General features: G+C 38.5%; 3 protein-coding genes across 4 annotated transcripts; 2 read left to right on the top strand and 1 right to left on the bottom strand.

Annotated features, from left to right (window-relative positions):
- The first annotated feature begins 55245 nt into the window (after positions 1–55245).
- Positions 55246–56297, top strand: LOC110731069 (glutathione S-transferase T3-like). The gene is made up of 2 exons (XM_021910918.1): positions 55246–55744; positions 55828–56297. Exons 1-2 carry the CDS (start codon positions 55246–55248, stop codon positions 56295–56297), a joined length of 969 nt encoding a protein of 322 aa, XP_021766610.1.
- An 887-nt stretch (positions 56298–57184) lies between these two features.
- LOC110731068 lies at positions 57185–58240 on the top strand. The gene has a single exon (XM_021910917.1). It carries the CDS (start codon positions 57185–57187, stop codon positions 58238–58240), a length of 1056 nt encoding a protein of 351 aa, XP_021766609.1.
- Positions 58241–59234: 994 nt separating this feature from the next.
- Positions 59235–67791, bottom strand: LOC110731078 (WD repeat-containing protein DWA2-like). Of its 2 annotated transcripts, XM_021910923.1 has the most exons (7): positions 67075–67791; positions 66474–66775; positions 65318–65429; positions 64393–64492; positions 61389–61516; positions 59981–60143; positions 59235–59888 (listed from the first exon to the last, which is right to left on the bottom strand). In XM_021910923.1, the coding sequence occupies exons 2-6, from the start codon at positions 66577–66579 to the stop codon at positions 60128–60130; spliced, it is 462 nt and encodes a 153-aa protein (XP_021766615.1). In that variant the 5' UTR covers positions 66580–66775; positions 67075–67791; the 3' UTR covers positions 59235–59888; positions 59981–60127. The 2 variants fall into 2 exon arrangements, 1 of the variants encoding a protein (XP_021766615.1); XR_002513255.1 differs by lacking the exon at positions 66474–66775.
- Positions 67792–72089: the final 4298 nt, after the last annotated feature.

The following is a 72089-nucleotide window of genomic DNA, read 5'->3' as shown; positions in this document are numbered from 1 at the left end:
AATCAGAAGTAATAATCCCATGCTATTTTCACACAAATTGCAGGCAACAACTCATTCTATATTACTCCTCGAAACCGTACTATACTTCACTAAACACCAATTATACCAATTAAAACCATGACCCAATTAAACTAAGATTCAAGCAACTAATTTAATCATTATAAGCTGTTTGGGGTCCAAATAACTTATATTTGGGCCCAGTCCATAGATGAAAACAAATCAAAGCCCAAATGGCAAGGTTCAACCCTCAAGCCCATGTACCAAGTCAAGTCAACGAAGCCCAGTCAAATGCCAGCCCATTTGACTCCTCAAGCCCACTCCATTCAATTGGAGCAAGGTATAAAAGCTCACACTTATGCAAACTTACATTCATTCAAAAATATTGCCTCAAGCAACAAACTCTCTTGCATAGCTTTTCTCTCATCATTTGACAATCGTACTGACTTCGGCATCGGAGGGCCTTCCTCGGCATAACCCCCGAGGCCAGTTTACGTTTGTTCTACTGTGTAGGAAATCCCCAATTCGGTCATCACTCGAATTAGGCTTCATCTCCACTCACCCGAAGGACCTGCTGAAGGTCCCATTGTTTTTACCGAAACAATTTGGCGCCGTTTGTAAGGATACTTACAAAAAGTCAGCCAAAAATCTCATACACCGATCTTAGCCGAACTCTCACAAATGACTAAGAGCAGGAAAAACTTCAAAAAAGAAAAAAAGATGGGCCTGATCACGGTGAGGACTGATAGGGCACCCTTACCGTCACCGGAACCATCTGCCTCAGTCTCGGGGATCCCTCATTCTCCGGGAAGAGAGGAACTGTCCGGGGGGTCTCCTCCTCGACAGAAGCGTCGGAGTGCCGACTCACCAAGAGAAAGCGAAGCCTAGCCTGAGAGCTCTCAGCCGAGCATACATTTTCGCTCACAGCCAAAATCGACCCCACCCACCGTGCCTTCGACTGAAGAGGTGGCGAGGGTCGTGGCTGTGTGCATCGAGTTCATGAACGCATTAGGAGGACACCTCCCATTCGCGAAGAATCCTCCTCCTCCTCCTCCAAAATCACATAGTTTTAAGAGGAAAATGAGTCCGGAAGGAGAAGGACGGGTCCCATCCTCTAAGGGGGAAGGGATCCGAAAGGCTGAAGACCTGGCTAGGTCTGGACGGGAACAGAGAAGGGACTCCAGTCACTTCGGGAACTCCAAAGTCCGAAACTCCAGGAACCAGCCGAACAACAATGACATTACTCGCCAGAGCGTCTATGACCGCCTAGGGGAAAGGGAGAAGGACATTCATAGCCGTCTCACCTATCTCGAAGGCTCTCGCTTGGAACTATCACGCGGAGGGACACCCCTCACTTTCACCTCTCTAAGAGGGAAAATTGAGGTTCTTTAGGAAAGACAGAAGGGAAAAGCTGTGATGGTTCCTACCAGTTCACCTTTCCAGAGGTGGATATGAGAGGAACACGTGCCAACGGTCAAAATTCCGGAACACATCACTTACGATGGAACTTTAGATCTGAAGGACCACATAGCCTCCTACGAGGGGCATATGTACCTTAACCCTAGGTCCGAAGCTACCTGGTGCAAGTACTTCCCTACAACCCTAAAAGGTGTTGCCCAATCATGGATCACCAAGGGGCTGAAGGAAGGCTCGATAACAGGTTGGAACGACCTCTCCAACAAATTCAAAAGCAATTTTTCTACGGCAATCGCCAAGAGAAAACTACTGCAGAACTTATGAGTCTGCAACAAACTGAGGATGAAAGTCTTCGGGATTACCTGACTCGCTTCAGCAACAAGTCGTCCAGAATCACAAGCCTGGACCAGAGTCTGGCCGTATTCGCACTACGGAATGGCTTGCAAGCTTGGAAATTTCTGGATTTCATGGTCATGCATCCCCGCAGACCTTGGAAGAAGCCCTCGATGCTTCGGATAAATTCATCCGAGTCGAGGAATGGAACAAGCTAAAGTCGCAGTCTCAATCAGGGGCTGCGAAGCCAAAAGGCCAACTAGCCGAAGTTCCAGGGTCGAAGAAAAGGAAGGCAAAAGCCTCAAAACCTCCCTCGACCACCGAGTCGAAGAAGGACAAGTCCCCCTATCTGGGAAAGTTCGAATCTTACACTCCTCTCACCTTACCCCGTGCTAAGATCTTTAGTGCGACGAGGGAGAGGGGAAGATTCAAAAAGCCGAAGCCGCCTCCTTCTTGGCATCAGAAGAAAGGGAAGGATCATTGGTGCGAGTTCCATGAATCCCGTGGACATCGCATCGAGGAATGCCTTCAGCTGAAGGACCAGATTGAAGAACTGGTCCAAAAAGGATATTTAAAGAAATATGTCGCGGAACGCCGTGAAGAAAAGAAAGCTGAGAAAGATTCTCGGCAGGATCTAGATTACCACCGAAAAAGGGACAAACCTTCCAAGGGAGGAAATCATGACATCTTGACCATTTCCGGAGGTACTTCTCGAAATGCGCTGAAACGCCATCTGAGGGGGCTAACCCATCATATTCTTCACGCTGAATTCCGAAAGTCACAGTCCCTGGTGTCGAACATGATGTTCACATCCGAAGACTGTAGAGGGGTGGTGTACCCCCATGATGACCCATTGGTTATCATGACGAGCATCGCAAACCACAACGTCTATCGGACTCTGGTAGATGGTGGCAGCGGGGCGAATATACTTTTCCGAAAGGCATTCGACCAGCTGAAGTTGGAGAGCAGACACCTAACTCCAGTTCCCTACCTGGTAAATGGATTCAACGGCTCTTCTTCATATCCAGATAGGAAAATTCTTCTTCCCGTCAGCATCGGACAGGAGCGAGCAAAGAGGAGCATCATGGCCGAATTCTTGGTCATCGATGCCCCATCAGTATACAACGTCATTATGGGGAGACCCCTAATCCACGAAGTTCAAGGAGTTTTCTCGACGTACCATCAAGCAATGATATACGTTTCAGACGAAGGACGCTCCGAAAAAAATCTTGGGCAGCCAAAGGGACACCCGAGAATGTAACTTCCTCAAGCCATCCAAAAGTCGCCGCAACGACAAGGATGATGAGGAAGAAAAAGAAAAAGAGCGAGGTACCAAAAGGCCAAAGGGCCTAAGTGCTTCGGCTTAGGGATCCCCATCCAAAAGAACATCTTTGGGGACTGGAAGGGCTAGTTTTTCAGATGGGCCGAAAGACTCAGAAGAAGATCAGCCGAAGCAAGGAAGGTCTGCTGATATTAACAGTAGGCCCGAACCAAAAGAGCCTGGCTCCAAGGCAATGGAGTCAGATGAACAAACTGAATCAATACCGTTGACTGAAGGAGATACCGAAAAATGTGTCAGCATCGGACAAGGACTCGATCCGAACCTTCGGTTCCAATTAATCCAACTCCTTCAGAACAACTGAGATGTGTTCGCATTCTTAGCAGCTGACATGCCGAGAATTGATCCTAAACTCATCTCTCACAAGCTTAATGTCGACCCCACATGTCGGCCTGTTAAGTAAAAGAAGCGGAATTATTCCGCTCAAAACAACCAAGACATCGCAGCCGAAGTAAAAAAACTTTTGGACGTAGGGTTCATCAAGCCTTGCCAATATCCTGAATGGCTGGCGAATGTAGTGATGGTTCAGAAGGCTAATGGCACCTAGAGAATGTGCGTTGACTTCACGGACCTAAATAGGGCCTGTCCGAAGGACTTCTATCCCTTGTCGAGAATCGATCAGTTAGTCGACTCGACAAGTGGCCATGCTCTGCTTAGTTTCATGGACGCATTTTCTGGGTACCATCAGATCTTCATGCACCCCGATGACAGAGCAAAAACGACATTCGTTACAAGTGCCGGGGTGTAGAACTAAAAGTTGATGCCCTTCGGCTTGAAAAACGCCGGAGCGACATATCAGAGGTTAGTGGACCAAGTGTTCGCCGAACAAAAGGGCCGTAACATGGAAGTCTATGTTGACGATTCCATCGTCAAGAGCAAAGAAGCAAAAGACCATGTTGCGGACCTAGCCAAAACGTTCGCTACTCTGAGAAAGCATCAAATGAAGCTGAATGCCACCCATCCTAGTGGCCACCGAGTTGAGGCCTCTTTTTCTTCGGACAACTGAAAAAGAGGCTACGGGACATTCACCTTTGAATTGGTGTATGGATCCGAAGCTGTTTTACCAGTGGAAATTGGCTCAGAAAGTCTTCGAGTCAACCAGTTCTTAGCCGAAGAGAATGAGCAACTTATGAAAGAGTCCCTTAATTTCCTTGACGAAGTCCGTGATTCAGCCAGAGACAGAATGGCAGCATACAAACAAAGAATCAGCAAGTTCTATAACCGAAGAGTCCAAGCAAGACTCCTCAAAGTTGGGGACCTTGTCCTTCGGAATGTTGCTGCTGTCCAGAAAGGTCGCGTCCATGGAAAGCTCTCGGCTAACTGGGAAGGGCCTTATGAAATATACGATGAGCTCCAACAAAGAACTTATCGATTTCGGCAATTAGATGGAACTGAACTGAAAAACCACTGGAATGCTGATGTACTTAGGAAATTTCATGTGTAAAAGCCCAATGTGGAAGAAAAATCTATGTAAGTACATTTTATTCAAATCAATGAAAGGCCTTTGAGCCACCATTAGTCAAAGTTTCCATTATGTTTTCATTATTTCTGCCTTCACCGTTTTTTGAAAAAATTCAAGGTTTACACCCGGCACTGTCCGAAGTATTGCATAGTGATGCACTGTACTTTGGCAAGCCGAAGAACCTGCTAAAGTGGGAGTAACGAATAGAACCTCGAGGTATTTCATAATGATGCACTGTACCTCGGACGGATTTTTTATTCTCGGCAAAGAGGTCATAGATTCATTTGAGACATAGCCGAAAATAGGAATTGATCGAAGGCCCGAAGCATTGCATAATGATGCACTGTGCTTCGGCAAGTTAATTCCAGGTGATGATTACACCTCCGAAGTATTGCATAATGATGCCTTGTACTTGGGATGATCATTTCCCTGGCACCGTGTCCCAGATAGTCGTTCCCTCGGATGAATTAAAAACCAGGCAGAACATAAGAAACACACGCAAGTTGCAATAAACCTCGGATGCCTTGTTATGTTGCAATAAACCTTCTGCTGAGCCGAAGGAATGAAATCAATAAACTCATAACTCTGAAGACCCCTAGTCTCCAGAATTCTGGGGGGCAAGAGGTATTCACCCATCAAGCTCCCAGCCAAAGCTCAGCACTTGGAAAATTTCAAGTGAAAATCCGAAGTTTTTGTGAGCAAGGCAGAAACATTCGAATGAAGGAAAATTCTCAGCTAAGTATCTCGAAGCCAAAGCTTTATACTTAGCCAAATTTTGAAGAAATTCAGAAAAAACAACTAAGTTCAAAGCTACTCAAACAGGCAAAACAAGGAGAAAGAGTTGAAATTCTACTTCATCATTTAAATAAGGCATTAATTTGCAGTTTTGATAAGAAGAAACATTGAGAAAAATTCAAGTTCAGAACAGAAAAATTCAAAGTCGGCAGTCGCCCACAAAGCGGAAAACACAGCTGTCGAAAGTACACAAAAACAGTTAAAATAGTTTGTACATAGGAAGGCTGAAATAAAAAGAGAACAGGCAAAAAGCTGATGCGACGTTTACAAGTTAAGCGTACGTTGATCCGCAGGATTCAGTAGACGACTGCCCGAATTCCTATGCTTCAGCATTCTTGGGAACGTCGTTCGGGGCAGCCAAAGCATCAACATCGGCTGAAGAGGAAGCAGGATGGGCGGCATTCAGCTCTTTCACAGCTTCTTCTTCTCTTTCCTCAGCCTCAGCTTGCCGAGCCAGGAATTCTACCTCAGCTAGACTGGCCTCATGCAAATTAGCATCTTCTGGATCCATGGACCAGGCTTCAGCCTGATCCCAATTAATTTTAGGCTCAAGATGGAAGGCCAGTCGCCGAGCAACCTTCCAGCCATTTTCATATCCTTCAGCATATTCTGCCTCAGTATAGATCCTGGTCTTCAGCAATTCCTGAGCAGTAGCGAGATCAGATGAGGCCTTGGAGGATATCTCCTTCTCAGCTTCCAGCGCATCCTTCAGCTTCTGGACCTCAGCTTCGAGCTCAGATTGCTTGTCCTTAGCCGCATTTTTGATATGGACAATCTGACTCTCATAGTCCGAAGCTTGGAGACATCGAGTCTCAACCTCTTTCTTCACCCTATCTTCAATATGGGCTTTGAAATCAGCAATACTTTCAGCCCCGTATTCTTGGATGAGAGTATGGCCTTTGTCCAGCCATGGAAAAACAGTATGTTCCAGGCCTTATTAAAAGGAGCGGAAGTTTTCGTCCATCCTCTGCATCTACAGTTTCGCAGCTGAGGCCTCTTCTTTAGCTTTAACCTGCTTCAGCTAAGCAAGATGAGCCTGGCATTTAGCCTCTTCATTTTTCTCGGCCTTTGTTAGCAGCTCATCATGCATTTTTATAAACAGGAAATGGTTATGAACGACCTACGTAACAATCAGCAAATGCGAAGATTAGCTGAGGCCCAACACTTAGAAAAATTTTCTTAAAAAAAAAAAAAAGAAAAAAAAGAAAAGAGAAAGTTAAGTGTTGAGGAATTACCTGCATCAGTAGCCTCTGATTCTCCATAAGGGGTTTCGGCACCTTATTAAGAGGCTCGGCAGCCCCGGCAGCAGTGCCCGCCATCCAAGCCCTAGCCTTATCCGCTCCAATAAATTGGCCAGATTGCCGAAATAAGCACTGGCTGAATCACGCTTGGACTCGAACAGGGCCCGAGCATGTTCTGGAATGGGGACCAAGGGCGCTGAACCGAAGCCCATATCCGAAGACTGGAACGTCTTGAATGAATCCGCAGTAGAGATGGAAGTAACTTCTTCATTTTTCGGCTCTTCTGTTTCAGCCATCTACGGTTCACCCTCAATAGTCGCACCATCCTCGGCGTGGATATTCAGCTTATCCACCTCTTGCCGAATATTCTCTACGAACATTCCAGAGTCTTGGGGAGGAGATGAAGGAGGGGTCTTCGACTCAATAACTTCGACAAGCACCTCCTGAGATGGGGAGGTAACTTCCCTCGCCTCTTCTTCTCGGACTTCTTCGTGCCAAGGCTTTTTGACAGGTGGCTCGGGCGCCTTAAATTTCCCTGGACGGACAAGGATCCTCCTTTTACCACCAGCCATGGTCTCTTCGGCTGCAGATTCGGGAGCAGAGACAGCTTCAGCTAGATCGCTTTCCTTTATCTCTTCCTCGTCAGACTGCAACGAAGGAGATAAAGGGGGGGCAGACACATGTGTGAGAAAAAAAAAAACACATGAAGTATACACACAGGTCTCACAACCGAAGCCTTATACTTAGCAAATTTGCGCAAATCAAGCAAAGCACAGCAAAGAATCGCTGAAAATCTACAAACTATTCAAGTCTTAGCAAGCTGAACAAAGTAGAACACAACATGCATCCGAAGACCTATACTTAGCAAAATTCTTACAAGTTAAGAAAGCTACGTGTAACATGCATACTTAAGAGGGAGTCACACACTTAGAGAATTTTTCACAAGCTGAAGAACTTAAGTGCCGAAGCTCTATACTTAGACAAATTTAAGCAAACTAAAGTAGGAAAGAGACTTACCAAGGGCCCGAGCAAGTCCTCGGAGTCTGAGTCCTCTTTATCTTTTCCCTTCGGCTCGGAAGTAGAAGCTGGAGGCTCAATACCGCCTCGAGGGACAGCAGCAACAGCAGCAGCCTCTTCTTCGGCTGAATGAAGAAAGAAGGGGTCAAGCTTCTTGTGCCAGGGCTTCTGCGCCAAATATTCAAAAGCACTGACCACTTCTACCTTTCTCGGCTGCAGCGCAAGGGGTCGATCTTTGACCGCGGTAATTGCGGGAGTGTTGGTGATTGGCTCCCTCGTTTGGCTGATCCCGAGAACGTCGTAATTGATACCTGAGTTCTCTTTGCAGACCTCTGAAAACATCAGAAAGACAAAATATTAGCTCAGTTAGAAAAGTCAAAGTTGGGTAACTTAAAAAAAAAACAAAATTGAAAGTTTCGGCCCCAGCCGAATCACTTACCACCTTGGTATCTTCGGATGAGGCCGACAACAGCTAACATCTTCTCTTGAAAGATGTAGTGAAAACAAGGCAACCAGACAGTCGGTACTACAGCCATCCGGCCAGTTACGCCCGAAACAGTCTTTCGGCCAAAAAACTTTATCTGTTGGCGATCAGCTTCCGTGAAGTCATCAAGGCCGATACTGGGCATGGAGGGTTCAAGCTTCCTCGTATAACGAGGCCCCCCAAAATAGTTAGGGTGGCCCTCATCTGAAGGAGCTCGCACCCAGATCCATTGACCTCACCAGTGTTTGTCCTAGGTGTCGTTTGGATAGGTGGAAAGATACCCCTTTTCGTCTTCTATCTGCCACCAACCAGTACCATGCCATTTATTCGACTGGGTGTTCGGCGTCAACCGATGCATACACCGAAAGCAATGAATGCTCGGCTCCAACCCGTAAAAAAGACAGACCCACAGATAGGTCATGACCCTTCGGATACTCACGGGGGTCAGCTGAGCCAATGAGATGTTATACCCATTTAAGATCTCCACAACAAATGAGTGAACTGGGAATCTCAACCCATACTACAGCTGCCAAACATAAACCCCAATATAGCCAGGAGGGGCTCGATAGATCCTGTCCGTAGCTGTGGGCATTCGACACCAATAGCCATCTGATTCCACTATGCCATAGTAAACCTTAAGTTGCTCGGCAAATCGGTACCAAGCATCATTTTCCAGCCACCAAGAATACGATGCAGTCATGATCAAACCAGTATTCTCGGATTCTTCAGTCTACTCCCGTTCTTCGGGAGTAAGAGGCCTGGGGCCCGAGATTACCCTTCGGCCGGAGGTACTAGCTTCGGCTGTCTCGGCTGGAGGGGCACTATTCAAAGGCACCGCCCTCACTCCTTCGCCACTCGAAGTAGCGGCGGCCCTAGTTCCGGCATTAGGGTTTCGCCCGCTCAAGAATGGCATCATCGCCAAGGGGCGATTACGCCTCAAAACTAACTGTGACGCTTCTTCCTCTAAAGCACTTACCTTAGATTCCACCGGCCTCTTTTCAGGGTTGCCGGCCATTTCAAAATCGACGGCGACGGAAAAGAAGCGAAAAAAGGGGAAAAACTTAGAAAACAAGGAAAACCGAATGAAATTCGGAGAAAATTACCTTAACCAAACTCGGAATGCGCCGATCTACGGACTCAAAGCAACGTATTTCGCTGAAAAGTTTCGGAAAGTTCGGATTTTGCGAAAAGGGAAATGGGATTTTGCGCGTGTTCTGGGAAAGCTTGGGAGTGGATTTGTTTAAGTGAATTCCAGAAGAAAGCCTTTTAGGATTAAATACTTCTTAAACTTCCCACTCACCCCACTCCAATTCTTGGCTATTCAAATTCCGTCCATTAATTGCAACCGCCAAAATTTTAATTATCCATTAAGCTCTTTCCACTTCCCCATTACCCTTAACTAACTGCCATTAACGTTAATTAAGTGTGATTAACGATTATTAAACTGTACAGGTTCCTCAAACAAAATTCAAAATTGCTTTCATTTACTTCCCTCCAAATCTCTCAGCAGTTAAAAACCCAACCCGTTATCCTCACGAATCGGGTCTGGGGGGAAAGTTGTTTGGGGTCCAAATAACTTATATTTGGGCCCAGTCCATAAATGAAAACAAATCAAAGCCCAAATGGCAAGGTTCAACCCTCAAGCCCATGTGCCAGGTCAAGTCAACGAAGCCCAGTCAAATGCCAGCCCATTTGACTCCTCAAGCCCATTCCATTCAATTGGAGCAAGGTATAAAAGCTCACACTTATGCAAACTTATATTCATTCACAAATATTGCCTCAAGCAACAAATTCTCTTGCATAGCTTTTCTCTCATCATTTGACAATCGTACTGACTTCGGCATCGGAGGGGCCTTCCTCGGCACAACCCTCGAGGCCAGTTTACGTTTGTTCTGCTGTGCAGGAAATCCTCAATTCGGTCATCACTCGAATTGGGCTTCATCTCCACTCATCCGAAGGACCTGCCGAAGGTCCCATTGTTTTTACCGAAATAGTGCTGATAACGTGTTATAAAAATAAGGAGAAAATATGAGAGATGGAGAGAGAATAGATCAGTTTATTATTCCATGGAGTGGGGACATATATACATACAATTTAACTAGGGTTTGCTTTGATAACAATAAACCCTAAATCTTGATTATTCCAAAATGATAAAAGGAGGATTATGGATATCCACAAATATTTCATAACATTTTCTTAGATTAGTTTTATACTTTTATTAGTTTAGTTTAGTTTCACCTTTAGTTTTAGTTTTCTTTCCTTTAGACTTTTGATATTATAAGTTTTATTTATTATTATAATTTTGTTTCCTTGTTAATTTTAGTCCTTGTTTTTAATTATGCTTTGTTTAATTGCTTTGTCTAGTTTAATTTTAATTATGCACGAATAGTTTAATTCTAGGGTTGTGAGGATCCATGGATAATATAAAGGGATAATTTATTATTGTTGATTGTTAATGTTTTAGATTAATTTTGTATTGATTGATTTACTGTTATGCAATTAGATTTGGCCATATTTAATTGTATGAGTTATGCAATATTGATTCGAGATTCGACAGATGAGAATTGATGTGGTTAATTCTGTGATTATAATACGTAACGAAAGCCCTTTATGATCTGGTTAATTTATACATTGATAATTGATTGTTGTTTGTTATCCCGGAATATTATTTATTAATGAAACTATACCCTAGGCTTTGATTTTATTGAAGTCTTATTTGCTTAGTTTAATTATTATTCCGCTTAGATTAATTTATATAAAAAAATATTTGTTACTTGATAATTTAGATTATAATAATTTATTAGAAATAAAATAACATTGTTTCCCTGTGGATTCGACCCTACTTCCCTATCTATTTTAGTTAATGGTTTTAGGAATTACTTTTGATTAGGTGATACGACTAGATCCTGTCAAAATCCAAAAATACGTTCCAATGAATTATGAATCATGTTTCCCTGTGCCCCTCTTGATGAAAAATTTTCGAAATAGTTTTGATTCTTGGTTATTGATGATAAATATTGTGGATTAGTTGATCATGATTTGATATTTGATTGCCTTGAAACCTTAACATACGTCAATTTTGCCCAACTACTTGTGAATATAGTGCTTGACTAATTGATTTGGTGAGGAATGTGTGTTAGTTCTTGGTATGTCAATGAAGTTGAGTATTGGTTTTTAACTTTGAGTAATATTTGTATGACTCATTATTATGCACATTGAGGAGGATGAAGGCATTTATTCTTTTAGGTGGCCTTCAGACGATATCAGATACATTTGTTCCCTTCTTGTTACCCATGTTATTGTTTGTGCCCTATTATTGTTTATTTAGCCACATTACAAGCCTATTTAAGCCCCATTGGTTACTAGTCCCAAGCTTGGCTTGGGGGAGCTATAGTGAGTGAGGCGAGGGAGTTGTAGTGTGCACATAATTTGCACAATAATACGGGTGGATTTGAGAAGTTAATTGTTTGTTCTTATTTTGTGGATTGGAAAAAATTGAAAAGGTGTTCAAAAGTTGAAAAAATTCCAATGTGAGATAAAAAGAAAAAAAAATAGAAGGAGCAAAAGAAAAAAATTGTTTTAATGTTCAAGTGTTCTAATTGTAGCTCAAGAAAAAAAATCAAGTTGCAAAGAAACCTTCAAGTTGAAAAAGAAAGAAGTTCAAAGTTTGTTTGATTCGCTCAAATTCTACATTATTATATTTATATGAGTGAAGTTGTAAGAGTTGAAAATTTTGTGATATGATTGGATTGTTTGTTTGGTGAATTTTGGTGGAGTTGAGTTGTGTTGGAGATGATTTGGTCATTAATTATTTTTGACCTTGGTTTTATTAGGATTTGACTCCTTAAGCATGACTTTGCTCTGACATTTTCCCAAATATTTCCTACCTTTTACCCTAAGCCTTACATTACAAGCTTTAAAGACCTTCCGACCTTTATGCATAGAGCTGTATGAATGTGAAATTAGTTGTTTTTCAATACAAAGAATGATTTGATATATTTCGAGTCGACTATTAGGTTGAGTGCTTGTCTTTTTAAACACATGAGTGTTGTGAGTTGGGAGGGCATTATTAACATATAAAGGGGTGGTTGGAGAGCGATCGAGTACGTCTTTTACTCGCCACATAAATGAGAGAAGAGTGTGGGAGCATTAGTCTTGAATTCTATATGCTCTTGTGGTTTGCTCTATTTGACAATTGTTAGGGAAGATTGGTAATTGGATGGATTTGATTGATCGACTTTGATGCATGTTTAACGGATTTGCCTTGAATCGTATTTATTGAATTAAATTGTATTTGGGGTGAAGTATTGATTTATTTATTCATTGCTTTGCTTAGGGACAAGCAAAGGTTTAGCTTGGGGAGTTTGATGAGTATATATATTCCCCGTCCCATGGTCATATTTGTGCTTATTTGAGCTCTGCGGAGTTATTTTTATTACTAATATACGTTTTCTAGTATTTTTTAAGAGTTGGTATTAAATTATTTTGTAGGAAATTGCAGAATTATGACAATTCCTGAGCTATTGAACCTCTTCAAAGATATTGGAGTTGAACGTATTTTATGACTGAATTTGAAGCCCAAGATTGAGTTGAAGAAATTTGATTCGGTAATTAAGGGCTCGACTTGTAAAAGAGTCTAAAATTTAAAAGCTAGTATATGGAATATGGACCAACTGATCAAGCAAATGAAGGGTTAAAGAGCTCAAGTCAAGGAAAGAAGCCCAAATAATATCTTATACTGCTGGGCATGATTTTTGCCGGGCCTAATTGGGTGAGGTTCATTCTGGGCCGTGGGAATGCGCGTGATTGCTGGGCTGATTTTGGGACTTTGATTACTTGATTTATTTTGGCAGCTTTATCATTAGTTTTAGTTAAGCGAGATTTACTTTTCTTAGTTGACTTTTAATAGGATTCCTTTTCTTTATAAAGAGAGGAGTAGTAGACTAGTAGTAGTATTACGGAGGGTTAGATTATTTCTATTTTCTTTATTTAGTTAGTTTTGTTATTTTTCCGTAAGACTTGTTTTTCTTTTGGGAGTTAGTTGTCAGCTTTTATAGGATTAGCATAGAACTTTAGTGGAGGTTGACTGTTAGCTTTTGATGGTTGCAGTTTGTTCTAATTTTGTTTAATAATTTCTTCGCATTGTTCTTACATTAATTTTGTTATTTTTAGTTTTAATACTTGTTTTGCTATTATTGCTTTTAATCATGTTTAATTTAATCGCTTTGATTAGTTTAGATTTAATTATGTGTGAGTAGTTTTATTCTAGAGTTGTGGGGATCGATGATTAATATAAAGGGATGATTTATTGTTGTTGATTGTTAATGTTTTAAATTAATTTCCTATTGATTGATTTAATGCTATGCAATTAGATTAGTGCTAGATTAATTGTATGAATTACGCAATATTGATTCAAAATTTGACAGATGAGAATTGATGTTAAGACTTAGTTTCAATAGGCAGATTAATTTATAAATGGTTAAGTCAAGATTCGAGAGATGCGATTTAATCTCGCTAAGTTATTTATGTGATTATAATACGTAGCGTAAACCCTTTATAATCTGGTTGTTATGTTTTATCCAGGAATATTAATTATTGGTGAACCTATGACCCTATGCCTTTTATTATTGATTATTCCCTTAATTTAATTATTGTCGTAGTATAATTCCCACAATCTTACTTATTCCCTGATAATTTAGATTATAATAATTTATTTATAAAAGAACATTGTTTCACTAGATTTGACCCTACTTCCCTATCTATTTTAGTTAGTGGTTTTAGTAATTACTTTCAATTAGGTGATCCGACTTTAATATGTCAATGCTTCAAAAAATTATCTTTTCTTTTATTCACTTTCCTCTCATCTTCCGTGAATTAATATAGATTTTTTTTTAAATTTCCGCCGTCTAGTTTAATGATACATTCCGTCTAGTCCTCTCGTGGTTTATGTCTGAAAGTTCTTATATGTTAGAAATATTTAATAAAAAATGATTTATGTTAGAAATATTTAATAAAGTTGAAGCTAATGCGGTCAATTGATCCCGCTTGTTTTTAATAAAAAAAAATCATTATTAGAAATATTTATAAAATGAATAAATAATGATTTATTTAACATTAAATTATTTAATATGGAAATTATATGCAATTTTTGAGTAATCTTTTAATACAGATAATTGTATGTGTTAATTAGGTATAATATGATATTTACGTAGTTACATGTAATTTGTTAATACATAAGTATTTTTAATATTATTTGTTTCATTTAATTTTTTATATCTTATTAACTAATTTTATTTCAACTATAATACCGATGCAATATACAAACTTAAATTCGGTTTATATTAATAAGAAAAATAAAAAACTTCTTAAACTTATAGATGGGGGTAAATATGTAAACAAATATTTTTATGTAAGAATAAAGAGCTTTTTAGAGTTATAAATAGGGGTACGTATGTAAACAAACATTTTAAGGGGTATAAATGTTCTCACAATATTCATAAGAGTTCTCTCATACTTTTTAAAAGGTAGGGAAACAAATATTGAAGATGATAATGAACAAGTTAAGTCTATGTCCATTGATTATGAGCAAGGATCTATTATTGTTAAGTACATTTCTATTCCATTTAGGATTCATTGCCGAATAGAGTTCAAGGTTTGTAGCAGACAGTGTATTGAACAACATGATGGTGTGAATGTGAATAGAAAGATTGTTGCTTGCTATGCCAACACATGTGGGAATTATTCTTTAGAAGATTGTCTTTGTTTGAGAAGCATGATAGTGACTTCCCTATTTATGTGAGCATCAGTTGATTGTGTAACGATTGCAACATCTTTGATAAGCCAATTATCTCCATTTCTGTGTTTTTTTTTTTTCATTAGACCTGTTTTAGGGTTTAAAGATATCTAAGGTGAATGAAAGAGAGGGGAAAGTAGAGTAAGTGAGAAAAGTGTGAGGTGAACATTGTTGTAAAAAATAATTTTAATGTTAGAATTTTACCATAATTATAAATTTGGCTTGTTGGTTTATTAAAAAATATAGAAATTCTCTTTGAAAACACCCAAATTTTTTTTTCTCTTTGGTAAAGTGCCAAAACTTTCATCATCATTGGTAACACTATGTTATCATACTAAGTTACTTATATCATCATTGGTAAAGTAATTTTTATTAAATTTTTAACTATAAACTCTCTCCCACGCCCACCAGCCAATCAGTCACCAACCCTCTCCCCTCCCGACGCCAAGCACCCCTACCCCTGGCGACGCCTAGCCTCCCTCGCCCCACCCCCCCTTATTGCCGGAATATATGATCGTTATATTCAGCTTGTTATGTTGCTCAATTTGCTGTAGAGTATGATAAGCCTTATTAATAGTAGGTAATATGAATGGATGAAGGGTCAACAAATTTGTCTTAACCTGATCATATCCTCTGTTCAAACCAGCAAGTAATTGCATCATCTTCTTACTCTATCCCACCTTCGGTGCTCCACAAGCACAATCAGTAAAACCTTGAAGAACTTGCAATTGATCCCAAACACTCTTCAATTCAATCGACCATTATATTATATTCAGCAAGACTATCATTGTTCTGATAAATAGAGCTCAAATTCCTAAGCAACTCAAACAATTGAGGTGCATTATTCTAACCAAATCTCTCAGCAATTTCTCTCCACAATTTAGCAAATGAGTTAACAAACATGAAACTCTCAGCTAAATTTTTATCAACAGAGTTCGAAATCCACAACATCACCATGCAATCATTGCGAATCCACTTATGATAATCAAGTGAATCAACACCAGGTGAAGGAAGTGTTGCATCAACAAATTTTAGTTTATTACGAGCAATTAAGGCCATACGAACAGTACGACTCCAATTAAGAAAACCGAACTAGTAAGAATATGATTTCCAAGCTGCATACCTGGATGATCTCCATTAGAGAGGTAGTAAGGATCAACTAAGTTAATGCTATATTCTGATTCTGAATTTGGTTTTAAGAATTTATCGCCCTTACAGAAATCAAGAAGATTAAAAAAATATCTGGAAAATTGAGATAGGCGAAGAGAATCGATCAAAAAACCGATCAATAAAATTGTGTAATCGAAGAAGAAATTGAAGACGAAATCAATCAAGAAATCGAATTAATCGATCAAAGATGAAGAGATTAAAGAAAAAAACTATGCAATTATGCATCAAACACTAAAGAAATCAGCGTCAAAATTCCAGGTTTCTCTAATACCATGTACAAACCCAAATTTAGAGAGAGAAATATAGAGAGAGAAAGAAGAAGAAAGTAGATTGTAGAAAATGAAGTCAGAGTATCATTAATTTAGTGTGAGGTGTAATTACATCATAATAGCCCTAATAACCATGATACACTTCTTAGAGAACCGTGTAAGCAATACAACTTTCTAACCAAATATCTAAACTAGATATTTAAAGTAATAATGAATAAGAATCAAATAGCCACTGTAAATAGGTGTGCATTAAATTGTTGGTAACGAGTCACCGTGCAATTAGGGGGTGTTTGATTCATTATATTGGAATGGATTGGTATGAAATCTCATACTAGAGAGGAATGGATTCTAAACACATACTAGTATTGGTTTTATTGTTGGGATGAATTATATACTTCAGTAAATAGAATGGATTGTGAATAATCTTAGGGGAGAGGTACGTATGAGATTCCATAGGTATGGGGTAGAGTTAGAACCCCATGGGTATGAGATTCCATCACTAAAAAACTCGACCAAACAAAAACATAGATGGAATGTATGCTAACTCCATTACAATCCATTCCAAATTATCCAACCAAACGACCCCTTAGTTTGACTAAAATAGATCGCTTTCATTTGTCTTTATTTTGATTGTTTATGTAGGTTTGCTTTTCAAATAACGAGTTTGTAGATGATTTTGTTTGAGAATCCAAACTTATCTTCAGACTCTACAAAATTTAAGATAATTTATCCCAAAAAAAACTCACCCTAGACTCATCTTTGGATCTTTTGAAACTAAAAGGGGAGCTCTAACCACTTGAGCTATCCCTCACTCTCATATTCTTACCCTTAGTAGTAGACAACCGAGCCTATAATTAAGAGACTAAGGGGGCGTTTGGTTTGACTAATGGAAATGGAGTGGAAAGAAAACAAATAAATGGGAGGAAATGAATCATTTAACTCTTACCTTTTCATTTGTTTGGTTTATTTTTGTTTGAGGAGAGTGAAGGTAATTGTTACCTGAGGTTTTTTAGAGAGGTAACAATTGGGTGGAAACCATTACCTGGTTTCCCTTAGGTAATGGTAATTGTTATCCAAACCTTCCAACCAAACACTTTGTAATGGTATTGGTTTGTTTGAATCTGTTTCCAATAAAAAAAAAACCTACAACCAAACATGGTCTAAGAGATAAGAGTATAATTAGCGTGCATTTACCAATTTGCCCCTAGATAGAAATTGGGCAGCCCTCCAAGTTATGTACCCCGAACTCTTACTAGTAGTAAACTAGTGACTAGTAAGTTGTAAGCGATTATAGAAAAGTGAAAATCTGGTGATCTTCCCGGCAAATTCATCACTTTGATCGTTTAATCAAGAAATGCAGGGTGGATCAACTGGCATTGGTTATGGTACTGACACGGATACAGGTATAAAATGGATACGGGAAAACGTCTATCTCAAAATAAGGGACACGAGTACGCGATGTTAAACTTCATATAATATATTTTTTTAAATTTTTTTTCCATATATTTGTCATTCCGTCCTCTCATTAGATCATACTTATCATATTAACAATAAGCTATATATGAAGGCACCCATATTATTTAACAATTACCTTATTTATCTTACTTTACTTAAATTTTCTCATTAAAAAAAAAGTTAAACAGTCAGCAAGACAGCTCATACCTTATGTTGTAATGATGATGTTGCCTGTTTAATGCATACCTGCATTATCCATCAGCAAGACAGCTCCAGTTTTTCGAACAAACTATGACAACTTAATCTGTTTGGTTTATCTACTATCTATGCTCATATTTTTATTCCATGCACATTTCTGTTCATTCACCATTATCAAAGGTTCTTTCATGTTGCGGTACAATAGAAGATTCAAACAACAAGGAGACCAGAAAAACTTTAAATAATAAGCCTTAATGATGAGAGATTCCGTTTGATTGGAATTTTCTTCTAACATGAACCTCATAATAACATGTCCTTCTGTCCCAGGACATATGTAATTTATGTAATATAAGATTGCATTATTCGGCTTTTAAATTTTAATGGTGGAGAGAATTGGATTCTTCTCGCTAATGATTATAACAAATACCCGTGACCAAGTTACTAAATTTTCTTTTTCCCTCTAAATTTTCCATCTTGTTACTTACCATTTTTCCCATTTATATAAAGGTGAATCATATGGAGCAGCCATATGGCAGATTCCTGAATTGTATGGCCAGTTAAATTCGCCTCAGTTGGAAAGGATTGCTGCTCTTGATGCACACAGTAGTAAAATTAAATGGTGAGCTTTCAGTTATACAGTTTTGGGAGAATGTTCTGATTTGTTTGCTTCCTACTCAGTCAGGGATCTTAGTCATCACACATTTGAGTTACTTTCTCAGTTAATAATTGTCTTCATGTATTGTATACTCTTATAGATGTCCCAAAATTATCTTCCTATCATCTGTTTTGATAGAAAAATTTCCTACACCACACGTTTTGGGTCTTTATTCTTACCACTTTTTGTTTCTCCGTCACATTAGCTTTTGTTTCGGGTGAAAACAATGGGACCTTGCCGAAGGTCCGCTGAAACGGAGAAGACTGGATTCGGTCCAAGTTATGTTGGGCCGAAGGTTTCCTGCACAGTAAACACACGTAAACTAGCCTCGGGGGTGTTGCCGAGGAAGGCCCCTCCGATGCTAAAGTCAGTACAATGTGTAGAAAGAGAACACTATGCAAGAGAATTTGTTGCTTGAGGCTTTTTTTGAGTATATGAGAATATATGAATCTATGAATATTGATGGCTTTTATACCTCTTCATACATGGAGAAGTTGGGCCTTAGCCCAATTGGCTTGCTTTGAGGGCTGACATTTGACTTTAGCACAATTGGAGAGTTGAACCTTGACCTTGGGCTTTTAATTGGATCATTTAATGCCTAGGCCCAATTGGACTAAATTGGACCCAAACAACTTGCCCCCCAAACCCGATTTGGAAGGATGACGGGTCGGGTTTGATTTAATTCAGAAAAGGAGGGAAGTAAATGATTTAATTAATCCAAAAATTTGAATTTAAACCGTAATTAATGAGATAACAACGGTTAAGGCGGATGATTGTGGAAGTTGGACGGATAATGGACAGTTTAATCGCAAGGTCGTGTGTTTAACGGTTACTTAGTGGGGTATTTAAGAGAAATTGAAACGCGGACTCCTCGTATTCCCATTTCTGGAGATATAATCAGAAGCGCGTCATCTCTCCTCACTTATTCACCAACACAAACCCAGAATTCTCGAGAGAACCCAAGAACCCGCATCAAAACTTCGCAAATTCCCCGAGCATTAAGCTTAGAAACTGAGACTTGCCACTACGAACTCGTAAATCGGCAACTTTCGCTTCAGATTAAGGTAAATTCCTTTGATTTCAGTTTATTTTTCTTCGAATTCGAACTCCTTCCCTTTTTTCGACTTTTTTTCTTCGAAATAATCAATGGCAAGAGGAGTTAGAGGTAGAGTCTGACCCTGCTGAAGGGATTAGGGCGACTCCAATTTCCTCGGCTCCTCCTCAGAGAACGGAGGGGCCGAGCGCTTCTGGACGGGACGATGAAGTTCCCGCTGTCCTTTGGGATATCCTCCCCGGGTTTTCAGAGTGGGAGAATGCCGAAGTAGCTTCGGCCATGATAAAGAACCGCCCCTACTCATGGTGGGTGGAGAATGCCGATCAATATCGGTTTGCCGAGCAAATTGAGTTGCATTACGGCATTTTTGAAGCTGATGGGTATTGGTGCCGAATGCCCGCGGCATCCGATAGAATCCATCGTCCACCCCCGGGGTATGTGGGGGTGTACACAAGACAGCTTCAATATGGGCTGAGGTTCCCTTTGGACGTATTCGTCCGAGACTTGCTGATCCATTACAATATCTCCCTATGTCAACTAACTCCCACCAGCATCCGAAGGGTGATGACATACTTATGGGTCTGCAAGTTCTTCAAGTATGTGCCGAACCTGCACTGCTTCAAAAAGCTTCATCGGCTAGTGCCAAATATTCAAAGTGGGCACGGAAGCCATGGTTCTGGGTGGTACCGAATTGAGTCTCGGCCCCAGTACCTGACCATGTGGCCGAACGACTCTTCAGACAAGGACTGGAGAGGTCAATGGATTTGGGTTAGGGCACCCACGGACCCAGGCCACCCTTGCGTCTTCAGCGCTCCCTGGTACCTTGCTGAGCCTGATCCCGACATGGGAAGTCTAGGTCCCCCCGCAGATAACAGGCCAGATCCGAACCTTAATCAGCAGAACATCTTCGGCAAGCTGCCGAACCGGGGGGGGGGGGGCAGCGGCCGAATGCAGCATATCCCGGAGACTTGGCTCCCTGATACGCATTATGTTTTCCAAGAGAACATGCTAGCAGCTGTTGGCCTCAGCCGAAAGTTTAAGGATGGTAAGCTTCTTCGGCTGGGGCCGAGGCTTTTTAGTTATCTCTTTTTCTTCTCTCACTTCGCTTTTTTATGCTGTGCCAACCTAACTGAACTGACCTTTCCCCTTTTCTTTTTCAGAACGGGACGAGACCAATGTTGGCATTAACTACGCTCGTCTTGGCGTCAACCGAGAACGAGTTGTAACTGATCGGGCCCCGTCTATCGCTGAACCGAGGCTTAGGGAAGTTCATCTAGACTCTTCCCACTTCCAAATTGAGGCTGTTGCTCTGTATCAGAGGCAGAAGCCTTGGTGGAAGAAGAGAGACCCCTGGTTTTAGCTGCTGGACGAAGAAGCTGAAGCTGCCCGTACAGCCGAAGAGGTTGCACGGGTTCTCGAAGCTTGCGAAGGAGGAGAAGGGTCCTCCAGAGCTGCTGAAGAAGAAGCTGCAGCTAGGGCAGCTGAAGAAGACGAGGCTTTGCTGAAGACCTCGGTGAGCTTTCAGACTTAACTTTGTCTTTCTTTTTTTTTTTTTTTTGTACTCACATTCTTCCTCCCCCCTGTCTGTTACAGTCTGAAGAGAGTAACAGACACAGAGAAGGGAAAGCCCCTGTTCGTCCCGAAGACCAAATACAAGAAGAGTCTTCAGACTCAGACATGGACGAGCAGCCCCTTCAGAAAAGGCGCCGAAGAATGGCCATCATCGGGCCGCATGACTTTCAGCGGAGGCCGATGACCATCGGCGTTGAAATAAGGGAACCCGAAGAAGGCAATGGATCGCCGAGGGTTCCCCGGCCACAACCTCAATCACCTCAAAAGACCCCTCCGCCACCTCCTGAGATGGAGGTGGATCAAAAAACTCCCGAATCTAAGGGAGGGGTCCAAGAAGAAGTTCAGGAGAGTGCTGCTGAGCACAAGAATAAGGATGCCGTGATGCCCAGTGCTGAGGGTTTCACGGCAGACATTACAAGAGAGGTTGAGGCTTTCGTCCTCACCCCTGAAGAAGAAGAGGTCATAGTAATTGACTCCTCTGAGAAGGATGATGCTGAGCCATCCAAAGCTAAACAAGCTCCATCGTCATCCTTTCCCTCCTTCCAGACTCTGCAATCTGGAGAAATGGGTTTCTCGGCCCCCCGAATTCCAATCTCAGATCACATCTGGGACCTCATATGGGGTCAGAACCGAGAAGGTGCTGCAGCCTACTTCGGCGATTTTGCTGGCATGTCCGAAGTAGATAGGGCAAGAATCTGGTCGCTGAAGGCCACTGCTGGGATGGGCGAATCCAGCAGATCAGTTCCTGACCCAGCCAGGTCTAACCAACTGCTGATGATGCAGGTGATTTTCCTTGCCTTTATTTCCTCTAAAATTCAGCTCTATTTTTATTTATTTTTATTTTTTAACTTGTTCTCCTGTTTTCAGTTCGTGCACAATCAGACTCTTACTGTAGAGCTGATAGATACCCTACAAGATAGGGTAGACGCTGCCGAGCACGACAAGAAGGTAGCTGAAGAGGAATTAAAGCTTGCTAAGCTAAAGCAAGCAGCAGCTGAAGAGAAGCAGCAGAAGGGTGAGGAGTACGAGAAAAAAGCTGCTGAAGCCCTCAAAACCTTCTGCGACGCTATGGAGAAGGAAGTTTTTCCCCCACTGATGGAAGGGGAAAAATTCCTCCAGGAGCACATGGGAGTGGACGTCTCCAAATTCAAGGCTGCCGTTGAGAGCCGTATTCAGGAAGGAGCTGCTGCACAAGCTGAAGTGCAGCAACGGCTAGAAGCTCTTGAAGCCAGCAGAATGGCTGCTGAAGAGCTGCTCTAGGCCAGGGATGTCCAACTCTCAGAGGCTGCTGCTGCTGCTGAAGCTCAGAGAGCTAAGCTCCAAGAGGCTGAGGATCTGCTGATGGCCAAAAAAGAAGAAATGGCCCAGGCTCAGACAGAGGCTTCCCAAGTTCAGCAGGAGCTGAATGAGCTGAAAGGTTCCTCCTCCAAGCTCGCCGATGAGCTGAGGAAATCCAAGGAAGACTTGGAGGAGACCCAGAAGAAGTTGGCTGATGCTGAGGCTCTACTCAAAGTCCGTGTCTATACCCAGGAAGAATATGAAATGGGTTTCAGAAACGGGTTCAGAGTATGCCGAAGAGTCTGCCTTCATGCTGAGCCGAAGCTGGACTGGTCCAAGTGTGCTGAATGGGTCCAGAATCCCGAAGACCCTCATATGAAGTATGCAACTCCAGTCGAAGCTGAAATTCTTAAGGCTGAGGAAGCCGAAGAAGAAGCTGAGAGAATGGAGTTGGAGGCTGAACAGAGGGAAAGGGAGGCTCGGCAGAGTGCAAAGCCTGCTTCTTCTGCTGCTGGGGTTGAGGCCACCATGGGGCTCAACAATGCTGATCAGTCTGATCCTCGGGCTGAAGCATAGGAACTCAGGCAGTCGTCTTCAGAATCTTGCGGTTCATCATGCGCTTAACTTTAGACTTTCCGCTTTCTGAATTTTTTGCCTTGTTTTTTGCTTCAGCTTGCCTTGTCGTACAACAGTTTATTTTTTTGCTTAAGTACGTATTTCGGCAGCTGTTATTTTCCGCTTGTGGGCGGCTGCCGATACAGTTTAATTGAACTTGTAGCTCAATTTCTGAGCATAAATTATTAATTTGATGCTCTTTTCTTCAGCTGCTTTGTTTTTGAATGCTTTACTGTTTCTTCAATTCTGCTGAACATAAACTTGCACTGATAGTGCTTCTTGCCCCCCCAGAAATTGAAGTATGGCTTCAGCTGAATAAACAATTTCTTCACTTCTTAAAAATGGGTATCCGAAACACAGGGCCAACTGAAGGCAATGTTTCGGATAATGGCTTTCTGGGATACAAGGCTCAGTTAAGGCAGTATCCCAGAATTGTCCATGGACTCGTCTTTGGAGTACAAGTCTTACTGAAGTTGGACTTCAGCTGAAAGACCAGTGTTCTTTAAAAAGACGAGTTTTGTCAGCAATCTGAAACCCAGTTACCCGAAGGCGAAGGTTTCAGACGAGGCTGAATAAACAATTTTCAACTGTTGCTGTTATCCTTGATTTTCTGTCTATCTTTGAAAAATGGATACCCGAAACACAGGGCCAACTTAAGGCAATGTTTCGGATAATGGCTCTCTGGGATACAAGGCTCAGTTAAGGCAATATCCCAGAATTGTCCATGGACTCATGTCTTTGGAGAACAAGTCTTACTGAGGTTTGACTTCAGCTGAAAGACCAGTGTTCTTTAAAAAGACGAGTTTTGTCAGCAATCTGAAACCTAGTTACCCGAAGGCGAAGGTTTCAGACGAGGCTGAATAAAAAACCCTTAAAGAGTAGATAGAACAAAGAAAACTTTGAAAGGATAAAAAGTTGTAAACATTTATATAAATGGCGGCTCCAAGGCCTTTCATTAGTTCAAAATGTACTTACAAAGATTGTTCTGCCCCGAAGGGTTTACACATGATATTTTTTCAGTACATCAGCGTTCCAGTGATTTTTCAACTCAGTTCCATCCAACTGCCGAAGTCGGTATGTCCCTGGCTGAAGCTCATCATAGATTTCATAAGGTCCTTCCCATGCAGCTGAGAGTTTCCCATGGATTCGGCCTTTCTGAACTGCAGCAGCATTCCGAAGGACAAGGTCTCCAATTTTGAGAGGCCTTGCATGGACCCTTCGGTTATAAAATTTGCTGATTCTCTGCTTATAAGCGGCCATTCTGTCTCGGGTTGAGTCTCTTACTTCGTCGAGGAAATCGAGAGATTCCCTCATCAGTCGCTTATTCTCAGCCGAGAAGTGGTGCACTCGTAGGCTCTCAGAGCCAATTTCCACTGGAAGGACGGCTTCGGCACCATACACCAGTTCAAAAGGTGAATAGCCCGTTGCCTCTTTTTCAGTTGTCCGAAGGGACCAAAGGGTTCCTGGGAGCTCCTCCAGCCACTTGGACTTTTGATCTTCCACCCTCTTCTTGAGGGCATTTAAGATCTGTTTATTTGCAGCTTCGGCTTGTCCGTTACTTTGCGGGTGGCATACCGCTGAATATGCCAGTTTGATGCCGAACTGATCTGTATACCGCTTCAGCGGTAAGTTATCAAATTGTCTCCCATGATCGAAGACGAATACTCTCGGGATGCCAAATCGAGTGATGATATTCTGCCAGATAAATTTTCTGACAGTTTGCTCTGTAATGTTCGAGGCTGCTTCGGCCTCGATCCATTTACTGAAGTAGTCGACACCAACTATCAGCCATTTTTTCTGGTACACAGCCTCTGGGAATGGTCCCAGTATATCCAGTCCCCATTGGACGAACGGGAGTGGATTAAGGATCGGCTGAAGATCCCTTGTTGGCTGATGGATAACTGGAGCGTACTTTTGACATTTTTCGCATTTCCGAACCAGCTCCTTAGCATCTGCGATCATGGTGGGCCAGTAATATCCAGCCCTCAATGCCTTGTGGGCTAAGGTCCTTCCCCCAATGTGGTTCCCACAGATGCCGAGATGAATCTCCCGTAGGATATAATCTGCATCTATTGGTCCCACGCATTTCAGCAATGGGGCTGAGAAGGATTTTTTTAGAAGTTCCCCCCTGAAGACAATGAACCTAGAGCTGGTTCTCTTTATCTTGGAGGCCAAAGCTTTATCTTCGGGAGTTTCTCCCCGAAGCTTGAAAGCTAGGATGGGGTCCATCCAACTAGGCTCTGGGTCAGCGCAGCACACTTCAGGTGCTTCGTCGACACTTCTCTCTCGGCGCACTTCTACATATACAGATCTGTTCAGCTCGGTAAGAGATGAACTGGCAAGTTTGGAGAGTGCATCGGCTTGAGTATTCTGACCCCATGGGATCAGCTGAACGTCAAAAGTTTTCAGCTCTGCAATGACTGACTTGATCTTGGCAAGATAAGCTATCATGGAGGGCTCTTTGGCCTCGTAGCTGCCGCTGATCTGATATGCAACTAGCTGAGAGTCTGTTTTCAGGCAGACATGATCGGCTTCCAGGGAGATGCACAATTCTAGGCCGGCGATTGCTGCCTCATATTCGGCTTCATTGTTCGAGGCCTTAAAAGAAAATTTTAGTGCATACTCAAAGGATTTGCCTTCGGGAGAAGTTATCACCACTCCTGCCCCCGAACCGTTTTCGGTGGAAGATCCATCCGTAAACACGGTCCAGACTTTCTTTTCACTGTCTAGCGCTTCTTGGTATGAGCATTCGACCAAGAAATCCGCTAGAGCTTGAGCCTTAATGGCAGCCCTCGGACGGTAGCTGATGCTGAATTCGGTGAGCTCAAAAGCCCACTTGGCTAGCCTACCAGATTTTTCAACCTTGCCGAGAACTTTTTCCAACGGCTGATCAGTTAAGACCACTATCTGATGGCAATCAAAATAGGGCCTCAGCTTCCGAGCAGCTACTACTACCGCGAAAGCGACTTTCTCGAGTAGAGGATAGCGAGTCTCGGCATCCGTCAGTGTATGACTGACAAAATAGATCGGCTGCTGACTTTTACTTTCTTCCTTCAGCAATACTGCACTGATGGTGGCTGGGCTAACGGCCACATATAGGTACAAAGTTTCTCCTTTAGCTGGGCTAGACAGCGTTGGGAGTTGAGCCAGATGCTCCCGAAGCTGTTTAAAGGCGTCTTTTTGCTCTTCCTCCCAAACGAGCTCTTTTGTTTTCGGGAGTTTCAAGGCTTTGAAGAAAGGTAACCCCTTATCCGAAGCTCTGGAAATGAACCTCGAGAGGGCTTCCATTCTTCCGGTGAGCCGCTGAACATCCCGCTTCGTTTTCGGCTCAGGAAGGTCGAGCGCCGCTTTGACTTTAGAGGGATTGGCATCAATCCCCCTTTTGCTGACTATGAACCCAAGGAATTTCCCTGACTTCACGCCGAAGACACACTTCTTCGGATTCAGCTTCATTTGATGCTTTCTCAAGGTGGCGAAAGTTTCAGCCAGGTCCTTTACATGGTCCTCTGGTTTTTTGCTTTTGACGATCGAATCGTCAACATAGACTTCCATGTTTCGGCCCTTTTGATCGGCAAAAACTTGATCCACCAGCCTTTGATAGGTTGCCCCCGCATTTTTCAATCCGAAGGGCATCATTTTGTAATTGTACACCCCAGCGTTCGTGACGAATGCTGTCTTTGCTCGATCGTCGGGGTGCATAAAGATCTAATGATACCCCGAGAATGCGTCCATGAAACTAAGCAAGGCATGGCCACTTGTCGAATCGACTAGCTGATCGATCCTCGGCAAGGGATAGAAATCCTTTGGACAAGCCTTATTTAGGTCTGTGAAGTCAACGCACATCCTCCAGGTACCATTGGCCTTCTAAACCATCACCACATTTGCCAGCCATTCTGGATATTGGCAAGGTTTGATGAATCCTGCCTCCAGCAATTTTTAACCTCGGCTGCGATGTCTCGGTTCTTATTGGCGGAGTAATTCCGCTTCTTTTTCTTAACTGGTCGACACGTTGGGTCAACATTAAGCTTATGGGAGATGAGGTCTGAACTTATCCCGGGCATATCAGCTGCCGAGAAAGCAAACACATCTCTGTTGTCCCGAAGGAGCTGAATAAGTTCACAACGGGTGTTCGGATCAAGGTCCATCCCGATTGTTACACATTTCTCAACGTCTCCTTCGGCCAACTCAACTGTTTCAGTCTGTTGGTCCATGTCCATTGCTGATGGACTGGACTCTTCATAATCTGGCCTGCTGCCAATGTCAGCAGGTGTCCCAGTCTTTTTGTTCTTCGGCTGGCTCTCTGAGTCTTGCGGCTCAGCTGAAGAGCTAGCCTTTTCCCTTTCGGGCCCTTTACCTATGGGTACAGATCCTTGGGCCGAAGCACTTAGGCCTTTCGACTTTTTTGTGCTTGGCTCTCTTTCTTTTTCTTTCTCCTCCTCATCCTTGTCGTCATCTGGGCGACTACTGGATGGCTTGAGGTAGTTGCACCTTCGGGCGTCCTTTTGGTTGCCCTGTATCCTTTCGGGGAAGCCGGCGTCTGAGACGTAAATCATCAGCTGATGATAAGTTGAGACGACCCCTTGGATCTCATGAATTATGGGTCTCCCCAAAATCACGTTGTACACTGAAGGAGCGTCAATTACCAAAAATTCAATCATGACGTTCCCGGCTGCCTCATCGCAACCGATGGTGACAGGAAGTGTCACCTTCCCATCTGGATAAGTTGAAGCCCCGTTGAACCCGAATACCGGGTAGGGTATCGACGTAAGGTGCTTGGGCTTTGGCTTGATTTGATTGTAGGCCTTTCGGAACAGAATGTTTGCTCCGCTGCCACCGTCAACAAGGACCTTACTGACGTCGTGGTTGGCCACCGTGGCGATGATCACCAACGGATCCTCGTGAGGGAACGAAATCCCCCGGCAGTCGGCGGCTGTGAACGTCATGTTCGGCACCGGCGACTGGGGAGATTGAATGTCAGCGTTGTTCACCTGGTGAGTCAAAGCTCTAAGGTGTCGCTTGTGCTCCCTCCGAGAGTATATTCCTCCCGAGATAACATTGATTGGAGGGAATTTCCCCTCCGGCTTTTTACTGTTTTTCCGGGGGAAGTCGAGGTCTTGCCGAGAGTCCTTTGCTGACTTCTCGGATTCTTTTTTCTCGCAGTGATCCGCGATGTATTTTTTCAAGTATCCCTTCCGGACCATGTCCTCTATCTGGTCCTTCAGTTGGATACACTCCTCAGTGTTGTGTCCCGAAGACTCGTGGAACTCGCACCACTGATTTTTATTTTTTCGCTGATACCACTCTGGGAGTGGTCTCGGCTTTCGGTAACTCTGCTCTTCCTTCGTCACGCTGTAAATTTTGGCGCGTGGAAGAGAGAGCGGAGTGTAGGACTCGTATCTGCCTGTGTATGAGGCAAATCTTTCCTTCTTTGGGTCGCTGGCCGAAGATTGCTCCGAGGCCTTTGACTTTCCCTTTGCCTTATGGCCTTGGCCTTCAGACAAGGGTATTTGTCTTTGTTTCCCTCCCCCAAATTGAGGTTGGGTTTTCGCTTTGTTCCATTCTTCGGCTCGGAGGAACTTATCCGAGGCATTCAGAGCTTCCTCCAAGGTCTGCGGGGTATGCATGACCATGAAGTCTAGGAACTTTCCGGGCTGAAGGCCATTCTGCATCGCAAAAACGGCTAGCCCCTGGTCCAGCTGAGAGACGCTGGATGACTCGTTACTGAAACGGGTTAGATAGTCTCGGAGGCTTTCGGTTTCCCCCTGTTGCAGATTCATGAGTTCTGCAGTAGTCTTCTCTCGGCGGTTTGCCGTGGAAAACTTGCTCCTAAATTTGGAGGACAGATCATCCCACCCTGTTATGGAGCCTTGCTTTACTTCCTTGGAGATCCACGCTTGCGCGACCCCCTTGAGAGTGGTTGGGAAATATTTGCACCAAGTCGCTTCGGATCTGGGGCAAAGATGCATATGAGTCTCGTACGAGGCCACATGATCCTTCGGATCCGAGGTCCCGTCATATGTGATGTGCGACGGTATTTTAAGCTTGGGCACGCGCTCTTCCAGTATCCATTGCTCGAATGGTGAACTGGCGGGTAGCATAACGGCCTTGCCCTTGTTCCTGGCTGAAGGGACCGCGCTCCGCCCTCTTAGAGAGGTAGGAGTGGTTTTCGTCCCTCGCTGGGAAGTCTGGGCCTCGGCTGCAGGGAACGAGAGGCGACTGCGCACGCTCGATTCCTTGCCGCCGAGTCGGTCGAGGACGCTTCGGCGAACAGTCTCAGGTTCTCGGTGAGTAGATTCTGGCCGAGAAGCTGAGCTGCTGCTCTTATGCATTTCTGGTCGTGAGGATGAGGATCCTTTTAAAAATTGAGGGTTCTTTTTCCTCTCTTTTTCATTCTTCCAGGTATCCTCTTCCCACTCTTCCAGTTCCCGGAAGGAAGGAAGCTTCCCACCATCATGGTCTAACTTCCTCCGCTGATGCCGGGTATGCGGAGGAGTTCGATCACGAGGTGGTGGCATATTTTGTGCCCTCATCGCCTCCATGAGTACTGCCAGCGCTCTTGCCACCTCTTCCGAGCTGGGCCCCGTTAAAGGGGTCCTCGGCCGAGTATGGGAATGAGGGCGCACAGCCGATGGTTGGCTTTGGGGCACTGAATGTGTCCTATGATCGGACTCACCCCTGCTAGACCGAGGGTGACTCGGCCTATGATGAGAGTCATGAATTACGGGAGAAAGGGAATCCTCCTTGTATGATCCTCCCCCCGAGCTGGCACCCTTGGGAGAGTTCCGGTCCAGCGAGGGTGATGGTGTAGGGATTTTAGGCTTTTCGCCCGCTCCTTGACGGAGGCTTTTGCTCTTGCGGTTCTTAGCCATTGATACTAAGATAATTGCAAGATGATCTTGGTTAGAAATTTGGCTTAAATATTTTTGAAAGTCTTCCCCACAGACGGCGCCAAATTATTTCGGGTGAAAACAATGAGACCTTGCCGAAGGTCCGCTGAAACGGAGAAGACTGGATTCGGTCCAAGTTATGTTGGGCCGAAGGTTTCCTGCACAGTAAACACACGTAAACTAGCCTCGGGGGTGTTGCCGAGGAAGGCCCCTCCGATGCTAAAGTCAGTACAATGTGTAGAAAGAGAACACTATGCAAGAGAATTTGTTGCTTGAGGCTTTTTTTGAGTATATGAGAATATATGAATCTATGAATATTGATGGCTTTTATACCTCTTCATACATGGAGAAGTTGGGCCTTAGCCCAATTGGCTTGCTTTGAGGGCTGACCTTTGACTTTAGCACAATTGGAGAGTTGAACCTTGACCTTGGGCTTTTAATTGGATCATTTAATGCCTAGGCCCAATTGGACTAAATTAGACCCAAACAACTTTTTTTCTCACAATTCCAACTCTAAATACTATTTGTTTCCCTCTTTATCCACATTTAATTTTTTTTGTAAACATTTAAACACTTTATGGCCATGTCAACTAAATTTCTTAATATGTGTGACAAAGCCTTACCGGAAAATAATTGTGGGCAGAGGGAGTATATATATTAGAAAGGAAAAATTGCGAGGAAGGTCCTTTTAAGGAGTCGACCTTGTGAGGAAGGTCCTTTTATGAAAAAGGTGGCACAAAAGGTCCTTTTATGACGTTTGAATTGCGTGGAGGGTCCTTTGACCAAACTCCGGCGTTGACTTCCGTTTTCCGGCCAATAAAAAGTCACGTGCTCAGCATGTGACCTCTTAAATCTGATTTTCTTTTTTTCTTTTTTTCCCTTTTCCTTCTCTTTCCCTCTTCTTCAAAGCAGTAAAATTTTGCAAATATCATTTTTTTTTCAATCTCTGCTTTCGTTTTCTTTTCGCATTCCTTAAATTTTCGTGTGATTTCCTTGTTTGAATGCAAATGCTATGAACATTTCTTGTCCTTCTTGCACATTCATCGAATTTTTGGACGAATTTCACGAAGAAATCTAAAAAATCGATTTGGTGGTTTTCATTTGGTGAAGCTATTCTCAAAATTCTTTGCACCACTTGATTGTATATTGAATTGTGAACAATTTGGTGCGAATTTTATGCAATTTGGTTGAAAAAATAATAGGTTCCCATTTTTGAGCTTGCTCCCTACGGCCTCCCATGGAGTTCCCTCCATTGTTGTCTTCTTGAATCTTGGCATGTGTGTGACTAGTCTATGTTATGTAGTTATAAAGAATATAAAATTGTGTTATTAGTCAATTTGCATGATTTCTAAGCTTCCCAAGTGAGGGAAATTGAAAGGAAATAAGGGAGGGAAATTGAAAGGGAAAAGGGGAAATCGTGGAAGAAGAGGAAAGGGTAGGAAAAGGGAAAAAAAGAAAGAAAAAAAAATTCAGATTTAAGAGGTCACGTGCACAACACGTGACTTGTTTTTGGCCGGAAAACGGAAGTCAACGCCAGAGTTTGGTCAAATGACCCTCCATGCAACCCAAACGTCATAAAAGGACCTTTTGTGCCACCTTTTTCATAAAAAGACCTTCCTCACAAGGTCGACTCCTTAAAGGACCTTCCTCGCAATTTTTCCTATTAGAAAATATGGGTCTGGTGAAGATTTTCTGTATTGTTGTCCAATCACACCGATTGGGCATAAGTTCCCAATTGCTGAACAACACTTGCATAGTTTCAACTTGTGTGAAAAAAGTTCAGACAACAGCTCTGGACGAGATATTCTTTAACAGTTGACAGTGCATGGAAGCCTTTTGATGGCCTGATTTCTCCCAGATTCATTGTTAGAGTCTGTTTACAGTCAATATCAAAGACAGTTTAACGTGAAATCACAGTTTACTAGGGCATGTAGGCTGTTTAATGCTATTGACGTATAAGTGCTGGCAGTTACCTAGTAGAAGAAAAGGTTTTAATTTTGGAAAAATTGCCGGAAATAATCCCACCTTTTGAGCGTTTTTTTTTTTTTTTTTTTTTTTTTTTTTTTTTTTTTTTTTTTATAATAATCCCACCTTTGGGATTTTTTTAACAATCCCACCTTTATACCCAATCCGCTCAGAATGTTCCTGGGTGACCAGTTGAAGAGGTAATTTTTTTTATTAAGTTCTTTTTACACGTGTCACATTTTGATTTGTCCATAATAAAAAAAATTAAAAAAGAACCCACCCACCGGATCTTCCCCTGCCGTTCCTCCTCCTCCCCTCACCCCACCCCTGTCGTTCCTCCCCCTCCCCTCACCCTTGTCTCCGCCGCTCCTCCTCCCCTACTTCACCCTTGTCGCCGCCGCTTCTCCTCCCCTCACCCTTGTCGCCTTTACCCTTGCAACAACCACCAAATGGTCAGTGCCAATGTGGAGATGAGGGTGCGTTGGATTGGTGGTCCACAGGTGGGTTGGTGGTCCGTAAGTGGGTGGTGCGTAGGGAAGAGGAGGTTGTGCAGGAAAAGGGATGGGGAAAGGGGAGGGAAGCTGGGATCGGGACGAACCTGCACATCCCTAATCTCGAGTAAAGACCCACCTAGCCCCCTCCCTACCCCGAATCCACTTTCCCAACCCCAGCTCACTGAACCAGCCATCCTCACCTCTTCAACAATCAGTGAAGCCCACCCAAACCCACATCCCTTTCCTGCGTTCTGGGCCAAGTTCAGCCAGGGGGTTACAGGTGATTTGTATAAGGAATGCGGGTAGGGGGTTGCAAAAGGGATCGCTGGCGGGAGGGGTGACGGCGGGGTGATTAAGGGAGGGCGTCGCCGACGGGATGGGGGTCGGGTGCCGAGATAGAGAAGGGATGCGGGCAGGGAGGGAAGGGGGTGGCAGAAGGCCGTGAAGGGGGAGGGCTTGTTTTTTTTAATAATAATAATAATAATAATAATATATAGGAAAAATAAAAAAAAACTATTTTTTTTATTTTTTTGACCAATCACAGGTCGCCACGTGTCAGGTAACTTGTTATAACATGTTACTTGACCGGTTGGGACCATTCTGAGCGGATTGGGTATAAAGGTGAGATTATTAAAAAAAAATCCCAAAGGTGGGATTCTTATAAAAAAACGTTTAAGAGGTGGGATTATTCTCAGCAATTTTTTCTTTAATTTTTGACATGAAGGTGGAAGAAATGATGTGGAATTGGGACCAGAAAAGATAGCTAATACCTTTACACTATATGAAAGAATGTCTGGACAATTTAATTCCTAATATAAAATCACAGTTTTTTAAGACTTGTAAATTTGATAATAGTTTTTACTTTTTAGATGCTATTGACATATCAGTACTGTAGCTAAGGGAGAGGATTCCCTGAGCAATTAGAGAACTCAAAATTCTATTTTCTCTCTAGATTAGCGGCCCCTTTCAAAGGCGGTAATAAATGGTTGAATTAGCTGTGAATTTGTACTTTATATTATACGAAAAGTCCCCTTGTCATGATGCCCAAGGTAATGAAATTTCATCCCCAAACATGTGTTTTTCTTTATAGATTTCCATGGCCCCGTCAAAGTGGTAGCGGATGATATTGATTTCCTTTTTTTTTTTTTTTTATTATTATTATTATTATTATTATTATTATTATTATTATTCTTATATATATATATATATATATATATATATATATATATATATATATATATATATATATAATTGCCAACATAGAGACAGCATACATGGTGCTTTATCTATAACCAAGTTTTTAAGACATGGAAACACACACCTACGTTTTAAAAACATAACATGGATATTGGCATGTATTTCATGTGCAACCTTCTTTCCACATTCACACATGCTGTACCTTGAGAGAGAAAGAGAGATTTCCAAAACAAAACAAAACCTGTTCCCCAAGAATATTTTCAAAGAGAGAGATATCCAAAACAAAACAAAACCTGTTCGCCAAGAATATTTTCAAAGAGAGAGAGATATCCAAAACAAAACAAAACCTGTTCGCCAATAAAGTTTTGAGAGAGAGATTTCCAAAACAAAACAAGACCTGTTCACCAAGAATGTTTTAAAAGTTGAAACCTGTTTGCCAAGAATGTTTAAAAAAACAACTTTACAAATTTAACCATTTTTTGCAAAACCACACAAAAAAAACGGAAACCACTTTTAGTGGCTTTGTAAGTTTTATTTGGGAAAACTGAAAAGCCCCCATCACGCTTTCTCCTCTCCAGGCGGAAAATTTTCCAAACTAAGCTCCATTTAGAAAATATACTCCATTTTAGACGCTTGGAAAAACTATTTACCAAACTAAGCTTTCAGGGTAAAACGCCATCTAGGGTAGCGTTTTACCTTTGGCCAATTTTTATTTTATTTTATTTTTTTTAAAAAAAATTTAGTCGGGGCAAGCCTGATTGGCGTCTTACTGTTGTACCAAAAGCGTCAGCCTGGTTGGCGTTTTCGCATCGGGTATTTCAGGTAGTTTCGCTCTATTTTTTTCATTGTTCTTCAAAAAAACAAAATATCCCCAATTCCCAAACCCTAACCCGCGCACAGTACCTCGCCCAATCCTCCATATTTGCAGCAAATTCATCACTTCTCATTGCTTTGATCTTCATCATACTCACTAAAAATTGTTCCTCCTTCTTTTTTTAACACTCTTACGCAGTGAATTTACCGTATTTGAGGTATGTATTCAATTTAAAAATTGTTACTTGTATTCAAAAAAGAAAAAAAAAAAAAAATCAGATTTAAGAGGTCACGTGCACAACACGTGACTTTTTTTTGGCCGGATCACGGAAGTCAACGCCGGAGTTTGGTCAAAGGACCCTCCACGCAACCCAAACGTCATGACCTTTTATGCCACCTTTTTCATAAAAGGACCTTCCTCACAAGGTCGACTCGTTAAAAGGACTTTCCTCGCAATTTTTCCTTAACAATAAAAAAAATAATGCCTCAAAATTTTCATTCTCATCTTTTCATGTCCCTCACGAGTTTTCTCTCTCCTTTAAAAACCAACCTCCAACGACATTGAGAGCAAGAGACCCTCCATTGACAATTTAAATTTACGAGAGTGAAGGGGTCATTCAAGTGTGGAGAGAGAAGAGCAAAAGGCTGTTTTGTGAGTAATAACTCCACTAGATCTTTACTCGTCATTTTGTACTGTACTAAAAGGGCTGTTTTGTGCTAGTTTTGGAAAATTAGACAACCAAATCAAATATTATACTTTCGTTTCTGAAAAACTAATAACTAAAAAAGAAAATGTTACCAAATTTTGGGTCACATGCAGACACCCTTGCTCTACGAGGGAGACATAGTTTTTTATGAAATAGAAGTCAAACCTTGGAGCATTTACTTGCTTTGAAGACTTGTTTATTGAGGTGTAATTTTTGTAGTTGCTAGTTGGATTATGTCATAGTGGCAAGAGAATAAAAAAAAAAGGGTTTGCACTCTGCAAAGAAGGGGCAAGAGAAACGTGTTATTAGAGAAGAGAAGGTGTTGCTACCTTTAGCTATATATGTGCAATTTAATCTTATTACATGAAGAATTATATGTTATTTTTTAAGTCTAAACTAATAATTGAGTCAAATCATGAAATTTGGCCGGAAATATCCCATTGTTACCTCTCCTTGGCTTTGATGTTCTGCATTACAGAGTAATTACATGTAGAGTGTAAATTGGGCCATGGATTATGCCAGCTATCCCAGTAATCAAACTTTGAATAGTTGTTTTTTTATTGTATTGCTGAATAATTCAATCAAACAGAGTTGGGTTTTGGAACTGCTAGAATTTTTCTATTCTATTAAGGATTAGACAAAAATGTAAAATCTGCCTAAAGATGCATGTCGCTTTATCCCTGCTTGGCTGCTTTCATGGGGGAGTATTTGTTATATGATTTTACATTCTTTGGCAGTTTATTTTATTGGAAAGCTTCAATTTTTAGGTTTGACTTTTTTTTAGTTTTCCACTTTTTTCATCCATTTTTCAAGCTGATGTGCTTCGGTTATCTTACTTACAAAAGAGAATAATGGTGGGTTTTGGAGGGTTTAAGGGAAAAAGAGATAAGATTATATTATTGGGAAGTGAAATAACAGATTTTTGCTATCAATGGAATAGTGGACCGTAGGTTTGATTTTAAGCTGATATATTTTGAGAAATATGACACTCTCTAATATGGTTTTTCTATGGATTGTGCATCAGGCTTTACCACTGGGTTGGCATGCGGAAGTATGAAGGTAAAAGTTCTAGAGGTCATTTTTGGATTTTATTGTAATTTAAGAAATATTCACTGTTCTTTTGTTGGAATGAGGAGATATACGATTTAGGTTTTAATGATTTGTGACTTTTTGATTAATTTTTTGAAAATTTATCTGTTTGTTTTCTTCATTTTTAATTGTGTTGGTTTTTCTAATTTTCTTGGAATGTTGGATAGAATCATTAATCAGAGAGGAAATGGAAGATGATGTAGGTGTAAAAGAAAAGGTGGATAATGTAGGCCACATACTAATGACACAGAAGAGTTGAACGAGGTTGGAGCTTCCACTCGTAAGTCTAAGTTGTCGGAGATTGAGGAGGAGGCTTGGGAGCTTTTGAGGAGCTGAGTTGTGAATTACTTTGGAAAATCCTGTGGGGACGATGGCAGCAAATGCTCTGAATGACAAGGAGCAGCTCAACTATGATCAAGTTTTATTCGGGATTTTGTTCCTTCTGCAATTGCCTTTTTACTCAATGGGGAAGGAGATACTGTGAAGAATTTTCTGCTTCATACATTGCAATTGCAGGTAATCTCTTGTTTCCTTTAGATGTAGTAGAAGTCGACATTGTCACTTCAGGTGTAGGTAGCTTGCTGCATAATTCATTCTTGTCTATGTTCTTTGTTGCGGTCAATGTAGAATTACTATAGATGAGTCAAGATTATGAAATTTAAGGTTTATTATACCCCTTGAATTTATAGCATGTCATTTATGCCCAACTACCAAAGCAGTATAGAGGTGAGTTTAGAAATTAAACGTGTAGCAATTTAGGCAGCTGAGAAATTTATGTCAGTACCTCATGGCCTCATGGGTTACCTGTCTTCACTGCTTGGGAATCTTATATGCTATTACTGCTGCTCTCTTGAAGGACCAAATACCCAAACTTCAGTATATTAGCAAGGATGTTCATTTGTTACTGAGCATACATTATACGATCTGGGAACCAAAATTAGTGAAAGAAAAGTTGGTTGCTTAAATATTGAGATTTGGTGTTCAGGTAGCACGTCTGTTGGGATTCATGAGCATAGTGCTAGAATGTGACGCGCTAACAGTGGTGCAGACTATTAATCAAGAGCCGTTGGATACTCTCGTTTATTGTTCCTAGAAACTATGCAAAAAAATACTTAAGCTATAATACAATTTGTGAATCTAAGTACTGCTTATTTATCTCAACTTATTATGAGTCTATCTATGAAGTTTAGAGAAAAACAAACTCTATTGTTTAGAATTAGAATTATTAATCTACTCTGATATGATCTAGTACAACTATTCTAAATTGTTTTCATATATATATGTATGATGACTCAATTTTTAGGCTGATCATGGAACTATAATATGTTAGGGTATTTATACATGTAAAGGATGGAACGGTATGTATTTTCAGTGTATTAGTTCTTATGTATTTATCTATATATACATTGCCAAGGCTCTCGATTGAGGGTGAGCAGTATTTTTCCAAACACTCGTACATGATATCAAGAGCTCTAGGGTTCTAAAAAGAAAAAGAAATAAAAATCATTTTCTCGGACTCGGATTTTTCCCCCAAATCAATTTTTTGTGGTATCTGTTTTTTATTTTTTTTTGGTATCAATTTTTTCTTTTAGTATCTTTATGAGTATTTGCGTATGGATCAATAATGTGTTCTTTCTTGGTTGTATGCTACCTTTTCTACTGAGGTTATGACGGATGTTCATGATTTACATTCCTCTGTTATGGTCTTTGTTTGAATCCTGGTCACCAAGCTGCTTATTGTCCTAATAGGTTTATTCCTAATTTTGTTCCTCACCATGATAATGTCAATCGTGCTCTTGCTGCATTGTCTGTTTGTTAGAGGTGTACGGTTTTAGCCACGGGTAGCATAGACAACCGAAGGAACGTAATTTTAGGTAATTAGGAATTGAACCAAACAGACAGTGATATGGAGATTTCATAGACAGAGTGGGTGTGGGGAGTCTATTAATCAGATAAGAGGCGGTGGAGAAGGCATAAAACCAATAGGAAAGAGGGAGATGAGAGTGGGTTAGGAGAGATAAGCCTGTTTCAACTATATGACGATGTTGTCGTTCGGCAAAACCGTTGTGTTCAGGAGTATGAGGAGGGGAAGTGAGATGAGAGATGCCATCGATAGTTAGGAAAGATGCTAGAGCTTCATATTCCCCACCATTGTCCGAGTATAGAATTCTGATAGACTTAGAGAAAAAATTTTCAACTAGAGCCTTAAAGCGAATAAACACAGGTTTGGTATCGGATTTGTTTTTGAGAGGATAGAACCAAATGTACTTAGTGAAGTGATCGACAAATATAACATAGTATTTGAAACCATCAAGGGAGTGAACCGGAGAGGTCCATAAATCCGTATAAATAATATCAAGAGGGGCATGGGAAAGTAAGGTAGAATGAGCAAACTAAAGTTTATGACTTTTATTGCATTGACAAGCATTACAATTGAAATTTAAAGTGCTAGAGACATGTAGTTTAAAATCGGAATCAAGGTGCTTGAAAATTGATGACGAAGGATGGCCAAGCCTATGATGCCAATTTATTGCCGGTGCTTTAAGAGTAGAGTAAGCTAAAATATTTGAGGAAGAGGGCCATTCGTAAACCCCATGATTAACTGGCCCCTTCAGAAGATGTGCACCCGTGAGTCGATCCTTCAAAACGAAGAAATCAGATGAGAATTCAATAGTAAGATTATTGTCAGAACACAATTGAGATATAGAGATAATATTGCGAGACATAGAGGGAGCACATAAGATATTAGATAACATAATAGACTTAGATGAAGAAACAGGTAAGAAAAGAGACCCAGTGTGAGTGATAGGAACACCAAGACCGTTACCTATAACTATTTCTTCTGTGCCATCATATGGGTGATGAAGGGATAGTGTTGATAGGTCTTGTGTGACGTGGTGGGAAGCACCCGTGTCTAAAAGCCACGAGGGAGAGGAGTTTGATGGAGCTGCAGTGGCGACATGCGCCTGAGGAGAAGTTGCGCCACGGTTTTGGGGTGGCAGCGTGGGTTTTGCGGAGGGGAAGCGTTGATGGAAGGTGGGACATCTATATAACGAGTGCCCATAATTATGGCACCATTGCCAGCGACCTTTGTAGCCAGTGCTAGGTGATTTATCAGCGACGGGTTTCTTGGAGTGATAAGTAGCTTGATTATGGTAGGCTGGCTTGCAGGATGAATCATGAGAATGGGCTGGAGTGGGAGTGCTACGAGTGGAAGTAGCATGAGCCGAGGCAGGAAGTGGGGATGAAACAGGAGTATGTCGGAGACTGACTTCTTTGATGAGGAGTTTCTCATGGAGCTCATCAAAGGAGATTAAGGTATCATGGTTGTTAGCGGCGTCAATGACAGATTGGTAAGCAGAGTCTTGAATTCCTTCAAGAACTCGTTCAATAAGATCATCCGGTTTGCAAGGGTCCCCTAAAACGGCTAGTTGGTCAGCGCAGACACGGATAACATTCATGTATTCCGTGATACTTTGGGTGCCTTTTGTAATGGACCTAAGATTGGCTTTGAGAAGTTTAGCATGACCACGAGTATGGCGAGCAAAGGTGTGGGATAGAATATCCTAGGCCTCTTTGGTAGTTGTGGCTCGGGAAACTAACGGAGAAATATTGGATTCTAAGGTACCTAGGAATGCACCAAAAAGGAGTTTGTCTTGACGAACCCAAGTGGTGTAGGCCGGGTTTGGGGAGGTATCATTGGCAGTGGTAAGGGTGGGTGGCGGTGCAGGGTGGGAACCATCAATGAAATGAGATAGGCCGTGTCCAACGAGAATGGATTCAAGCTGGAGTTTCCATGATAAGTAGTTTAGGTTGGTGAGTTTGATAACATTTGTTAGGTTGACAATGATAAGAGGGTTCGATGGTTGGGCATCATTGGGAATAATGGAGTTGGAAGCCATGGGAAAAGAGTGAAGTGGCAGATGCGTAGAGAAAAAAAAAATTAGGAGGTTTGATCAACCTGCTTTGATACCATGAAGGAATTGTATTTTCTTAATTAATTAACAAAGGTGAGTATACAACCTATATTATATACAAGAAGCTCTACGTACAGCAATAAGAAGATAAACATAAAGCAACAAAAAAGATAATAATACATTCTTACAAATAAGTGAAGAGATAACTATCTTGCTAAGCATAGGATAATTATCTTGGTAGCAAAGGATAATTAACGTGTAACTTGACGGGAACGACTCAGAAGATGGTAAGATTTCCTCTCTAATTCCTTACAATGGTTCAAGTCGAGTCATAGTTGGTGATGGTACTACTCTCCCAATTAAAAATATTGGAAAAATTGATATTGTCACGTCTAGTCGACCCCATGTGTCTGTCATGCAGTAAATATCTGTTACTCACTGTGAGAAATGTTTTTGTTTCTCACAGTGGCTGTTTCGTGAATAAAATGTACCACCGTGACTAAAGTGGTACAATTTTATCATCCATTTCGTAAATAAAATGTACCATCGTGACTAAAGTGGTACATTTTATTTACAAAACTACCACTGTGAGAAACAAAAACGTTTCTTACAGTGAGTAATGGGGGCGCCCTCTCTGTCATGTTCCTTAATTAACTCACAACCTGTTATCAATTAATAAATTGTGTCGTGACAATGATTGTGTCGTTTGTTTTGACGAGTCTTTTGTTTCTGCTAAGGAAAAGACAATAGGGGAGGTAATGCTTCAAGGAACCAGTAAGAATGGAGTCTATCCGATTCAACCCAAAGTCATTTGTGAGTCGTCTTCCTCTTCTTTTCCAATTTTGGTAGCCAACAAACAGTCTGGAGATGTGTGGCATGCTCGTCTAGGACATACTTCTTCTAGGACCATAGGACATTTGTGTTCAAATAATTTTATTAACTGTAGTTCTAAGTTTAAAGATGATTGTGGGTGTTGCAAACTTGGAAAAATTCACAAGTTACCTTTTGAGAGTGTTAGATTATATTTCACCTTATCCTTTATATTTGATTCATATGATTTATGGCAATCTCCTAGTTTATCAAATCAATCCTTTAAATATTACATATCTTTTGTTGATGAATTTTCTCGCTTTACTTAAATTTATCCATTACGATTGAAATCTGAAGCATATGAAAAATTTAAGGTTTTTCAAACGATGGTTGAGAATTTATTTAATTCAAAGATAAAAAATTTCCAAAGTAACGGAGGACGTGAGTTTGACAATACTCCGTTACTTCAACATTTCAAGGACTCTGGGATTCTTTTTAAAATGTCTTGCCCAGGGACACAGGCTTAAAATGGTGTTGCCGAGAGGAAGCATAAACACATTACTGAGATGGGTAGAACTTGGTTGATTAACGCAAATTTGTCATTTCAATTTTGGGTTGATGCTTTTAATGCGGCTGTTTACACTATTAATAGATTGCCTAGTTCAGTTCTTAATGGAATTTCTCCATCTTTCAAACTTTTAATCTCCATCCATCGTATGATTTTTTAAAAGTTTTTGGGTTTGAGTGTATTCCTCTTCTCATGCAAAACACTTTTCATAAACTTGAACCTAAGTCAAAGAGATGCGTGTTTATTGGTTATGCGTCTAATTATAAAGGATATAGGTGTTTAGACCCTCTTACTGGTCGTGTTTATATTAGTCGGCATGTAAAATTTCATGAACACATTTTCCCTTATCGTTCTATTTGTCATCAGACAAGTCTTAGTATGCCTCCACACTCCTCGGACACAAGTCCGTTAGCCTTTAATTTTGATTGGTCTCCTACTAATGTTGCCCCAAATGCTCCCGTCATAGGTCCTCACATGTCAGTGTTGTCACAGTTCACTGGTGGCTTGAGCAGCCATGGTACGGCACCATAATCTACTCTCCTACCTCATTCTTCCCCATTGAATGAGTCTACCCAGCCTAGTCCCTCTCATGGAGATTTATCTCCAAGTGCATCCGGTCACACCTACACAGGTCCATGGGACCCCATGCCCTATAACCACAATAGAGTCTATTATCCAACACACACGACCTATGTCCCCTAATTTGGTCATGTCATCTCCAGCACCCAATTCCCTTTCTTCTGTTTCATCTGAGTCAATCCCATTATCTGAGTCAGCTCTCCCTTCCATTGGTATCTTTGCGTCTAATGCGTTAAATACTCATGTTATGACCACTCGTTTGAAAGACGGAATTCGTAAAGCTTGTACTTTATTGAATTTAAAAACAGAGGTCATTGAATCACTACCTAAGTTTTACAAAAAGGCAGCTAAGGACCCTCGTTGGTGTGAAGCTATGGCCGAAGAGTATAATGCTATGATTACCAATGATACATGGGAGTTAGTACCTCGCAATTATGATAAAAACTTGCTCAATTGTCAGTGGATTTACACAATTAAAACAGATTCCAAAGGAAATGTGGTGCGGTATAAAGCTAGACTAGTCGTTATCGGAAATCATCAACATGCAGGTATTGATTACTTTGAAACCTTTAGTCCAGTTGTTAAGCCTACTACAGTTCGCTTAGTTCTTACTATTGCTGCCACTTTTAAATGGACAATTCGCCAGTTCGATGTTAAAAACGCTTTTCTTCATGGCTATCTAAATGAAGAGGTGTATATGCGACAACCTCCAGGTTTTGTTGATTCTTCCACACCTCATCATGTTCTTAACCTCAAAAAGTCCATTTATGGTTTGAACAGGCCCCCCGGGCATGGTTTTCTCGTTTTAGTAATTTTCTTTTATCTATTGGTTTCAAATGCAACAAGAATGACACATCCATGTTGTTTACTCTTAGATATAGGGGTCACATTGTTATTCTACTTGTTTATGCCGATGACATTATTCTTACTAGTAGTAATCCAGATCAGGTTTCTAAGTTTGTCATGCTTTTGTCTTCCCAATTTGTTATGAAGGATTTAGGGGATTTGCATTATATCTTTGGTATTTAGGCTGTGCGAACTTCTACAGGTTTGTTGTTATCTCAAGAGAAATATGTCCTGGAACTCATTCTTAAATTTCACTTGTACACTTCAAAACCTGTTCGCACACCCGTTCCATCTAGAGTCTATTTGTCTCTTTTAGATGGGGAACTCCTTGCTGGTCCGATTGAATATCTTAGTATGGTTGGTGCTTTGTAATATTTGTATATGACACGTCCTAACATTTCTTATGCTATTAATATGGTGTCTCAATATATGCATGCTCCTCGTACTACTCACCTTCATGTTGTGAAAAGAATTTTCAGATATTTGCAGGGAGACCAGATCTTGGCATATTTCTTCATTCTACAAGCACTCCTACTATTGTCATAGCATATTCTAATGCGAACTGGGTTGGCTTCCCTATGATCGACGGTCTAGAACAGGTTATGCTGTTTTTCTTGGGAAGAATTTAATTTCTTGGCCTTTGAATAAGAAACCTATAGTTTCGAAATCCTCCACTGAAGTCGAGTGTCGTGCGGTTGCGTATACACTGGCTAGTTACATTTGGCTACGACAATTATTAGCTGATCTTGGTTATTTTTGCGTCGACCAGTGATACTATGTTGTGATAATGTATCAACTACATACCTTACACCTAATCCAGTCAAACATGATCGCAGTAAACATATTGATGTTGATTATCATTTTGTTTGTGAGATGGTAGCGAGTGGAGGGCTTCTGGTTCGACATATTCTGACTCATTTGCAGGTTGCAGATATTTTTATAAAAGGCCTTACAAATGATTTGTTTTGTAAATATCGTATCAATATGTCCGTAGTAGCAGTAGCACCCCGTAAAGATTGAGGGGGTGTGTTAGGGTATTTATACATGTAAAGGATGGAACGATATTATTAGTGTATTAGGTCTTATGTATTTATCTATATATACATCGCCAAGGCTCTCGATTGAGATTGAGTCGTATTTTCCCAAACACTCGTACATAATATAACAGTGTGTTTCTATTAAACATTATTCTCTTCTGTTGAGAGATTTAAATTTTAGTTTATCATCCATTTTTCGGCCATTTTACTTGTTCAGTTTGAATTCCCTCAACATGCTATGCTCTTTGTTTATGCAATACTCAAACTTAAAAAGGTAGTAACCTAAGACAAATTAAAATATCAGTCTACAAATATGATGATATAACTAATTTGTCACAACACTTAAATAATATTATCAAACTAGCTAAAATCCCGTGCCACGCACGGTTATCTTAAATTTTCTATCGAATTATATTTTTTTTTATGATCAATTAACAATTTTTTTTTAACCAAATAACTTAACTTTAATCTATACCAAAGATACCAAAGTTCTTACCCCCTAACCAAATAACTTTAAATTTTTGTTATTATTGATTGATTAGCTAATTGTTATCTACATTAGTAGAATAAATTAAATATCATCAAATCTGATTCTTATACTTTTAAAATACACTATCAAATCAATCGCTGTGAATTGAAATGAGATATACATTTAAAATACAGACTGATTCCGACGGAACTATGTCGGAAAACCCTTTTCCAACACGGAATTTCCGATGTTTTCGACGAATTTTTTTCCGTCGGAATAGAGCTCTTTTCTCGTAGTGTAACAATAAAATTGATAAATATCTCCCAATATAAAGTAATTTGACTTTATAACCAATGCTGAATTCGAATTTGTGGGATATGTTATCATTAAAAAAATATTGGGTACATACTACTGCATGTTGAATAGGTTCACGCCCGCTCGCCATCAGAGGCGGACCTAGGAAGGCACAAGGGGTAGCACATGAACCATATATTTAGGAAAATACACTTTTAGAACAACCCCCTCTCTCTGTCTCAGTTTCCCTTGAATCGCACTCAACATTTTCTCCATTAATTGAAGCGTAGTTCACTAATAAATGGATAAACCCTAGATTATGAAATTGATATGATGATTACAAAAAAAAAAAAAACAACTTACCTCTTCTCTCTTCTCCCTGATAGTGATGGTAATTGTTTCTGGATGATGAATTATTGAAAGTTTTAGGAGCTAATTATTCAGATTTAAGTTCAATCAAGGAATTTACTTGAAGTATATGATGCTTTGTTTTGACTTTTTGAGTTGTATATGGTTCATAGTCACTTCAATTGAAAAAAAAAAGTACACTTGCTTTGAAAGAATCTTTGGTGTGAGTATGGTATTATATGAACAAATAATGTAGCTGTTTTATTTCAATCTTCCTTTTCTTCCCGCGTTGGAGCCAGAGTTGTTTTTGACATTTTGGAGGCCTAGGGCAAAATGATTAAAAAAAAATCATTTATTTATATAATTGTTAAATAGTTATGTAATTTGTTAATTCGTAAATAATTTTATATAATTTGTTAAATACTTTCTCCCTTTCTTTAATTGCACACATTTTCATTCACACTTCTCTTTTGACTTTCTTTTGTGATTTATCCATTAGAAAAAAATATAATTAAATATCATATTATTTTTTTTTTTCTGAAAATGAGAAATCATTACCTGTATCAGATGGTTCCAGAGTTTTTGATGATTGTAGTTCATTACAAATGAAGTTTATCATAAAGGATATTGAAGACCGTTTAGCTATTCGAGGCTTAGTGGATTGGGCAGTTTCTGTACTTGACACTTCTTTGTGGTATGAAAAGCAATTGTGTTCTCTTATTCCGGGTCAACATGGAGGATTTGCAGCAATACACTATTCAATCTTCTCATAAGCTGTTGGTGCAAACATTAAGGTGTTTCTAAATCCTAAAACAGGATGTGATGATGTTTGTTCTAAGATTTGGGGTAGCCTTATTGCTCAATATAGTGGCTATGGCTATACATCGCGCTTTAACAAAGACTACTACCGGATTGTGTTATTCGAGAAGATTAAGGATGATCTAATTCAAGTGAGTGATGATTCGAGAATACCACTTTCAAGATCTATGATTGTTGTTCCATCATATGCCTCTCTTATTGTCAATGTAGATATATAATTTGGCAAATCTGATGAAAACTTTTCATGTGTAACAAAAATTGAAATTGGTGAAGGTTTCAAGATTGTAGAGACAAACGGTTATCTTCTTCGTATTGAGGTCGATTAGTGTGAGATTAAGTGATAATTATCGTATTATTCAGATTTAAGTTTAATCAAGGAATTTACTTGAAGTATATGATGCTTTGTTTTGACTTTTTGAGCTGTATATGGTTCATAGTCACTTCAATTGAAAAAAAAAGTACACTTGCTTTGAAAGAATCTTCGGTGTGAGTATGGTATTAGATGAACAAATAATGTAGCTGTTTTATTTCAACCTTCCTTTTCTTCCCGCGTTGGAGCCAGAGTTGTTTTTGACATTTTGGAGGCCCAGGGCAAAATGATTAAAAAATATCATTTATTTATATAATTGTTAAATAGTTATGTAATTTGTTAATTCGTAAATAATTTTATATAATTTGTTAAATACTTTCTCCCTTTCTTTAATTGCACACATTTTCATTCACACTTTTCTTTTGACTTTCTTTTGTGATTTATCCGTTAGAAAAAAATATAATTAAATATCATATTTTTATATTTACTTAAATCAATAACTAGTAATCATCAATAAATAATAACCAATCAATAATCCATAAGTATATATATTTCAATAACTATATACTTAACGACACACTAAAAATATTCGTGTTGATTCTTGGGTTGATAATGCATCATTCTTTTTCTGCCTTTTTTGTCATTCTCGTATGAAAAATATTTGTGTAAAATAGAAATGCATATAAAGATGATTAGTAAAAGAAAAGTCTAATTTAATAAAATAATGAAAAAAATTACCATAATAAGTCGAACTTTAGGTGATCTTCCAATATTAAGTCAACTTTAATAAATTAAAAAATAAGTCTAACATTAATGTTTTATATTCCATGAATAATTTAAGTACTAGATTTGACTTGTGACCAGTCAAACAAGTCATCAATTGACTTTTACTATAATTAACTCTCAATTAAATAAGAATTGACTTAATTAAAAACAAAATATAGCTTAATATTAATTTTAAATACAAAAATTATTTTTAATTTTAATTATAACAATTAATTTTTAAAAAAGATTGGGGTGCCGGGTTTGGTGTAGAGTGTTGGGTGGTCATAGGTTCGTGTCGATTAGGGTGGGTAGGAGTTGTGTGGGTTCGATCGATCGGCTAGGTTGGGGCTAGGTGGGAGTTCGCCGCATGAGTGTGGTTTGAGAGTAAGGGTTTGGGTTTGGGTTTGGGTGGGAGTTCGCCAAATAAGTGGGGTTCGAGAGTTAGAGTTAGGGTTTGGGTGGGTGTTCGCTGGAATGGTTGAGACACTAGTGTAAAGTCAAAATGTATCTAATAAAAGGAATATATGGAGTATTAGAGCAACTCCAATGGTAAGCTAATTAGCAAATTAGCTTTTTAGGCCACATAAGATTTTAAAGCTAATTTTTTTGTAGCTAGTTTGTGCCTTGCCTACTAGCTTGTGGTGTTTGCCAGAAAGAAGAAGAATCTGTCATGCATGCGTTAAAAGATTGCAATTTAGCCCAACCAATCTGGAGTAAGTGCAATTATTCTATGGTTTTGTCTCAATCTCTTTATAGTATGGGTGGCTGGTGGGAGCACTGTTTTGGTAATTTTGGAGAGGATATGGTGAGTTTAATTACCATGTGTTGGGCTATGTGGGGCGCAAGGTACAAATGGATGATTGAGGGTGAAAATTCGAATGTTGAGCAAATTGTTGCCTATGCTTTAAAGATTAATACGAAGGGGCATGAGTTGCGAAAGTTAAATAACATGGGGAATGGAGGGATGGAAAGAGTGTCTCTGTGGGCGGGTCTCCTCCGGCATCTGGTGTGGTTAAAATTATTGTTGATGTTGGTGTTTTGGGGGAGGTGGGGGACGGGGCTGGGTGCAATCTGCAGGAATAGTGAGGGGGTGGTGCTTTGGGGAGCTACGGTGTAGTGGAGTGAAAAATGAGAGACTAAGATTGCAGAGGTGAAAGCGGTATTTTGGGGCATGAAGATTGTGAGACACAAAGGGTAAGAGCTTCATTGGGATCGAGAGTGATAATCTAGTGGTGATTGAGGCAATGAGGAAGCATTTGTATGGCTCCAATTCCCTTTCATCTGATTATTAAGGATATTCTAGATTTTTTTTTTTTTTTTAAATTTTACTAGTGATTCATGGTCTTTTGTAAAGCGAGAGGGTAATAATGTAGCACACAAACTGACTTACTTTCAACCATGGAAGTTTGGCCAATGGGTGTGGAGTGATGTAATCCCTCCTCGCATTTTGGAAATTTCTTCGATTGATGTAGATGGTTTTTTTTCAAAAAAAAAAAAGTATTAAAGTTGTCATTTTCAAAGTTATTCACTAATAATTTTCTGGTTTACACGGATCACTAACCAACTCATACAATTAACTAACTCATACAATTCTACACTTGCTAGTCTGCAACTGCATTTATAATAAAATGTAGGTGATCGTCAGCTGATGTTAAAACCGCAAAGGTAACACTACTTATACAATTGCATAGTTTACACTTCACATGACACAATTAATTTGTCATAATGGCCACGACAAAAGAGTTATCCTAACCACTTTTTTTTTTTTTTTTTTTTGAGGAAAAACTCATCCAAACCACATTTTTTTGAGGAAAACTCATCCTAACCACATTTAAGACATGATAACTTGTAATTGACTTATGTTACCATACTTTCCTTTCGTTTGTTGTAAACTCAGTTTGATTAATGTAATTTCAGCCGTTTTCAAAATATTTTTTTTAAAAAGGAAGAAAAAAATAAATAAATAAATGAATAAATAAATAAAAACTTACAAACAAATTATACAAGCTTTGGTGTGTGAAGATAGTATTTGAGAAATGGCAGTGTAAAGATAAACTAATAATCTGTACTTTTTAAAACTGTTTTACTCTAAACCCTTATAAGGTCTGCCTTGCCCCATAATGACGATCGTTTAAAGACTCAGCCTATTTATTTATTAGACGGATCTAACCCATTAATAACTGTGGCGGGTCATGGGTCAGGGCTTTTAATAGGGATCCAAGGCGTCCAAAGCATTGAAATGCTCTATTGAAGCGCATTCAACGTTCTCCATTGAAGCGCAGTTGTCGTTCTCCGTCGAATCTAGTTCTTGTATCCCCCATTGAAGCAGCTTCTGAGGTAAGTTGTTTGTATTTGTTATCATCATATCAAATATCACTAAAATTATGAGATAATTGAATCAAATATCCCTAAAATTGTGAGATAATTGAATCAAATATCCCTAAAATTATGAGATAATTGAATCAAATTTGGTTGCTAATGTATTGCACAACACTTTAATGTTAGGATTCAACAATGAAATCAGAGCTCTTATCCCTGGGCCAGGGCTGCCGCCCCTCCTGCCTTTCCTCGGGGACGGGCCTAGTTGGAGCCTGACTATATAGTTATTTGTGAATTCAAATACTTAATCCAGTTGAAAATTTTTGTTCACTTTCTTGTATTCTTTTGACCCCAACGTATTGATGATTATGCAGTTAATTTATTCATTTCTTGATATGGATTTGGATCTCAAGCAGTATGCTGAAGAGTATTACAATGTTTCGATAGAGGAGATTCACAAAATTAGAGCTGAGAATTATAGTAATGCGTGGTTTGATGCAACAATCATATCTCTTCATGAGAGGAGGGATTGGGAAATTTCTTTTGGTAGACGTGCTCTCCGCACACAGCCCCTTGCTCATGTATTGTCAGTAGCTTTCAAACCAAAAGATGGAAGTAGAGATATAAGTCGCATGCTATGTATGGTTACATCTATGTTGAGTATTTTGATTCGAAAAATAATGTGGTGTCTGAGTTGTATAAAAGAGAGAGGGGTGAAGCTGAGATCTTAGGAAGCGACGGGTTGTTGACATTATTACTCATTGTGGCCATATTATGCATGTATGCCATTGATCAAAAATAAAATAACTCTGAAGTTATTTGATGATACTGACAACATTATTGCAAGATCTTTCTTTTTGGATGAAACAAATTTTGAATTTGATTATGAACAAGTCAAGTCTATGTCCATTGATTGCGAGCAAGGGTCTATCATTGTTAATTACATTTGTATTCCATTTGGGGTTCATTGCCGAATAGAGATCAAGGTGTGTAGCAGACAAGGTAAACAACATGATGGTTTGAATGTGAATGGAAAGATTGTTGCTCGTTATGCCAACACATATGGGAATTATTCTTCAGAAGATTGTGTTCTGTTTGAGAAGCAAGATAGTGACTTCCCTGTTGAGATCAATCCTGCAAAACGGTTTCCACTTTCAAGATGTTGGGTGTCATTACCTTCTTATTCTTCTCTTATTGTGAACCTTAATTTGTATGAATTTAAAACAATGCGTAAAATTGTTGATCAATCAGTGAAGTTGTCGGTTGAAGATGGGAGAATAACATCAAGTTCAATCTTGCTGGATGATTTAGCTATTCATGTTCATGTCGCATGGTTCTCGCCTGATGTGGTTGGACAGCGGATTGATTCTAAGATTGGATTCCCATCTAGCTTTGAACTCTCGTGGTATGTTGCCTGTTTATCTATGCTTAAAAAATATTATATGATCTATCTTGCTTATATGTCAATAATATCTTATTTGCTTGGAAAATGTCTGTTTTTGTTTTTTTGGGTATCATCTAATGAAATCCAATAAAATCCATAATGTATGTTCGTATGTTTTCAATTGTCAAATGGTGCGGCAATTTTACCCAATGAATGCCTACTTGTAATTGTGACTTTGTTTTTGGGGCTGTGTTTTGCCTAAAATTTATCGGTGTAGGTTAGATTTTACTTGGACATTTTTCCATCTATCTAGTATTAATTTTTTTTGGTTAAGTGGAAGTTGTAGAATAAATGTGATTCTAAAGACTTAGGCTGTAGCATGGATTATTCTGTAATGGTGTATTGCTTTCATTTTTCTAATGCACTAAGTGCTTCTTAGTCGATTTGGCAACTGAGCTTGAATTCGAATTAGATTAATATCGGATGTTAGTTAAGGTTGGTAGAATTCAATTGACAAGTTTATTATCAGATTTTCAATAGAGTTGTAGGGAGTTAATAGGTCTTTTAGCTATCTCATGGTAATAATATTTACTTATACTTACTAAGTTTGAATTTGGAATGTTATATTTTACATAATCTGACTACATATACTGCTGGAATGCTTCAGTCTACTTTATTCTTTAACAGGGATGATTGTGAGATTTGATTTACGTATTGTTGTGTGTATGAACAACAATGCTAAAAATTGGGTAATGTATGGATATCAAGTAGTATTTTTTTTTGGCTTTATATCAAATATAAAAAAGATTCCGAGGTTAGATTTATTTGTGAGGTACTCTAGTTATAATCAATATCCATGGACTATTGTACATGGCTTTTGGTTGTTAATTGATATTGGAAGATAGATGAGCTTGTCTTGTTCATGAACTAGTGAAGTATCAAATGGGTCTTATGATTATGCTTAAATGCCAAAATATTGGACTATTTGATTGTGATTATTGAGAAAGTTAAAGGACTTCAAACCATTTGGATATAAATATCATGTGAATGTGAATGTATATATTATTGATAGAACAATGTCTACTACAAGAGGGGGGGTGAATTGTAGACTATAGAAAATTTTGCGGAATTAAATTATCTACTAAGAGAGAAGACACTCGAGATAGGCAATGAATAATTTCACTATGTAAAGATGAATTACAATCGCTAATATTCTGCCTAGACTCAAGTTCTGTGAGGAACTCAAGTTACCCAACTACGATCCCTCAATCGCAGTTTCACTCTCTTTGTGATTCTACTCCGAATCACTTGTACAATGTGAAGAACTCTCTCAAGCCTCACGCTTACAACTCTCACAAACCCCAATCCCAATTACAAAGTAATTACAAGGATTTCCCTAATGCACTTGAGAAACTCAAGGATGGAAGGAACTCTGGTTTCAAAACACTTAGAAACTTTTACGCTCAGAAAACTTAAGTTGTTTTTCCACACTTTAAAACAGCAACGTTGAATGCTTTTTATAGGGAGATTAGTTAAGCCTCAATCATGTTCCCACTTTCCCCTCAATCCCACGTTCACCATAACTTGGAAGTTAAAGTGTACGTTGAGGAAGAGGAGAAACATGCTTCACTGACTTGTCTCCCAAGTTCAACATGAATCCATAATTTTAGGCAACTGAAAAATACTCAGTCAAAATCAGTTTAAAAGAATATTTATTAAAAAGATAAATATTTATTTATTAAAAAGATATTTAAACAATTAATTAATTTAAAATAAACTTATCTTTTAAATTAAAGAATTATTTAGATTTTATTTGTTTGTAAAACAAATCTTTTCAAACTGATTTTATCTTTTCCTTAAATCAAGGACTTTGAAAATCGTTTTAAATCTCTCGTAAAAATCAAGGACTTCAGGAACTTCGAGTTTCATATTAGTTCCTTCCAACACTTTTGCTTCTTACGTACGTACAGTAATATACTAAGTATTTGGAGCTTGTGAGGATATCTTGAAAGCTTGCACATAACGTCAAGTCTTCCAAACTCTTTTGTTCCTACTCCGGAACATGTAGTTTTGTACCTGAATCTTTCTGTTCAACCAAGACTTATAAACATCATTAGTCAGAGTTTGTTTTATGTAAGTCAATCGTCAAAATATTAAGGTAGTCAATTCAACAATTATTTAATATGTTATTTGAATACGGAATGAATTTTTTCCTTGGATTTTGCTTGAAATTTTGGTCAGGAATCTTCGTGCTCATCAGAGTAAGCCATGGGCATCTCCTGCCTTGGAGATATTCTCTATCTTTTTTGGTCGAGGAAGGCAAAAGACAGTTCAAATTTATGGCTCAATTGAGGTTTTATCGGATGATGATGACATGATTTGTTATATCTTTAACAGAGATGAAAAAGATGCATTGGTATTATCTGAAAATGAGAAATCATTACCTGTATCAGATGGTTCCAGAGTTTTTGATGATTGTAGTTCATTACAAATGAAGTTTAGCATAAAGGATATTGAAGACCGTTTAGCTATTCGAGGCTTAGTGGATTGGGCAGTTTTTGTACTTGACACTTCTTTGTGGTATGAAAAGCAATTGTGTTCTCTTATTCTGGGTCAACATGGAGGATTTGCAGCAATACACTATTCAATCTTCTCAGAAGAAGCTGTTGGTGCAAACATTAAGGTGTTTCTAAATCCTGAAACAGGATGTGATGATGTTTGTTCTAAGATTTGGGGTAGCCTTATTGCTTAATATAGTTGCTATGACTATACATCGCGCTTTAACAAAGACTACTACCGGATTGTGTTATTCGAGAAGATTAAGGATGATCTAATTCAAGTGAGTGATGATTCGAGAATACCACTTTCAAGATCTATGATTGTTAATCCATCATATGCCTCTCTTATTGTCAACGTAGATATATTATTTGGCAAATCTGATGAAAACTTTTCATGTGTAACAAAAATTGAAATTGGTGAAGGTTTCAAGATTGTAGAGACAAACAGTTATCTTCTTCGTATTGAGGTCGATTAGTGTGAGATTAAGTGATAATTATCGTATTATTTAGGAACTCTTTTAGTCATTAATCTTAGAGTAGAGATTTTGCTAGTGATGTTATGTTAATGTATTACTTAGGAACTCTTTTGGTCTTTGCCTTACTCTTCTTAGAGTAACGGTTTCCCAAGTGATATTATATTATTGTTCAGAGCATTGCCATTGGTGAGAATTTTATTTGCTCATGGGCATATTTGATGGGAAAATGAAATGCTCACCATTGTAGATGGTGAGAAAATTTGATCAAGCCAAAAAAATCCCATGGGCAAAATGAAATTTGCCCATAGCGTGAGCATTTTCGTGTATGAACAGTGAAGGAAGTAGGCCCCACAGCAGGTCAGACGCAATTAAAAAAATTTGGCTGGGCCCTTATCAAAACGACGCGTTGTGATGGAGTGGTCTGAAGGGACGCTTCCAAAACGCGTCGTTTTGACGCTGAGAAAAAAAAAAAAAAAAAAAAAGAAATTGCTGGCAGAGGCGCGTCAGATTGGTTGCCGAATAAGAGTGCGCCACGTGTCTTGCGCAGGAGATTAACCAATGAGAAAATACTAGCCGTTTACAACGGTAATATTATTTCTAACTGATTTTCCGAAAAATATATTTGTTAAAAAAAAAAAAATTACCAACGGTCATAAAATTTAATTCTCTATAAATAGACATGCATTTTGATATATTTTGATATAATTTCGTAAACACTTTAAATCCTCCACATTTTTTTTTCTTAAGTATTATTAATTTGTAGAAGAATATTTTTGTTGCAATTCACCCATATTCAGGTAATTTTTTTTTTTTTAATATATAAATTCAGTTATGTTATAAAATTAGTATATATGTGATTTTTTGGAAAAAAAAATATTGTAATGTAAGTGCATTATGTAATTGAAGAAAGTTGTTGATATGTTCTCCATAAATTACTAAATTTGTAGTTAATAAAGTGTTTCAATTATTGGTTAATTTTTTTTTCTAATAATATATACATTTAGTTATGTATTATAATTATTATATGTGTGATTTGAGAAAAAAAAAATTGTAGGCCATATAATGTAATTGCGTTATGTAATTTAACAAAGTTGTTGATATTTTCTCCATACATTACTAAATTTGTAGTTAATAAAGTGTTGCAATTATTAGTTTATTTTTTTTTTCTAATAATATATAAATTTAGTTATGTATTATAATTATTATATGTGTGATTTTTTTACTTAAAAATAATATTGATGGACATGTAATGTAATTGCATTATGTAATTGAAGAAAGTTGTTGATATTTTTTTGGATTTGTTGTCATTTTAATTTGTAAAAATATTTATATTTTGTTTTTTGATGCAGAATCTTTTAATGGATCCAAACAACCCAAATTTCTGACAACAATTTTCGGGTTTTAGTGATGATTTCCTTACTAATCCCGAGTTTCAATTGTTCTTGCAAAGAATGGGCAATACGTCTTTGCAACCACCTCCACAATATCAGACACCCACTCAGTTTCCCCTACGAAACCATGCTAATGAAGATCGTACACCTGAAACTGAACATGATAGCAACACACAATTCGATGAGAGCGAAGAGGAAAGCGTACTAGAGACGCCGCAGTATCCTCCACCAGTTCCCACACTAAAATTCAACGAGGTTGCTGCACGAGCGACTCGAATTTGGTCTGTTGCGGAAGATGAAGCTCTGATTGGGCTGTACTTGCAGATCAGTGAGAATGCTATTAAAGGTACGAGCCAGAAAGCAACTTCCCTTTGGCGCGATGTACACGCAGCATATCAAATGGCTCATGCGGAGAAGCCGCATATACTTCCGCCAAGACCTATGAAGAGTCTGACATCGCACTGGAGAAGGTTGGCAGCAGACACACTACAATGGATATCTTGCTATGATGAAGCGGGTAGACTTCCGGAGGGAGGGAGTGGTTACAACGAAACTGACCGTATAAAAAGTGCGTCGAAGCTTTTTCATCTCGCCCAAGGTCGCAATTTCGCTTTCCTCACACGGTTGAAATGCTTAATAAAGATCCAAAGTGGAGGCCAAAGCTGAGATGGTCCTTGTCAAAGAAGGAAAGAAAAGTTGTTTGTGATGTTGAGGAGCAAGGTAGTGCTGGAAGTGGGAAGAGGTCCAGAGATGATGGAGGGGATGAAACCCCTACGGATGGTTTTTCATCTGGAGGAATACAACGACCTAAAGGTGTGAAGAAAGCAAAGGCCAAGCGTAAAGGGAAAGAAGTAGCTTCAGACAGTGGTTCGTCTGAGCTTAGCGAACGAATGAAGGAATTCGCAACAATTCGCGAGAGGGAGGCCATTCTGAAGGAAGAGCGGATCAAAATTGAAAGGGACAAGGAACAGAGGAAAAGGGAGGAACTTGACATTCATAAGATGAAAACCTGGTTTGATATGGTGCAAGCTATGAAGAATTCGCCTACGCCACTCACTCCTGAAGAAGAGTCGTACAAGAATTTTTTACTGGGTAAATTACAGGGCTTTTAAGCATGTTTGGTTGTAGTAGGTGTACGCTTTTATTAGTTAAGTTTTTAATTATGCGCAATGTAGTCTTTTATGTTTAACTTGTATTAGTGGTGTGTTTAATTTCAATGTCATATGTAAACTTGTATTCTGATTTTCCAATATTGAATGACAAGTTGTTTAACAAGTTGATTTCAGTTGTCATTGTAAACTTTTTCCAATATGTAAACTTTTTTTCTGATTTCACTTTAACTTCGGGTCATTCATAGCAACATAATTGCAATAACTCTTTATCATTGAGTAGTCACATTTTTGTCATTGTGTGGTCACATGTTTCTGAATTCACTTTGTCAGTATGCTTTAACTTTAGGTCATTCATACCGACATAATTGCAATAAGTCTTTGTCATGGTTTAGTCACATTTTTCTGAATTCACTTTGTCAAGATTTGTCATTGTCAACTAGCATAGTATACCTATTCTGTGGCTGAAAATTTGATTGCTTTAGTTGGTGTGGTCATTCAGATTTGTAACCACATATTCATTTGATTTATTTGCTATATATAGTAGGCATGGCACATATCCACAACCACACCAATTCAGAAAATTACAATATTAATACATGATGTATTCCAGACCATCATCAAGTTCAAGTTCAAGTTCATCTTCTTCCAATAATGAAGAATATGATCAACTCGTTGATGAACTCTTCACATACCAACCCCCATCTTTCCTCATGCCCCAAACACAATCCCAACGTACTTAAAAAACACGTAGAGGGGGTACGAACAGAAGAGATAGGGAAATGGGACATGCCAGGCTGTTTAATGATTATTTTTCCGATAATCCTGTGTACAACACCACCCAATTTAGAAGAAGATTTCGTATGCAATGACCTTTGTTTTTACGTATAATGAACAAGGTCGTTGAAGGTGATGTTTACTTCCAGCAGCGTAGGGATGCAACTGGAAAGTTAGGCTTATCACCTCTGCAAAAATGTACAGCCACGATACGAATGTTAGCCTATGGCATGGCTGCAGACGTTGTTGATGAATACGTTCGAATCAGTCAGTCAACCGCTCGAGTTTCCCTACAACGTTTTTGTGCCGGGGTCATTGACCAGTTCGGAACCGAGTACATGCGAAACCCTACAACTGATGAATTGGCCTGGATACTGCATCAAAATGAACTGCATGGTTTTCCAGGCATGATAGGCAGCATTGATTGCATGCATTGGGAATGGAAGAACTGTCCAACAGCTTGGAAAGCGCAGTACGCCAGTAGGAACAAGAAAGCAACGCTAATACTGGAAGCCGTTGCGGATCAGGATTTATGGATATGGCATTCCTTCTTTGGTATTCCCGGATCTTGTAATGATCTTAATGTGTTGTATTGTTCACCAGTGTTCGATGAGGTTCTGCATGGTCGAGCTCCTCCGGTAAATTTTACGGTTAACGGCCATGAATACAACATGGCTTATTACTTAGCCGACAGCATTTATCCGAAGTGGGCAACTTTTGTTCAGGGTATCACATTCCCTCAACTTGCCAAAGATAAAATGTTCGCTGACCACCAGGCTGCCGCTCGAAAGGACGTTGGAAGAGCTTTCGGTGTTTTGCAAGCTCGATTTGCAATTATACGAAAACCGTCGCTGGCGTACGATGAGGACATACTGCGGGACATAATGAAAGCATGCATCATTATGCACAACATGATTGTTGAAGATGAGCGTCACAACTACACTCGAGCCGAAGTTCTAAGAGCCTTCTATGAAGAAGATCAACAAGAATCAACACCAGCATCAACATCTACAACGCCACCGTTTGAATTCAACGTAGGCCAACCTACCAACTTTGATTTCAACGCATTTCTACAGCGAAAAGCTTCCCTCCGTGACAGAGAAATTCATCTATCTCTAAAACGTGATTTAGTCGAACATATTTGGCAACGATACGGGCCACGTAATTAGGGAGAAATTAACACGACTTAAATAAAGCCAAGTACTACGGCGTAGCTACTTTTCCATACGCAGTCGAGTTATTTTTTAGTTGTTGTGTTTATTTTATTTCCGACGCAATTAATTACGCATGACGTTGCAAATGTAATTGGTTTCTAGTATTGTACCGCTTTTAAAATAAATAAAAACATTTAACAAATTTTGAGCTTTTTTTTACAATTTTTTTATATAACGTACTTAATTTTACGACAAATTTTAACGATAAAAAAGACAAAAATAAAAAAAATAAGTTACACAAATTTTAACTAGTTTTTATTTATTTGGAGTAACATTGTTAAAATATAAATGAAATAAATAAATAAAGAAGTGTTTTGTAGGAGAGAGAAAGTAATGGTGGGGTATTGAAAAAGTAAGAGAGAGAGAGTGGTGGGTGGGCATTTTTTTTGCTCACCATTGGGAGAGAAAATGTGAAAAAAATTTGTCCATGAGCAAAACTGATTTGTTGAGAGAGAAAGTGGGTAGAGAGAGAGTGGGTGAGCATTTTTTTTGCTCACCATTGAGAGTGGTCTCAGTATTATCTATGAACTCTTGTGGCGTTTGCCTTACTCTGAGCTATTATGTTATTATATTTATATTAAAAAATGCAGTTTTAACTCCATGCACTTGGTTTTGTCTGGTTTTCTTTGAGTTTACACTTTACAGGGCCTTCATAATGGTAGCATCCTAGCTTGTTGGCTCAACTATTGTCAATTGAAAGATTTTTCTGACGGTTTATTCTTAGTGTTGATCATTGGAAATGCTTAGATAACAATTGTGAATTTTATATAGTTTGCTTGCCCACCATCACCATGTGTCCTTTGTTGAGTAAGATGTGTATTCTGAAGCCTGGTGTATCTTGCTCAAGTGTTACGCCTAAATGTACTACAGTGTTGGATTTTTTGAGGCATGGTCAGGAATGATAAGAGTTATATAATATTGTCATGGCTGGTACCTTAATAAACTTATATAGTGATGAATTACATATCCTACCAGAAGTGCATCATAGGGCAAATTGGGAATTTTGGTTGCTCTGTTTGATAGCATGTTAAAACGTCACTTATGTTGAAACGTTTTTAAAGGGAATACAGCTTCAATGGATAGTATGCTACTGTTATCGACCTGAAATAACCAATCTTTGAGCTTTCTTGTATCGCCTTCTAATCCAACTATATGAGTATGATCATAGATGGGAGAACTCCATCTCAGTGGTCCATCTTCTTGTGCATTACCATGTAGAGACTGAGAAAGCGGCGCAAAAAAAGATGAGATTATTTCTGATGCTAGTAATATTTTCACTAATTTCCCCCAGCCTCTTTCCCATTTGGTATTTGGATGGAACCTTTATAGGGGAAAATCCATAAAGAAGTTTTCCTGAGCTATCTGACAAAAGCTGGCGATCTGCAAGTATTTCTTCAACTTCATAGACAAGCTCTTGCAAATCAGCTAGAGTGCATTTCAGAACCTCGTTTTTCCTTTTGAGCCTCTCTGCGTCCTTGAAGAAGCTTTTCATGTATTGGAGATCGGTTTGTACCTTCTGAAACTGATCCCTGTAACCAGTAGAACATTACCTTCCTTGACAAAGACTTTGAAGAGTCTTTCCAAACATACATTCACTTCTCTCCTGATTAAACAACAATGGCATTTCAGAATTGCAAGTCACAGAACGAAAAGAGAAAAGTGTGACATAATAAAAGAGCTCGCTGCTTGGATTACCTTGCTCTTGAGTAGCACAAGCCTGCTCACTTAAATCATTCATGATAACTTCAGGCTGTTGGAATGTAGATGGGTGACCTTAAGCAGTAGCATCTCGCTCATCATGCTGCGATTGCAAGTCTTCCGCAGATGCAACAAAACCTGGCTCTAGGAGGTTCCTTGCCTTAAAACAACAGTTAAGAACACAATGAGTGGCAGATTTCATGTTACAATCCAAGATGACATGAAAAATAACATCCTTTTTAGATCTGCAAACTTTATTTTATTTTGGGGTGGGAAAAGCCAAAAAAGGAATGGAACTTAATACTAGTATTGGAACATTTTAAACTGAGAATCCATCATACAATATCAGAGAACAAAGAGGTCGTTTGGTTTACAATAATTCTACAGGAGATCCAGCTTCCTAAGGCGTATGTGTTTGGTTAACAAAGACACATCAAGAAAAGATCAAGAAAAGTTCTAACTTCTCCACAAAATTGGGGAGGTTGGTTAACTAGTCCTTCATTCTAGGTAAATAAATCCCGCTGCCAACTAAACAGCTCACTAATTATTGCAATATCTTGAGAGGTGTAAGCTCCTCCTATGTCACCAAGCCACCACTCAAATTCCTAAATCTAAAAGGACCTACAATTAATAATCCACTCACCAGACTAATATCAACTATTCAAGCATCGAAATCCAAAAAAGATGTTCAAGCGTTTAGACTACATCTTCGCACTCAAATGACATCTCATGCACAACCATGAAGTCCAAATAAAAAAAATGCAAGAAATACTCGAACAATGGTCTTGGGAACTATCCAAATCTCAGCTGATCAAATTCAATTTATCAGAGCAAAAGTTAGCTTGTCAGCAGATCAATTTGTATACACAGATTCGCACAACTTACCACTAATCTGAAATCTTAAGGCATTCAAACATACATATAACAGATATCCATCTCATAACAATGATGAAAATTATAAATCATCATTAAATTTTCACAAATTAATACTGATCATAAGAAATGCTTGCAAATTAAGTACAAAACCAGGACGTTACTTAACAAACAAATTTAACTTCGCAAAACCACTCAATTTTAATGCAAAATCCCTCCATATATCAGGTCATTATATGTCCAATCCAAAGGCTCAACATTATAACTATCAAGAAGTGTTAGATGCCACAATTAAAACAATAAAGGGATCAAATAATTGACTTAATGGAGAGAATTACACATATACAAGTAAACAAATCAGTATCAAATAATCCCGAAAAATGAATCCTTCAGGCTTCAGTATTGTCTGCTGGAAGGTATTTACTCACTCCAGTCCAAAACAAGTGTCCATGTACTACCTGTTCTAATTTCGAGACAAACATATGACAAAGGGGAGAAAATATCAACGGTGAGAGTAAGTATCATAACATACTTCATTGTCCGTAAATCCCAGAGCTGGATTGCTGATTCACTAGTTAATGTAACAGAATTCACATCATGAGGATCCCATGCTCCACCAGCTAGGTAATGAAGCACACCACCTGATTCCTGTGACTGTACCTAGAACACACAGGAACATTCAAATAAAGAATCAGATGATGTTGAATTGAAAGCAGGCACATTTGCTTGAGATATACCACATTATAAAGACATAAATACGAATTGATTAGCAAAAATGAAGCCCAATGCAGACAAAGATACGGGTATGGTAGACTCATTAACCTTTTGGCTTTTGCAGCCTCTGTAACCGTAAATATGTCAAACTCACAAGCATTTTCTTTCCCCTTGTGCATTTTCAATTTTTACAACAAATCAACAATTATCCAAAATGGATGCCATGTGTGAAGGGGTTGTCAAGGTCACTGAGTAGTTTTTTATTCCACCTAGCACATAGTGGTAATCCTATTTACAATGATCCTAAAGAATTAAATTTATCAGAGAAAACGTGATAACATTGTTTATTTGGGAAAAGGAGCAAATAAGGGTAAATACTATAAAGACATAGACAATACAAGCAGATTTATACAAGTAATTGCAGCATTTGTTGTACTAAATGTAGGTCAAAGTTATAGTTAAAAAAAAAAAAAAAAAAGTAGGTCAAAGTTATGCTCTAAAGTTACTCAAATTTTATATCTGTTCGGGGAATCAGACACATATGTGTTAATAAGATTTGATCACCTAGAGAAAAAGTGACAGATAAGGATTTTCTTTATATGTGAAGTAACTATTTAATATATAAGTGGAGGAAAATTTAAGGATGATATGATGCTGAAGACAAACAATGTTGCAAAATTTGAAAAGTCATTTAGATACCAGAATGGATTGGATATAGTCCCTGATAGCTATAGTTGCTGACTGAGAAAACATAGTGGGAAAACTCAAGAAGTGGAATGAAGTAATGACCAAGTTTGGAACCCCTTTTGACTAAAAGCAGAACCATAGAAATATAGGATGCCTACATCATTTTGGACCTAAATTATAATTTTCATAATAGAGTTGAAACAAACACTCGGACAAATATCTGTGTCCAGTACTTGTACCCGAGTGGCCGAGTCTGAGTAATATAGTATGTAACAGTTTTATCTTCATATACAATTTAAATACAAATCTCAACTGAGTTAGGAGTAAGAGCAAGGCCGTGTTCTTATTAGAAAATTAATGAATTTTCTTGAATTTGTTTTTTTAACAAAGATTTGAATATCTTAGACTACTTTGACTTTCTAAGAAAATGTTTTCTTCTTAAACTGTTTCAGAAACCCTTGGACTCAGTTTCAAAGATCATAATATCATAATTATGGTGTGGTATCCTGTTAAGTAGTTCTATTTTTGGATTATGAACCAAGGGCTGATTGATGTCACTCACTGTTATAATTTAGAATTTGTTTAGGACATTGAATTTGTGCCTAGAATCTGTCCTGTTACAAACAAAATTGAGAGCTGAGACAAGTTCAGTTAGACAAAATAATTAACTGGAAGATTTTGTGTTCTATTGTCCTTTTATTGCCCCTTCTTTAAGTAAATCCATGAAGGTAACAAGATATACTGCTCATAAACACAGTTGTGAAGTATTAGGATATTTATACGTAGTATTTCATATCTTTTTGAGTTTTCATGCACTGTCCTTGAGTTACAAAGACTAACAATCTCGTGATTATCAATCAAACAGACAACTAACAGGCTCTCTTTACTTTTGGGCTGCAAATTTAGCAGGGCCAAAATAGGGGCCGTTTGCGTCTTGGTGCTGTGCATGGTTTGAGACTATAGGTCTTATTGCTGGCATAGGTACTCAGGTAAGTAAACTACTCTGAAACCTAAAAGCTTCACTCATCAAAAGAATTAGTTCAAGACCTCAGATCAAGCTGTTTTCATGGTTGTTTTGCAGGCTTATGCAGGAACAGAAGTTCTGCAGAGCATTATATTGCTGTGCACTGGAACAAACAAATATGGAGGATACTTTGCCCCAAAATGGTTGTTTTTATGCATTTATAGTTGTGAACCCGTCACCAAGTGAATAAATATGGATTAATTATCTCAAGCTTAGAAAGAGACATCTTTCATTAAACTGGTAACTCGTTTAAGGTCCTTTATCATTAGGCTAGTTCATGGTCTTGATAAATAGACCAGCTCTCCATATTCACCACTTACTCCTATTTTGTCCATTCTTTGATCATTTTTAGGCTTCATCATAATTAGTGCATATTGGGAAGATTAGTGAAACACTTAGAAAAGTTTATTACAAATGATAAAAGTAATATTAGACCATATGTCCATAATAGAAAAGCATAGAGGAAGGTGGTTTAGTATTATCTTACAATTGTAAGCTGATAGAAATAAATTTGCACCAAGGACAATTTAAAGAAACATCAGCAAATGCTGTAGGAAGCAGGAGCACTTTCACACCTCAAACAGACGAATTATAAAAGTCCTAAAATCTGAAGAGCTCAGCTTTTAAAAAATTCAACACAAGTAGCTAAGTCACTTCTCCAGGCAATGTAAGACGAAGCTCAGAGGAAATGGGAAACTGCCACAATCTTTCTGTTATATACAGGTACAGCTCAATTATGAAGTAGGGCATACAAAAATTATATCAAGGACATTCTAGATTTATGCTTGTTGCAAATACTACATCACAACTTTATACTTCTCAACTATTTTTCATTGCAAATTACCTCAATTTCTAAATAACTAAGTTGAGAGACCAAAAGAAGTAAGAATTTCATATTTCAAAATTTCCAGTCCACGACCTTTACCTCAGAAAATAGGACCCACAAAGTGAAAACAATATATACCCTTCTCTCCTCTCCTATTAATCATGTCCATCAAAGTGGGAAGGGGCCATTGTGGGCTTAGCTTTTTCATAAACATATACATCTCCAATTTTAGGGACCCAAAGTTTTTTCATGAAACCGAATTTCACTGAGAGAGGATCCAAATACCTGAGCGGTCTTCTTTGAAGAATCCAAACTCCACAAGAACAGATTCTGCTCATCAATGCTAATTAATTTATCATGCCTTCCTATAGGCCACCAAAGAACACTGCAGAATAGACACATTAAGTAACTATAACATTCAAGAATGCAAAAACTGATAAGTAAATGTTTTTGATTAGTCAGCAAACTACTGCAGACGGCCACATGCCAGACAGTATAAGTATAATGTCTAACAAAATCCGGGAAAATTTTACAGTAAAAATTAAGGACCTGATCAGAAACAGAAAGAAGGGGAAACAAGCAATTGAAGGATCCAATCCAGATAGCAGAGCACCACACAAAACAAGGAGACCAGTCTCCTCTTGTGCTTGAAGTAAATGGGCTGATTGTCAAATGCAAGAGAGTAATGGATATTGAATACTGCTTGTTCTAAACTCCCCCTCAATACTTCTTAATACAATAACCAATGCCAATCGTTTGCGCTTCAGCCTAACATTAACCTATCAGTCAGTCTCTAACACTCCGAATTCCAAAACTTAGCCATAAATCTCCAAACCTGAGAGAAAATCCTAATATTCTTAAATGAGAAAGCAATGGCATGAGCATCTTTTATGCATCAGTAAATGGCATAGTTCCTACTTTCTCAAATTCTTATTTCATCTTTCCTTTCTTCAACTCGATAACTAATCTTTAATGACAGACAGAGAATCATAAAGTTACACTTGGAGGTGATAGCATAGCTAAAATTTAAAAGGGATCACCCATGTACAGAGTAGAAGGAAAGGATCAGATAAGTCTCAGCACCAAAATTCACATGTAATGTAAAAATGGTAACTAAAAAAGTAAAGTCAACATGATGACTAAGATCCCTGACTGAGTACGAAGCAAACAAATCAGAACATTCTCCAAAAATGTATAACTGAAAGCTCACCATTTAATTTTACTACTGTGTGCATCAAGAGCAGCAATCCTTTCCAACTGAGGCGAATTTAACTGGCCATACAATTCAGGAATCTGCCATATGGCTGCTCCATATGATTCACCTTTATATAAATGGGAAAAATGGTAAGTAACTAGATGGAAAATTTAGAAGGAAAAAGTAATTTTAGTAACTTGGTCGCGGGTATTTGTTATAATCATTAGCGAGAAGAATCCAATTCTCTCCACCATTAAAATTTAGAAGCCGAATAATGCAATCTTACGGAGTATATTACATAAATTACATATGCTCTGGGACAGAAGGACATGTTATTATGAGGTTCATGTTTGAAGAAGATTTCAATCAAGCGGAATCTCTCATCATTAAGGCTTATTATTTAAAGTTTTTCTGGTCTCCTTGGTTTGGTTCGTGGTTTGAATCTTCTATTGTACCACAGCATGAGAGAACCTTAGATAATGGTGAATAAACAAATATGTGCATGGAATAAATATATGAGCGTAGATAGTAGATAAACCAAACAGATTCAGTTGTCATAGTTTGGTTCGAAAAATTGGAGCTGTCTTGCTGATGGATAATGCAGGTATGCATTAAACAGGCAACATTATCATTACAACGTACCTTAGATGAACAAAAACGTGTTTGACTAATTGACTCGATGCATTCCACTTTCTTTTTTTTTTTTTTTTTTTTTTTTTTTTTTTTTTTTTTTTTTTTTTTTTTTGACGGGTGATCTTAACACTTTGAAACTGGAAATTTGAATTATATCAGAAACTTTTTTAGATAAGATGTAATCATTCAGGAGGATGCTTATATCTGGTTTTGTAAGTATGCCCCAATACATTCCTAGGAAACACCTTGTAATTTCTCCGCAATAAAAGAATATCTTGACACAAATGGTATTCCTTTTCCCTCTCTTCACCGGCCCACATTAAACGACATTTCAAGTTCTGAATTCAGATAAAAATGAAAATACACATGAACCAAGTGAAAAAATAGTTTCGACAAATAACAATCATCAACAATCACATTCCAATATATCGACCAAATGTGCACAAAGACATCAAGTAAAGTAGCATTTTCTACAAGTCCAACTACTATCAAATAAATCGAAACGCAAAGAAAGCAGTAAAAATAATCAATGAATTACCATTGAAAAAGACGGTAGAGAAGATACGCTGATCAAAAGGACAAGAACCCGGAAAACCAGAAATGCGCCAAAAGTTCGAATCCTTTTTAAAATATATCAATATCATCCAAACATTAGGGTATCAGATTCCCAACATAGAGCTGATTATTTGTATGGTCACCCAAATGATCACTAGTGTACAATCATTATAACTCTAAACAAAGTGTAGTTTCCATCATATTCCCGGGTTTCGTTCTCATTGTTTCTGAGTGCCTGTGCTTCACCCGAAAGGATGATTCAGGCTGTCCCCTAGCTTTCTTTCCCTATCAATACGAAAAGAGCCTAAATAATACTTGTAATAGCCACTACATAATGCAATCTAATGCAGCACACTTTAAACAGAAAGAAATCAAAAACAAGAAATGCCCATGTATTAAACTCATCCAAAATTCAAATAGTTAGCAACAGAAATACATAAAAAAAATCCACAATTCAACAAATTTATCAATCTAAACACCAAATTTTCATAGAAACTACACATTACTAATTAAAATTAGATATACCCAAAAAAATGCAAACTAAAACAGCATTTAAAAATCAAAATAAAAAATTAAAAAATTACCTGACCAAAATCAACCTGGCAAAATCAATAAAAAAGATTAACTGGGCACCGCTCTTTGTCAGCAACTACAAGGCACAACTGCTTGCATTAACAAAACTATCCCCTCTGCCAAAAATAAGTATTCACACTGTCCAAACCCCCCTATAATTAGGGATTCACCGATGCACATTTTTTCCGAACATCTCAAAATAGTAAATGTGAGTGTTGATTCCAAAGAATTCAGATTTTCAGACAAAGGGGTATTTTTTTTATCTCTAACACTTCAAATTGCAAGATGCACATAATTTCAAGTACTTGAGAGAGTTAGAGTCATTATGTAGCATAATTGTCTACTCTCAGCAGCATAATTACATGCAACAAGAAAGAAAGGAATATATGAAGGCCCCATCTCAATCAGGTGACTGTAGCATCCATATCATCCTCAGAGTAGTGAAATCAATTATCTCCAATGAAAGGAAATAAACATCATAGCATTTGATCGGTGGGAAAAACCTCCTCAGGTTCTAATTTAAGCAATATCAATCTGCATTCTGCAACTGCCGCAGGGCAGTGGAAAAGTTGGATTAAGAGTTTATGGTCTTCATGCAAACATGGGGCTAAACAAAAATGTTAAACACTCCCCCAAATTTTAGGGGCCCCGAATTTAGTATATATCTTAAATAGTTTCATTGAGTTACAAGAAAATGAAATTGGAGCATTGATGAAGAGTTTGGTGTATTACAATGAGGTCTTGAGTTCAACTCTTTACTAACTAGTAACTACACTTTTTTTTAAGCATGACAGCTAGCCATCCATTAAACGTGGGACCAAAACTGCTCTTTTATTCCATTTTTCTGCCTCAATTTTCGCATATTTCATTAACATCAAATTAATTTCCAATTTTTTTTGGATGATGCTATAAGTAACCCTAAAGGGTATATATATACATTAAATACACTTTTCAAAATTGTACTCCTTTTTGAGCTGATTTCGCAGGTATTAAGAAAGTTAAATAAATATTGTTGCAAATTGGTGGGTATTTTAATGCAAATGGGATTATCATTTTTGGACTAAAATTTGGCCATAAGGGTCAAACTTTTGGGTACGCAGGGAGTATAAAATTAGGAATTCATTACAAAAACACACGTAAATTACTGTCATTAGTGTTTATATTTTTATGATTTCCTAACTTGATACGATTTTCTAGTGTGTATTTAATGCTTATATGTAATCATAAGGGGTATAGCATTTTTTTTTTTAATCCCCCAAAATAAATTTCATTTACCATTGTCATCTAATTTATTTCCAAAATCAACACTTAAATCTTTAATTTTTATAATGTAACAAAGTTTTTGTTTAATAAAAATTTGTTATTTAATTCACATACTCTCATGTTATTTTTTAATCACAATGTTGAAATTCATGCTTAACAACACATATTATAAAATCACAAAAAATTTGTCAACGTATACACCTTTTAATTACCATTTTTGCAAACAACTACCTTTTACTTTAAAGTTTGCGAACAACTACCTTATGTTGAGTTTTTGTTTTGGTACCACTACAATTTGACGGATTCCGTCAAAGTTTCCGTTAGTGAGACCCCATTCAACGATTTCAAACAAAATTAACACTAATTACATAGACTAGACCCCATTAAAACCTATTGTAAGCACCTTAATGCTATATCTAGTTAATTTAAACCCCATATTAATGCTAAATTTTGTTAATTTAACTCAAACACATGAAGTTTATAATTTACCTTGAATGCCAACCCTAATATTTAGCAAAACCATTAAACTCTCACCAAAAATTGAATTTTTGCCAAAATTTAGAGAATTCGAAACCTTAATTACAATGAAGATCATGAATCTTTCATTTTTGATTTGCCTAATTCACACCCAAATTCTGACGGAATACGTTAACTGGTAGTGGTACCAAAATAAAAACTCAATATAAGGTAGTTATTCACAAATTCTAAAATAAAAGGTAGTTATTCGCAAAAGTGGTAACTTAAAAGGTAGTTGTTGACAAAAAATCCTAAAATTACAAAAGCAGAGGAGTATTAAACGAGGGCCCCATTTTAAGAAATTGCACATGGCCCGATTGTTGTGGCGACGACATTGTAGCCCCATCACCGCTATCAATATTCAATTCCCCTCAATAAATTCTATAAATAATTATTTGGGTTGACCCGACCCCGAAACTTTGGGTTAGGTTGAACATTTCTCAACCCGTGACCGAAAGTGATCCAACCCGAAATGACTCGTGACCTAACCCAACCGACTCAATTGACATGTCTCTTTGTGATAGTTTTGTGAATAGACCTGCATGAGAGTAATGACAAGCCTACTATATCTACCAAGACAAAATAAGATTAAGAGGATTCCACAATATTTTAATTTTTTTATCGATGTAGCCATGTGTGTTGCATTTTGTTGTTCTTGCCGAGGGGTCGGTGTACATATATGTATGTTTGTGCTAGACTTTGCAATTGAAAATTTTGCAATAGCCGCCTTTTGAAAAATGACTACCATAAGCCTTATTATCAAAGAGAAGAACATGACCGGTCATATATAAAGCAAACAAGGCATTTTAATTTAAAAAGGATTGGCGCCAAGAGTTGTAATCGTCTAGTGGTTACGTTATTGGAGTTTCTAAGGTAAAACCGTACTAATTTTGTCTATAAATAGATGTGGATGAGAAAGAGAACAAGAGGAGCAAATCAATCGACAAAATCATTTCATTTTCTTTAAGCTTTCTTCTTAGCTTCCTTAGATTTCTCTTGGCTTAGTAGTCAAGCGATAGTTTAGTTTAGTTCTTAGCATGTATTGAAGATCAATTGTCCCTTCCAATTGCATGAACATGGAGGTAACCTCTCCTTCAACTTGTACAATTGTAGCCCTGATTTTATCTTTGAATTAATGGAAAACATTTACATATTTTGTCATATGTTTATCTACTCATTTCTTTAGCAATCTAACTTGTTTAAATTCTTTGGCAATCTGATACCATGTACAAAACCAAATTTAGAGAAAGAAATAGAGGGAGAAAGAAGAAGAAAGTAGATTGTAGAAAATGAAGTCAGTGTATCATTAATTTAGTGTGAGGTATTCATACATGGCAAGGGCGTAGTCCGGATTTAAAAGTTAGTGGGGCCAAGACTATTGTTTTCGAGGGCAAAAATGTCTTTCGTGTTAGCATTGACAATAAATTTTTTTTCTATACAAAAATTCAAAATTCATCATTTTACCTTAACACTAAAATAAATCACAAGACAAATACGAAGTACTTGGCAGTAAAAGTTATTAACTACTCTAAATCAATAACAATTAATAAAAATAAGGAGAAACATAAACTAGCAATATGTAACATTTAAATTTTAGAAAGTTACGTGTTTTTTTGAATGTATGTCACAACAACATATAAAGGCAAACTCTACTCTAAATCATTAACAATTAACAAAAATAAGTAGAAACATAAACTAGCAATAATGGAAATTAGATCTTAGAAAGTACATTTTTGTTAAATGTATGTCAAACATCATGCACATGGAAAATCATGATGATCATCAATTAATAAAAGGAAAATCGGCTTAAAATAATACTAATTATCAACGATGTGTGCAAAATAATACGAACTCAATTATTTGCAATTAGCGGTACCACCTTTTGTACTATATGTGTAAAATAGTACGTCTGTCATCGGAAAAGAATTGCAAGGAATATTGAGTCTATATTTATTGTTATTTTTTTGTTATTAATTTTCTGTTTTATTTTCAAAATACATACTCCTTCCGTCCCACGATACATGAGACGTTGGACATTTTTCACTATTCATGCATTAGCTTTGTCCATAATTTTTTACTAACATTAGATAGGTATTAAAATATAAAGTTTCATAATATAATTTTTAAAATAATTTTCATTAATATTTAATCATATAAAATAAAGTTAACCTAGTGCATTGGCATGTGTGCAATGTTGACTGTATCATGTATTCTGGGACAAAGGGAGTATTATGTTAACAATTTCCCTTACAGTAAAATCCAAATTAATAATGCCCCACCCCTTTGTTAGGCATTTTTTTTTGTTTTTTTTATTGTCAATATGTATTTAAATATTTTTTTTTTAAAAAAATACCTGTAATAATTTCTACTACCACATAATAGTAAATATGGTATTTAAATGCATTATTATTTTGATATAATTAGTTTCAAAAATTGTTTTAAAATCCAAAAATTTCCCCACATTATTTTGGTTGGTTAATGTAGGAAAATTTTAGATTTTTAAAACATTTTTTGAAAATTATTATATCAACATAATAATGCTTTTAAATACCCTATTTACTATTGTGTGATAGTATAAATTACTACAAGTATTTAAAAAAATATCTAAATACATATTGGCAATTCAAAAAAAAAAAGCCTAACAAAGGGATGCGACAGTATTAATTTGGATTATAAAGGAAATTGTTACATAATATATATATTGAAAAGAAAACAGAAAATTAATAAAAAATAAATAAAATAATAATAAATATAGACAGAATTTTCCTCGAAATACTTAATCAGTGACTAGCTTACCATTTTGCACTTATAGTCCAAAAGGTAGTACCGCTAATAGCAAATAGTTAAGTTCGTATTATTTTACACACAACGTTGATAGTTGGATATTACTTTAAGCCAAGGTGAGTGAGTTAGAAGAAATCGAACATGCGACCAAGTGTGGTATCATGCCTACCTTTTTACCACTAAAGCAAGACCATTTATGTGATACAAGTCTTCACTTAATAATACATATACAATAAATCTACAGGGGACAAATTAAAAAAATTATTGGCCGCGGGGCTAGGCTACAGGGGTCGTGATCCTACTAGCCTCGCTTGTAGCTCCGCCCCTAATACATGGTGCCAATCAATCAATCAAAGCCTTAATCCCATAAGTGGGGTCGGCTACATGAACCAAATTTGATTATTCCGTGTAATTAGGGACAAAGATCCTCCTCCTCCATCCCTTACGATCCAATGCCTCATCC

This window comes from Chenopodium quinoa, unplaced genomic scaffold, assembly GCF_001683475.1.
Source record: "Chenopodium quinoa cultivar QQ74 unplaced genomic scaffold, ASM168347v1, whole genome shotgun sequence".
NCBI lineage: Eukaryota > Viridiplantae > Streptophyta > Magnoliopsida > Caryophyllales > Amaranthaceae > Chenopodium > Chenopodium quinoa.
Note: the sequence above shows the minus strand (reverse complement) of the source record. Positions and strands in the feature narration are given on the sequence as shown.

Coding starts and splice junctions, on each gene's coding strand:
- LOC110731069 (XM_021910918.1), top strand. CDS start 55,246: ATGGGCAATACGTCTTTGCAACCACCTCCACAATATCAGACACCCACT. Junction 55,745..55,827: donor TGGTTACAACGAAACTGACC/GTATAAAAAGTG, acceptor TGCTTAATAAAG/ATCCAAAGTGGAGGCCAAAG.
- LOC110731068 (XM_021910917.1), top strand. CDS start 57,185: ATGAACAAGGTCGTTGAAGGTGATGTTTACTTCCAGCAGCGTAGGGAT.
- LOC110731078 (XM_021910923.1), bottom strand. CDS start 66,579: ATGATATTGATATATTTTAAAAAGGATTCGAACTTTTGGCGCATTTCT. Junction 64,493..65,317: donor CACAGTAGTAAAATTAAATG/GTGAGCTTTCAG, acceptor TCTATTCTGCAG/TGTTCTTTGGTGGCCTATAG. Junction 61,517..64,392: donor CTTCAAAGAAGACCGCTCAG/GTATTTGGATCC, acceptor TGTGTGTTCTAG/GTACAGTCACAGGAATCAGG.